General features: G+C 41.0%; 2 protein-coding genes across 2 annotated transcripts; both read right to left on the reverse strand.

Annotated features, from left to right (window-relative positions):
- Positions 1–2,927: 2,927 nt before the first annotated feature.
- LOC144376105 (schlafen family member 13-like) lies at positions 2,928–21,864 on the reverse strand. The gene is made up of 5 exons (XM_078042453.1): positions 21,712–21,864; positions 11,969–13,119; positions 8,920–9,048; positions 6,459–7,182; positions 2,928–6,277 (listed from the first exon to the last, which is right to left on the reverse strand). The coding sequence occupies exons 1-5, from the start codon at positions 21,771–21,773 to the stop codon at positions 5,464–5,466; spliced, it is 2,880 nt and encodes a 959-aa protein (XP_077898579.1). The 5' UTR covers positions 21,774–21,864; the 3' UTR covers positions 2,928–5,463.
- Positions 21,865–30,439: 8,575 nt separating this feature from the next.
- On the reverse strand, positions 30,440–38,170 carry LOC144375626 (protein SLFN14-like). Its single transcript, XM_078041078.1, is given in 5 exon segments — positions 30,440–31,265; positions 34,025–34,284; positions 34,286–34,743; positions 35,649–35,777; positions 37,114–38,170. Coding segments are annotated over 5 exon segments (2,730 nt in total).
- Between the last annotated feature and the right edge of the window lie 33,919 nt (positions 38,171–72,089).

Consider the following 72,089-nt stretch of genomic DNA (forward strand, 5'->3'; position numbering starts at 1 on the left):
TATCTTGGGCTGGATTGTGACTCAGTGGTAGAGTGCTTGCCTAGCACGTGTGACACCCTGGGTTCCAACCTCAGCACCACATAAAATGAATGAATAAAATAAAGCTATAAAAAAGTATTTCTTATCTTGATTACTGAGAAGTTGGGTTTTTGTTCTTGTTGTTGTTGTTGTTGGGGGTTGGTTTTTTTTTTAGTGCCCCCTTCCATTTTGTACCACACACTAGAGCCTCTCTTTCCTCATCCTAGCCAGCTCCAAAATCTTCATTGTCTTAAATGTGGTAACAGTTGCAAATGTTTTTATATATGTCAAAATTCATCCAATGGTATTTTTAAATATATATATATTTTTAGTTCTAGGTGAACTCAATACTTTTATTTTATTTTTATATGGTACTGAGGATCAAACCCAGTGCCTCACGCATGGTATGCGAGCATTCTACTACTGAGCTACAACTCCAGCCCCATCAGATGGTATATTTTAAATGTGCAGTTTAACATGTCAATTATAGCTATTTATAAAAGTAGATATACTAAGCTGTGCTCCATGGTGCACGCCAGTAATCCCAGCAGCTCAGGAGACTGAGGCAGGAGGATTCAAGTTCAAAGCCACCCTCAGCAAAAGTGAGGCACTAAGAAACACAGTGAGACCCTGTCTCTAAATAAAATATAAGGTAGGGCTGGGGATGTTGGCACAGTGGTCAAGTGCCCCTGAGTTTAATCCCCAGTACCAAAAAAAAAAGTAAATACACTATCATGCACTGAATAGCTACCTATTGTTTAACAACAACTGTATCCCACAGTGGTCATATAATAGTGTAAAGAAGCTGAAAAATTTTTAGGCATACTCTTATTATTGTACCTGTTCTGTGTTTCGATATGTTCAGATACACAAGGAACCATTTGTGTTACAATTCTTCAATGTTATCCCAGTAGCATTCTGTGAAAGTGTAGCCTAGGAGCATAGGTTACACCATATATGTTTGTGTCACTACTCCATGATGCTTCTTCCACCAGGAAATTCAAATCACCTGACCAGCATTTCTCAGAACGCATCACCCTGGCTAAGCAATGGGCATGAGTATAGCAAAGGCTCCATGGGGGGATCACCTGTCATTCAAGGTCCTGGGTCAGTTTGGCACTTATCAAGAATGCCAAGGACAAGATCCCCTCAAAGCATTGCTGGTGGTGAGGGACAGCCATCTCTGCACTCTCAACCTCTTTGACTCCAGCTGGGAGGGGCATGGTGGCAGAAGCTTGGGCTGTGCCTCCTTTCCTACCCCTCAAGGCTTTGTGGTCCTCCTCAGCTCCAGGGATGCAAAGCTTGGTGCTCACTCATTCATTTTTTTCCCAGAGCTAAAATCCAGGCCAGAATCTAATCCCAGAGGGTTCTACCTTGTAGTTCACTGATAAGTGGTCAAGGTTAGGACCCTAGATCTGCCAAGATTTGGGAAAATCTGAAGCTCACAAGTAAATGAAAGAGATTAGAGAAACTCATCTTAAAAAAAAAAAAAAGAGCTATGTGCAGCATCTGCAGCTTCTATTGGGGGCATCATTAAATTTTCCGTGGAGAAATCTAGGCACAAGGGCAGGTCCTGAGGTTCTGCCCTTTGCAGGGCTGGGGATTAGAGTCTCCTGGTGTTATGGGCCAGGCTATATGGGCAATGACCAGACTCCATTGTACCCTGAGACTCCATGTCATGTAAGAAATGCTTCTCCCATGGGAAAACCCATCTCTGTACCCACCAGTAGTTGCTTAGCGTAGCACATCTGGCAACACAAAATGGCAATTCTTTTACACTATACTTGTGCAATGTACCCTAACCGCACAGAATGTCAGAGAATATTTGTTTAGACGTTAGTAACCATCCTTTAACTTGTACTTAACTAGGGTTTTGACCCACTCCCCACTTGCTTATGATTTTAGATCTCATGATTTTTCTTTGTGGTTTTTGAATCAAAGAGTGCAGACTTGCAGCCTGCCCTCTTCCGGCCAGCTGGTGAATAAAGGTTCCATCTCCCGCTTTGAGACTGACTCTGATTTATGGCAATCACACCAAACACTGGGATTGAGGAGTTGCCACCACGGGGAGGGGAGCTCCTGGGGAACTAAGGGCGCCACCTGACACCTGGGAAACACGTCCTACTCAACCGGGTAGAGGGAGAATGAGGTTAAGAATGATACCTAAATTTTTATCGTAAAATGTCTCGATGTACAAAAAAAGTACTCCACCACCGGTGCATCTAGATCCCGCTTTGGAAGTGAAATTCTACTTTAACCCAAGCGTCCTGGGGGCTCCTCCCGCCTCCTCCCTTTTCCCTCCTGCCACTCTCCCTCCCAGGCCCTTTCTCCTTCCTCTCCCACCAGACCTCTTCCCCTTCTTCTTGGCAGGAGCCAGTGGAAGCTGGAACTCAGTCCTGCCCCACGTCCACGGGGCATTTACAGTGTCTACCTGGTGTCGCTGTCCCGGTGGGAGACGGAGGTTTGCTGCCATCTCCAGGTCTGGAGGAGATCAGCGCTTGTGTTTCTTCCCTGCTGCTTGAAAGCAGAACTGCCTTCAGGTCTCCTCTCTGCACCCTCCCCAGGTCTTCAGCTGAGGGGACTAAGTGATTCTGGGTGACAGATGCTAGAGGTCACCCATCCCGTTCTGTAACATATCACTGGGGCCTCAAAATATTTCATCAGAGAGATTGGACAGCTTAAAAAATCACCCTGATGGAATAAGATTATCTCTGTAAGCCCAGGTATTGGCCATTTTTTCTAGGTGATCAAAACCCCATGTAAACCGATGGTAGTCATATTCATCATAGTTCAGCTCAGTAGAAAGCCATGATTAGGGTCTCCTATTGCCATATTTAATGCACCCATCTGACCTCCTAGCTATGTGGAGCTGTTTTGGAAATTCCAAAGCAATCCAAAAGTCCTGAAAATGTCTTCCTTGCATCTTTATTCACACTTTGGAACATCACAGAGAAAATCACCATTTTGAATTCCTTGAATTAATAGAGCAATTTTCACAAAGGCAATTCCTTAATTAGAAGCACCACATTTGATTCTTTCCTATTTACTTTTACTACATAACAACAGAGCCTTCCAAATCTTCACTCCAAGTCTTAGTAGAGAAAGGATTCCTAAATTCTTAAGTACTATTCATTGCCAGGTAAAAGTTAATTTAGATGTCTTCTTTATCAGCACTGGGATTACATTCCTGGAAGCACATGTTCCTATATCTCAACCAAAATGTTTCTAGAGCGATGAATGGCTTAAATTTTGAGGGAATAAATATTGTTTAAACTTTACTATTTATTTTCATATTAATTTTCATGTTTTTTTATTCTACTCTGATTTTACTGTTCAGTAAAGAGTTTTGCAATTGTATGTTTTTGTTTTTTATAACCGGAAAGCATCATGAGATTCAGAGTTCTGAAGAGATTCATCAGACTAACCAATGCATTTAATATGTTTGTGCAAGTTTTAGAGACTCATATCTTGGGAATGACCATTTAGTTTATACATTCTTATTTTCTCCATGCCTGGAGTGTTTCTTAAAGAGTTAGCTTATTTAAAGAATAAAACCGTTTAGATATGAATTTGTTATATTCCCCTGAGAACCTTGGAAACCCCCACTACTAGATTTATATAAGCACTTAGCAATATGTTGCAATGGATCAGTATACTTCCACAGAGTTTAAGAAACACTAAGCCTCTAAAGATAAGCTATTATTCAAGGACACCACTTCCTTTATTTCACCTTGGCATTGCCTACACTTCATAAGGAATAAAAATCTTTTGCAACTATATTACTTCAGCATCTGAGAAAGGTAGAATCCCCACTGGGGTCACAGGATCTCCCAGGACTCTTCATTCCAAATACCAACTCACTAGCAATACAAAACAGGATGCCTCAGTCCTTCAGGCCTCAAGTATCACAAGGGAAGAACTCCAACCTGGAATACTTATTTAAGGGACGGAACTAGGCACATCAGGATTTGCCAAACTCAGCCCTTTTGATACTTTGGGCTGGGAAATTTTTGTTGTAGGGTGCTATCCCGTACATTGTAGGGTGTTTATCAGAATGCCTGCCTTTACCCGTTAGGTACCATTAACACTCCCCTTAAGTTGTGACAACTAAAAATAACTAGACATTATGTACCTTGAAGGGCAAAGTCCTATTCTCCCTCCACCCTACTGAGTCCTCTGCTCTAGTCGAGCATTGAAAAGTCTCATTTTTAACAATGCACACACTAGTGCTGCTCAACAGAAATATAATGCAAGCTACATATGCAGTTTAAAATTTTCTGCATTAAAAAAAGTTAGAAGCTAAGCAGGCACAATTGCTTTTGATACTATTTCTTATTTAACTCAACACTTCCAAAATATGATCATTTGAACATATAATCATTATGAAAGGATGATGAAGGGGATATTTTCATTCTTCATACCAAATTTTTGAATCCAGTTTGCATGCATATTTACACATCTCCATTTGGACCAGCCACACTGCAAGGAATCATCTGCTACATGTGGTCGGTATATGCTAGGTTGGACAGTGCAGCCACATACAGTGACAGTGGCAAAAGCCAGCAACAACAAAGTAAGCTAACAAGTAGCAACCAGCATAGGCAATGTCCAGATTTTGGTTTCTATTACCATTCTCCATGAAGGAAGCAGGACTTTGTGGAGAAATGGATGACCCCAGGGATGAAGCAGGATCTGTGAGATGGGCCTGAGTTATATCTGATTACTCAGAAAGAAAGAAGCAATATTTTCCTCCCTATTTTGCTGATTTGTCCTATTTTGTTGAAGTTAGAGGAACCCAGGATTGAAGGACAGATGCAATGGCTCACATCTGTAATCTGCAACTTGGGAGGCTGAAGAAGTGTGATTATAAGTTTGAGGCTGCCCTGCACAACTTAGCCGGACCCTGTGTCCAAATAAAAAGGGCTGAGGATGGAGCTCAGTGGTAGAGTGCCCCTGGGGTTAATCACCAGAACCAAAAGATAAATAAATGATCATATTAAAAAAATAATTCAAGAAACAAATTATGCTTCCACAATGAACAAGTGACTTTTTAACAGACTATCCTTCTTCAGAAAACAAGTGGTAATTGGATAAATGTTTAAAAAACAAAAACTATGTGTAGTCACAATGAAAAAGTCTAGACTTTAAAGAAAGATAGGCTAGAGGAGCTGTTTCTTGTTTTCATGGTTTTCACCCTAAGTCCAGGACAATGGTCTACCCTGCAGGGCAGCTAAAGTTCCCTTGAATGCTATCACTTATCTAACAGGAAGAATGGAACTGGAGGAAACCACAGTCTTTGGAAAGAGTTCGGGGAATAATCTCTGAAAGGAGTAAGCAGGACAGGAGCAGTTCCCAACTCTTAACTCTGCCCTAATCTGAACTGTGAACCAAAGAGAAAAGTTTCTGCAAAACCAAACAGACACAGATATCTCCAGAGCAGTTGTCTTAACCCATTTCAGGTTGAGGTTCTTCATAAAAGGTATCACAAAACAGAATATAGAGCTGTTGCTTTGCCCTGGAAGCCAGACAGGCCAGAATATTGTTTAAGATAGGAGGCTCGGCTGTTTTTGAATGGATCCCAAAAACAATGTTCCTTTCCAGGCCTGAGAACCGACGGACACTGTCCAACACGATGCGATCACTCAATACGCCACTTGCATCGCAGAACTGCACCATCCTTTTCTTCCTCATCGCTCTTAGGAGGTCATACTTGTAGTCACCAACTTCTTCTGTGGTACTAACAAGCACAGCAATATCTTTGAACGTATATCCCTTTTCAAACAGCCCCTTGCAGGTGTCTGCCACAAAGTTCACAATTTGAGTCTGAGTCAAATTTTCCTGAATCTTTAAGATTCCCTGAACATCCCGAACCCATTCAGCTTCAGGAAGCATCTCCAAGGATCTACGGGGGATGTTAGGTGGTGGATTCTTTTTAATGTTCTTCATCAGTTTTTTTAGGTATAGGGCTATTTGATCTGCATTGCGGACCACTCTTGTGAGCTCTTCTCTTGGATACTGGGATGAAAGAGGAGGGAGACCACTAACATCCAAGTAGCTGGTCTGAAAATAGTCCAGAAAGATCCAGAGATTTCCTGGATGTTCCTTTTCCCTCTGAGTGATGGCAATTGCCTTCCCATACCAGTCCCCATCTTCTTTGCGGAAATTCTGAGCTTCATCCACAATGATGTGTTGAATATCTTCAAAGTCCTCCCTCTTCATGAAGGTTTTCCGGGTCACTGCCTCACAGATCTGTTTACTCCTGTAATAACGAAAATGACACACTCAGTTTTCTTCATTTTGTGAAGGAGAAAAATCACTCTTTTGTGTTCCTCTGAATATAGTACTACTGTCACAAATAATTTCTCAAGGAACAAAGTGGCTTATCAGAAAAATAACTCCTGATTAAATAACACATATAGGTATAAGATCTAACTGCTTACCCGATAAAGTTCTTCAAAGGCTGGTTTTCACAAATGTAGAGAATATTATTTTTCTCACAGTGAAACATATTCCTGATCTTCTCCATGATTTTCATGGCCATGACTGTCTTCCCGGAGCCAGGCAAGCCATGGACAAACCAGTGTCTGTTCTTACGGAGGTTTGTTGATAATATCTCATACTGTTGGACTGTGAGCAGATTTAAAATCTCACAGCCAAGCTGGTCACTCAAGAAAGATCTGAAGCCAAGCAGGACAATCACAAGAGCCTGCAGCAAGGCTTCCATTTGCTGAGTGTCTCTAAGGTAATAGGACAAAGGATAATCTACCACACAGCCCAACCCCTCTGTGGTCTCTGGTTTGCTCCTGGGACTCAGGTAGAGAACCTTGGTCATGACACACACTTTCCCAATGTAGCCACCCATGTTTACCAGCTTCTGCTTCAAAGTAAATGCAGTCCGGGTGCAGTAGGCCTGGCCCTCTGCATCCTGATCCCTGAGAACAGTGTAGAGGATCGGGGGGCTGTTCAGAGCAATCAGCAGAGCATCACAGATGACTTCCTGTTTCTCTTGCAAGTCCAGGTCCACAGCCCAGCTTCTAGAGAAGATCAGAATTCCCTGGGAGAAAGGATGCATTTGCTGACTTATTAACGCCTTCAGTCCTTCATGCTGTGAGAACAGCTCCTTCCAGACGGATTCAGGAGTGTATCGCAAATTTTCTCGTGGCACTACACATAGAAAGAATGATAATTTGGGAGACAAAAATATATATATATTTATGGTAATTATTAATTATATTTAATCATAATTAACTGGTTGATTATGATGATGATGGTTAATGACAGATTTTAAAATATTTTTGTGAATATTATTATATTACAAGGAAAAAGATGCCTTGGAATATCTAACATACCTCATCTAAATCCATGTGTCTATTATTTCAATGTCTTGAAAAATTCTCTAACCTTTGTAAGACACTGATTCCTCTCCTATAAAAGGAAACTCAGAGGGCTGGGGTTGTGGCTCAGTGGTAGAGCACTTGCCTAGCATATGTGAGGCACTGGATTCAATTCTCAGCACCACATATTAAAAAAATGAATAAAATAAAGGTCCATCTCTTTAACACTACGTTTGTAGAGAAGATGGAATCATGTAAAACCTACCTTTATTTATTTTATTATTATTATTTATTTATTTATTTATTTATTTATTTTTGGTACCAGGGATTGAACTCAGGGGCACTTGACCACTGAGCCACATCACCAGCTCTGTTTTTTTAAAGTATGTATTTTTTTAGTTGTAGGTGGACAGAATACCTTGATTTTATTTTTATGTGGTGCTGTGGATCAAAACCAGTCCCTCTCACGTGCCAGGCGATCACTATACCACTGAGTCACAGCCCCAGTCCTCTAGCTCTATTTTGTATTTTATTTAGAGACAGGGTCTCACTGTGTTAGCAGTTTTGCCATTGCTGAGGCTGGCTTTGAACTCAAGATCCTCCTATCTTAGCCTCCAGAACCTACAAGCCTCGGCCACCAGGCCCTGCCCCGATGCAAAACCTTTGTTGAGCAGGGAATTTCTTGCAGTTCCGGGCTGGAAGACCCTCAGGCTAGGCCCTTCGGTACCTCCTGAAGCAGAACCCTTGTTTCTGTCCCTTACTATCATGGTGGGGCTCTGTCTATCACAAAAGTTTCCCTTTGCTTCAGGCAACAGGAACAATTATGAGAGGTGAGCATAAATTTGCACTTTAGGGTTTCAAACTTATTTCAATAATCATGTGTTCCAAAGAAGGGAAGATGATATTGTTTTTCATCCTGTCGAGATGATATGAAAGTATATATGAGAATCAAGATTTGTAGGGATGGAGTTGTGGCTCAGTGGTAGAACTCTTGCCTGGCATGTAGGAGGCCCTGGGTTTGATCCTCGGCACCACATATAAATAAATAAATAAATAAATAAATAAATAAATAAATAAAAGATTTGTAGTGGTTATTTTAAATGCAGTTGCTCCTATTCCTTTGGTAATTGTTTTGCTCATTGTATAAAATGGAGTAACTGAAGGATATGTTTGGAATGGAGCTTTGAAAAACAAATGAAGTCGAAAATAAGAAAAGACATTGTTTGTCAATTGTCCTAGGAAGTTTCATAACTGGAAATAATAATCCTGGATTCTACGTGCTGTGCTGCCTTAGTCTATGAGGTCAGTGAGGGTTCACTTCCAAACCACCTCTCACCAGGGCTGAGGATGTAACCTAGGTATAGGTTGCTTGCCTAGTATGTGCAAGGCCCTGGGTTTGATCCCCAGCACTGGGGTGGGGGAGTAAATCACCTATCACCTATAAGCTTGAAACAATCACTTTGGACATAAGAATTTGCAGTTTTCAAAACACAAACATGACAACCTGTCTCCCTTTATCATAACATAAAAACTGACTGGTGTCAAGTAGTCAAACCATAGTTACTACCTGAAAATAAGATTCTCTGGAGATCCTCTTTATGTTCCAGGCCTTTCTTGGAGTACACAGGTCTGCTGAGAGGAGGTGCACTAGATAGGTTCAGCTGAGATTCAAAGTCTTTGGACAAACACAGAAGATCTTCACAAAGAAAGAAAACTCATGTTATTCTGAGATTTCAGTTCATCCCCTCATGACCGAAAGAGACCTTACCATTGGGTGGTATATATAATTTTCTTGGTGGTGTGACTTGAGACATGATAGACACAACTCCCCACTCACGTGTCTAGACAGAGTTTTATTGTGTATTAACATGGCCAAAATCTCCCACTGAAGAGCCATTATTTGGAAGTTTGTATCTCTCCATTCAATATCATTCTTCATTCTCGATCAGGATAGCATTATGTTCATATGTCTCTCATGATACATAAGACATACTTTTAGTCCCCACATCTGTGTTTTAGTCCCCACATCTGTGTTACATCACCCCTCTATCCTTCACCACCTTCCCTGCACCCAACTCTCATCTCTGTTAAATATTCTATAGTTCCATGTATTTTCCTCTAGTAGTCATTATAACAACTCTAATGATATTTTATTAGTTTAGGGACTGATTAAATGATTATCTTCTTTGATAGACTAAGCTGCATGAAGGTCAGGAACTATGTCTGCTTTGGATCTGTGTAGATATTTCTAGTATAAATATTTCTCAAATTAATGAATGAAAAAATGAATTAACGATAATGCACCAATAAAAATGTGAGGAAAGAATGAATGAATGAATGAAGGCCCTTAGAAGCATAAACTTTTCCTTACCTTATATCCCCCGCAGCATAGAGCACAAGGAATATCACATTTTAGAATTCCAACCAGCCCCTAACAGCAAATGCTTAGGTGAAATTCACTAGCCACATTCTCATTCACTCACTTAAATCACTACTATTTTTCAGGTTGAACCATGACATTACTCTCAGCTTACTGAGGAGATATATGGGTACAAATCATTTCTTTAAATTTATTTTTTGTATAAATTTTTTATAAGTATTTATTTATTTATTTTTATGTGGTGCCAAGGATCCAACCCAGGTCCTTGCACATGCGAAGCAAGCACTCTACCACTGAGTCATAACCCTAACCCCATTTAAATCGATTTTTAAGTAGTTAAAATAAGCTCAATTTATTTTTACATAAACTTTCCAAGACCATGGGAGTTGTGTTTATGAATGTTTACTTCTACCTATCTGGAGTACTAGTGTGAAGCAAAAAGACTTCCATTGAAAATATCAGGAACAAGAAACTCATGTAAAAATCTCAATGACAGACAGACACCTATGTTTATTCCTAAAGGTATAAGGTATAAAATCAAAGGGCATTAGGAACTGTATTATTAAGTTCTTCCACTTGTTTTGGAGATGGAAATCCAACAAGCTATTTATGTCACACAAAAGACTGTGTCCCAGATTTTATATGATTCTCTGTGTCTCTCCAGGCTTGGCAAATTCTCAATCATTCTAGAAAGACTGAGATATCCCATTAATCCACCAAATTATAGAATGATAAGAAAAATATGCAAACAAGCTTAGGAAGCAATAGTAATGCCAAGTAAGGAAAATTGTTAGAAGCAGAGTAGTAGATCAGGTTATGGCTTGTGCATAGTGGGTGCATGAGGATGAGTGGAGGTAAAGACATATTATTTAGAGCACAAGCAGATCAGGAAAAATGTGAGGGTACTGAGGACAGACCTGGCATTGGGAAGGCCTTCATCACCCTGAGCTACTTTCAGGTTTTCCTGAACTGCAAAGTCACTAAGGTCTCCAAGGATCAAGACACAGAAGGCATCTTAATTTAGGCAGAGGTACTATTATGAGGTTACAGCAAACTTCAATCCAAAGGATTTTAAATATTTCAAGTGGCCAATCCAAGGAAAAGGCACTATGCTAGTAAAAGTCTAATAACCAGGTCTAGTTGAGAAAAGATTTTTTCATTTGCAGCCAACTGCTTGTTTCTGTGGTTGTAAATATTCCCACCATGGACAATTTCAAACCATCCATATAATGTCATTAAATGCAGAGTTGGGAAGAAACGCACAGTAACAGGGCTGGTATTGTGGCTTAGTGGTAGAGTGCTTAGCATATGTGAGGCACTGGGTTGGCTTCTGAGTAACACATACAAAATAATAAATAAAATAAAGGTCCATTGACAAGTAAACAGATATTTTTAAAAAAGAAAGAAATGCATAGTAGCATTCCATTTTATAGTATTTCCACCACACAGACACAGTAGATATAAACGACCACACAAGCATAGATGATAGTAAAATTTAGTAAATAATTATGAAGGGGTGAGTTTGTATTAGTACAGTTGTTTGTAATATACATTATTTAATTGCAATCATATATTAAAACTTAACCACGCCTAGGGGCTAGAGATGTAGCCCAGTTAGTAGAGTGCTTACCTAGCATGTGTAAGGCCCTGGGTTCAATCCCCAGCACCACCACAAACAAAACAAAAACAAAAACTTAGCCAGGCGTGGTGGTGCACACCTGTATTCCCAGCTCAGGAGGTTGAGACAGGAGGATTGTGAGTTCAAAGCCAGCCTCAGCAATAGTGAAGCCCTAAGCAACTAAGTGAGACTCTGTCTCTAAATAAAATACAAGATAGGGCTGGGGAGGTCTCTCAGTGGTCAAATGCCCTGAGTTCAATTCCTGGCCAAAAATAAAAATAACAACTACTCATAATGACAGTGTTTAACAGCCAGCTCTGAAAATTTAAAAATTTACCTTAGAGCCAATAAAAGCCAGTTCTAGAACATCACTTCAAGGGCAACCATTCCCAAATATTTTTCTTTTCAACTTCTAATGTGGAAAATTTTCACCATTTGACAACTCATTTAGGTTTCTGATCTACCCAACAAAACTTTCTCTTGTATGGAAAGCAAGGTACTTGGAGAATCAAAACACTTAGTAAGATTTCCAGAGTAACAGGAAACAAAGGAAAACTGTAATATGGAGTTGCCCAAGAGACAGAAAGGACAGGGAAGGAGGAACTTTCTGCCCCTTACCTGGATCCGTCATGTCTACCCATTTCTCAGTTGTCGGGCTGTAGATGTTTTTCCTATCATTCACCATCCATGAACCAGGAGAGTACATCATCATGTCTACCCATTTCTCAGCCGTCAGTCTGTAGATGGTTTTCCTATCATTCACCATCCATGAAATGGGAGCTTCTGAGAACACCACACAACAGAATGGTTCCACTTTAATTGCAAAGCAATAACTGTACAAGTCTTCCCCACGAAACACCTCTATGACTTTGGTCCTATAAGACAACTGCGTTTCAGAAGAGCAGAAATGGACGATGGGCAGCTTTGAAACTGCATCTGCTATGGCTGTCTCCAAAGATGCACAATCAACCTGGTCTTTTGCACATCCTAGGACTTTCCTACTTTGATCCTCCACCCCAACAAAAAGATAGCCTCCACCACTGTTTGCAAATGCAGGGATGTACTTTGGAATTAGTCTTTTTACATTTTTTTGTATGTTTTCTGTAATGTGCTTAAACTCTACAGATTGAGACTCAGGAAAAGGTAGGATGTCATCATATTCAAGTCTGTTGCTTTGGAACACTTGGAAAGCAAGATTTGATTCAGAAATGTTCTGATGTACAGCTCTGGGAATTTTACTCTGTGAAGATCCTTCATAACTCAGACTACATTTTACACTCTTTTTCTTGGTTACTAGGAAATCAAACGCCTCTCTTGACTTCATGAGGATCACAGAAGTGCCAGATCTACGGCGCAGTGAGGAGCTCAGGCTGCAAATGCGAGGCTTCGGGGAACTGTCTTCAGGTGAAGGGGCACTGCTCCAAGATTTAACAAAAATATAAAAACACTTTCCTTGGTACTTGAATTCGAAGAAAGTCTGCAAATCTGAAGATTGAATAAGCTCTCTCAGCGCCTCTTCCAAGTCCAGTCCGATCTCCACTGGCTGTTCATCTTTGTTTGCCATTTCCATCTGAATCACTCCTCCTCCTGAGTTTAATAAAGCACATGCAGCCTGTAGCATGTTCACTTTCTCTTGCATTTTCCCAGTTTTCTGCATCTCGTCTCTGTATTTTTCACCAAGAGTCACTTTTCCTATGTTGAGGACTAAGTCTGGGTGAGATAAATCCTCTGCCAGAGATGAATTATGTTTCTCTTTGTTTGTTCTGCAACTGAAAACCATTAAAACATGCATCTCATGTTAATAAAAAAGTAAATTGAGTAGTACACACAAAATACATTCACTCATTTATTCAAAAATGTTTGTCAAGTTCCTGCTAGGTACTGGGAGCTAGAGATTCAGTGGCAAATCAAGAAAGGGCAGAGCCCCTGCTTCTTGCAGCTTATGGTTTTCGAGGAAATATGCTTGAATAAAATAATTGATCAATGTTTGGATAGTACTCTGAAAAACAAGGCATCAAATATTAACAATCAATCTATTATGAATAAAGAAGGCCTCCTGGTTGAAGGAGCACTCAAGCTAAGATCCAAATTAACCAAAGCTTTAATATCAGAGTGAAATGTGGGAAGTCCTGAAACCAGCAAAGAAAATAGTGTATTAGGGCTGGGGATGTGGCTCAAGCGGTAGCGCGCTCGCCTGGCATGCGCAGGGCGCTGGGTTCGATCCTCAACAACACATAAAAATAAAAAATAAAGATATTGTGTCCACCTAAAAAATAAATATTAAAAATAAGAAAGAAAATAGTGTTTTAAAGCAGTTAAAGAGACCCGGCATCATGGTATATGCCTGTAATCCCACTGACTGGGGAGGATGAGTCAGGAGGATTGCAAGTTGGGGGCCAGCCTCAGCAACTTAGCAAGACCCTGCCTCAAAAAATAAAGAGGGCTGAGGATGTTGCTGAGTGACACAGAGCCAATCCCCAGTACCAAAAAATTAAAATTAAAAAAAAATTAAATGCTCAATAAAAAAAAAAAACAGCAAAGAGATGTTCAGTCTGACCAGAACTTCAGAGTGATGAATGATGTTAGGTGAGAAAAGAAATAGTGAAAAGAGGAAGCTCAAAGTTAGAAAAGGGACACTGTGGGCTGGGGTTGTGGCTCACTGGTAGAGCACTTGCGTAGCATGTGTGGGTTCAATTCTTAGCACTGCATATAAATAAATAAATAAATGTCCACTGAAAACTAAGAAAATATTTCGAAAAGAAAAGGGACAACGCTCTTAGCAGTGAAAAGCTAAGGAAGGATTTTTAAAGAAGGGAGAGTAACACAAAAAGGTAGCCATTAAGAGGGGTATTACAGGGGCTGGGGTTGTAGCTCAGTGGTAGTGCACTTGCCTGGCATGTTTGAGGTACTGGGTTTGAGTCTCAGCAGTGCACATAAATAACTGAATAAAATAAAGGTCTATCAACAACTAAAAATATATTTACGAAGACATGTTACAGATGAAGAACAGATCCATGGTTGCCATGGGCTAAGGGAAGGGGGAAGGTGTGATTACAAAGGGATGGCACATGGAACTATACATCTAGAAATGTTAATTTTACTGTATCATAATTTTTAATGGGGCAGACACTTTATTAATTCAGAGTAGAAAACCAATTCAAGAGGGCAAACCAGTAATAAGGATTTGACAATAAATGACACGAGAGATGATGGCCCAGATACCAGAGGTGGCATTGAAGGTGCAAATAATTTATTATTATATTTACATATATTTATTATTATATTTTCTTTAAAAATGTTAGCATTTTTATACATTTATATATTTTATATATATAAAATATCATTCAAGATTCAAGGATGAAAAAGATCAATCAGAGTAAAAATTATTTAATAAGGTATTTATAAAGGTAAGGGCAAGGTTGAGGGAAACTAACAAATTTTGTGAAGCACCTTTCCTTCCGTAAACTTGGAGAGGTAGGAGGTGAAAGAAGAGAGCCATTATGAAAAATTTGTAGGAGAAGGTGACCCAACTGAAGTTATTCCCACCAAAAGCATGTAGAAACCAAATCACAGTCTAATAGAGTCTTATAGGGAGGAGTAAAACACCTCATTCTACTCTTGTATCTTCTAAGCTCATCTCTTTGGTGTTCCTTTCTGATAGAACTCAACAAGAAACCACATAACAAAAAAAAAAAAAAAGAAACCACATAACAAAGGGACTTATCATGCAGCCTATAGCATATGTCTCACCAATAGGTGAAAGATGGAGAAAGGAACCAATATGGCAGCCACTGGTTACAGGAGGCCACTGAGTATTTGAAATGTGTCTAGTCTGAATTGAGGCGTGATATGTGTTAAGTAGACATTAGATTCCAAAGAATTACTAGGACAAAGAAAATGAACATGAAATATCTAACAATTATTTTCTTTGTAAATTATGTTGGTAATCCATTGGGTTAAATGAAAATATATTAAAATTAATTTCTCTATTTGTTAAAAAAAAGAAAGGAGTAAAGGAGAACAAGGTAACATATTCTGTATCTTCACTGTAGTACTATCTATCCATATTTATATGTTGTCAATTTTATATTTGTTATCAAAGTTCATATAACTATAAAACTAAATAGGGCAAATTGTACCATATATAAACTATATCTCAACAAACATGACTTTAAAAAGAAATCTAATTCATGAAGTGTTTTAACAGTATTGGGCACATATAACCACCTGATAATAAATAATGGCTATTATTATGATTCATTAAAACAACCAGTATCAAGCTGTTTCATAGTGGAGTAGGGAGGGGGAGCATGGGAGGAAAAGACCAACTTTAGATAGGGCAAAGGGGTTAGAGGGGAAGGGAGGGGGCAGGAGGTTAGAAATGATGATGAAATGTGATGGAAATGATTATCCAAAGTACATGTATGAAGACACAAATGGTGGAATATATTTTGTAAACAACCAGAGATATGAAAAATTAGGCTCTATATATGTAATATGGATTGTAATACATTCTGTTGTCATATATAACAAATCAGAATTTAAAGTTATTATTATTAATAATAATAATAAGCCAAAAAAAAGGAAAATAAATTAATGGGAAACTCTGGTAAAGTTCTTCAATAAAATAATAAGAGAGATTTTGTCCCATCCAGATATATATTAAGGAAGTGGGAAAAATATTTTTCTCTTAATATGTTTTTGGATATATAGATATATATGTATATGTATACACACAAAAAAATATGTATTTTTTGTTTGTTTTTGTTTTTAGTTTTTGTTGTTTTTGGTACTAGGAATTGAACCCAAGGTGCTTTACCAGTGAGCTACATCCCCAGCCCTTTTTATCTTTTATTTTGAGACAGGGTCTCACTAAATTGCTTAGGGCCTCACAAGTTGCTGAGGCTGGCCTCGAACTTGAGACACTCCAGCCTCAGCCTCCTGAGTTATTGGGATTACAGATGTTTGCCACTGTGCCCAACCAGATATGGTTTTAAAAAATATGCAGAGAAACAAAACTAGTGTAATAAAAGATTGAGAACTCAATGACAGAGTTCAATCAATAACAGTAAAACATCACAATAGTTATCAAAATTTTATGAAGTACCTGGTTCCATTGGGTTTACTGGAGATAATTTTTTATTTTCAAAATCCTATAATAATTACATTATTAAATATATATCATTGGCCACATAAAAATATGGCAAGCTACAAAATTCAGTCTTATCCTGGACTTTAAAATTTTCACAAATATTATGACAATAATCCTTTTACTTGTATTTCCCTTTCTTCTGTGGTTTTTAATAATATTACATTTTTATGAATTATAATCATCAAATGAACAGAATTTTGCATTGTTTTTATCTACCATTTCTCCAAATTTTGGAGAAATGTTGTCACATTTATAATTATATATTTCAAAGGCCACATTTCATTTTGCCAAGCATAGGCATGTCAATTGGTCATTTCTCAACTTCTCAACTGTGAAATTATTATTAATCATAAATTATAATCATAAATCATTTACTCAACAAATATTAATTGGACATCTATCATTTACCTGGCACTGTGCTAAATCCAGAGAACACAGTGGTGAACAAAGCAAATGTGGTCCTTGCTATTGAGAGCTTGCTGTTTAGGGGAGGTAGAAAGTAAATAAGCAACTACTATGTGCGATAGTTTAGATCATCAAGGGAGCTTAAGATGGTAAAGTAGGACAGAAGAGGCTGTACACTCTGAGGAATTTGCAAGAAGCAGGATTATTGACTACAGGATTCAGAGGTGGCTCTTGCCTAAGAATTCTTCCTCTGAACAATGAGTATAGAAATTCTTTGAATTTTATACCCAGTTTGGTAGGGGGCAGCTAGCAGGTTCATATGACAATCATGTTTCATTCCATCCTCTAAATAGAGGTTTCAAAAGTTTTTCTTTTTTTTTCCTCTGCAAACCTGACATTAATAATAATAATAATAAAAAGAGGAAACTACCAACTACAACGCCCTTCTGCAGAAGTTTTTGCTGATAGAAAGCTTTTTGAAGAAGAGGAACTTCCATGTTACAAATATAATGGGGTTTCTGCTTAATTATGGTAAGGGTCTCCTGAGTGGGGGGGTGGTCTCTCGCCTGCTTCAACGGAACCACATAGTAAAGCTGTCAATTGTCCCTCAAATTGACATGTAGACTTGACACAATTTTTATCAGAATCCCTGGAAGACTTTTTTTTTTACATATAGACAAAATTATTCTAAATTTTTTTATGAGAAGGCATGGAAACTAACACAATAGCTAACATGATATTTTTTAAAAGGAGAATAAAGTGGGATTGAGATTTTAGCTTAGTGGTAGAGCACAATGTGAGGCACTGGGTTTGATCCTCAATCTCATAAAAATAAATATATAAATAAATAAAGATGTTAAGGTATTATGTCCATCTACAACTAAAAAAAATTTTTTTGAAGGAATAGTACACAGAAGAATGATTCTAGAACATTTTTCTTAAAAAAAAGAATAAAGTATAAGGAATCACTCTATCTCATATTAAAATTACTATATAGCCAATGGCACAAGCCTGTAATCCCGGTGGCTCAGAAGGCTGAGGCAGGAGGATCAAGAGTTTAAAGTCACCCTAAGCAACTCAGGGAGACCCTGTCTCTAAATAAAATAAAAGAGGGGAGGGGCTGGAAATGTTGCTCAGTGATTAAGCAAGCTTGGGTTCAATACCCAGTATCAAAAAAAAAAAAAAAAAAGATTGACTATATAGCTCCACTATATATAGAGTGTGATACTGGCAAGCAATACACATAGATTAATGAGACAGAACAGAGAACCCAGAAATAGCCCAACATAAGACAGCTAACTGATTTTTGATAAAAAACATAAAAGTAATTAATAGAGGATGAATGGTCTTTTCAAAAATGGTGCTAGAGCAATTTAGATGTACACAGGAAAAAAATCAAACCAAAACCTGGTGCACTAGCACAAGACTAATACCAGATACTTGGAGGTTGAGAAAGGAGGATCACAAGTTCAAGATCAGCTTGGGCAACTTAGCAAGACTGTCTCAAAATAAAATAAAAAGTAGTAGGGATATAGCTCAGGGCTTGACTACCATGCATGAGGCCCTGGATTCAATCCCCAGTACCACAAAACAAACAAAGATTAAAACTAACCCTTAAACAAAAATTAACTCAAAATGGATTGTAAAATTATGAAATGTTTACAACAGGTGAATGGTTAAATAAACTATGGTCTATCTATATCACAGAATATCACTCAGAAATAAAAAGGAACAGACTCTTGATTCACAAAACAACTGGATGGATTTTAAAGACACCCTGAGTGAAAAGAGTCAATCTCAAAAGGTCCCAGGCTGTATTATTCTATTTATATAACATTCTTGAAATTACTAACCTATAGAATAAAAATTAATGGTTTCAAGAAGTTAAAGGTGATGACAAAGAGGCAGGTGGGTATGAACAGAGGAGGTTGAAAGAATTCTCCACGCAAAGACACTTTGCCAGGAGAATTCCAATTTTATTGCAAAAGGCTGTGTGCTTATATAGATCTAAGGGGCGATGGCAGGGCTTAGATAAATGGCAGGCCACCCGTTTATTGGCGAGTTCTTCCAGATATCAGCTCCGGAGCCCAGGAATTAGTTTTTATTGGGGCTAAGGTTCCCCGCCAGCGAGATGTAAAATTGGCGCCAGCGGGAGAGTTCACAAGGTGGGAACTTTTCGCGCCAGTGAGAAAAAGGGGAAAGTAGGAAGAGAAGGTTGTTAGGCGCCATGTTGGGGTTTTTCTCTGGGGTACGGCTGCCGTTTATACTTTTCCCAACAGAGGTAGCATGAGGGAGATTTTTGTGTTGATGGAGTTGTGTTGCACCTTAATTAGGGTGATGATGGATATACAAATATACAATAGAACACATACATTGTACCAATGTCAATCTCCTAGTTGTTGCTGTACTTTAAAGTAAAATGTAACTGTTGGGGGAAAATGGGTGAAAGGTACATGGGTCTGCTAGCTTTGAAACTCTCTGTGAATCTATAATTATTTCAAAATAAGGGTTTTTAAAAGACTTTTTAAAAAGACTGAATATTACATTTTTACAACCCATAAATGAAAGGATTAGTATCAGAATATACAAAGAATGCCTATAGACCAATAAGAGAAAAACATCCCTTTGGAAAGAGGAGAAAGAAATAATCAGGTAGCCAAGGATTCCATCATTAAAAAAAAAAAAAAAAAGAAAGATAGAAAGAAAAGAGCTGGACATGGTGGCGTGGGAGCCTGTAATTTCAACAACCTTGGAGGCAGAGACAGGAGAATCCTGAGTTCAAGGACAGCCTCAGCAATTTAGTGAGGCCCAAGGAACTCCATGAGACTCTGTTGCAAAATAAAAAAAATAAAAAGAGCGGGGATGTGGCTCAGTGGCTAAAATGCTCCTGGATTCAATCCCAGGTACAAAAAGAAAAGAAAGAAATGAAGAGGTATTCACAGAACAGGAACTGCAACTGACCTATAAGAATATGAGAAGATGGCTTGGCCTCAGAGTAGTCAAAGAAATGTATAGAAAGACAAAGATACCATTTTGTTTCCTTAGACTAGCAAGTATCTATAAGCCTAGCAAAACGAAGCATTTACCAAGATGTAGAAAAACTGGGAATCTTCATCATTTGTAGCTGTATAAAGTTGTGCAACATCATGGAGAGAAATTGGTTGATCTTTATGAAAAGATTTTCAGAATATATGGGGTTTTTGTTTGTTTGTTTGTTGTTTGTTTTTTGTTTTTCAGGAGAAACTTGAGCTATATTGACTGGGAAGCTGTGATCCATTTGGATTTTTGAAGTTATTTTTTGCAAGTACGTGAAAAGACTTTTGGTTATTTTACCAATACTAATTAAAGCACATGGTTGTGAAAGCACCAATTAGTGAATTTGCTCAATTTTAATGAGTTATATCCAGAAATATTTATGGAGATGGGACACAAATGAATATGTAATTATGAATAAAAATCAGATGGATAATTGAGAGATGTTTACTGCTCTGCGATAGGAAAACAATTACCTATAACATTTATTTTCCTAAACAGACACTTCTATTCTGGATATTCTCTAAACATTAATTGGCATATTTATTTTAACAACATAAATATGTTAATATCCGATTTTTTTTTTTTTAGAACTACTTCAGTCTGTGTACACAAGAAAATGTGGAAGACTATAAACAAAGTGTTAAAACGTGGGGGAAAGAAATGAGTAGAGGAGGCAGTCCACTCCTGATTCCAGGCCTGAGGAACCAGGCTTGCTTCTGCACATTGGACTTGGGGGCCAGGTCTGAGGATAAGGGTCTCCTCCATAAAGTGTGTTCCTTTGATACTGCTGGTTACTGATGAGGAGTCCTGCTCCCTCACATGTTGAAGTATAACATTAGAGAAGCAAGCTGAGGCAAGTATATATAGCAGGGTTTATTTAAAAAGGGGTAACATATGGGCTGAGATTGTGGCTCAGCCTTTCATAGAGATCAACCAATTGGGTAAGTGTGCTTTCTCTCTCTCTCCCTCCCTCTTTTCTTTTTCTTTGTTTGTTTGTTTCTTTTTTTTTTTTTTTCGTTTTGAAGACATGGCTGCATCTGTATTCCTTTACATATGTCTAGAAGTTGTTAAAAATAAATAACATACCAAAACAATGTTTTACCACTAGTAATATTCACTGAAAAGAGCATTAATATGTCACACCTAAATATTATTAAGGAGCAGGGTTTGGTACATAATTTTGAAGTTCAATAAAAAAATATATAATTTTTTTTTTTTTTTTTTTTAAAGCATGGATCCCCTGTACTCCCCTCCTCCTCTCTTGCAAGCTTCTCTGGCCACAGTGTGATTTTTTTTTCCCCTCCAGGACTGGGAATGGAACCCAGGGGCGCTTTACCACTGAGCTCCACTTCTAGTCATGATCTTACTTTTTTTTATTTTGATACAGGGTATCGCTCATTGCCGAGACCGGCCTCAAACTTGCCATCCTCTTCCCTCAACCTCCAGAGTCTTGAATCGCAGCCTCTTGAATCCCTAGGATTGCAGCAGCATATCACCGTGCCCGGCACACAGTGGATTTTCATTTTAGAGTTTTTCATTTTAGAGTTCTGTGAACTGTTTTTTAAAAAATATTTCTTTTTGGTTGTACACAACACCACTACTTCATTTATTCTTTTTTAAACGTGGTGCTGAGGATCGAACCCAGCGCCAGGCATATGGCAGGCGAGTGCTCTACCGCTGAGCCGCCAGCCCAGCCCCCGGGATCTCTAAGACGGTTCCTTGGGTTGAATAAGCGTGGCGCGGTTCTTTCCAGACAATCTGTACTTACCTTGGGAATGAAGATTCCCCAACGTTGCCACGCCAAAAGGAGAAGCAAGCTTCCGGCTCCATGATGTATTCACGAGGGCGCCGCTGGACTGAGGCGCAGCTGGACTGAGGCGCCGCTGAACTGAGGGCGCCGCTGGACTGAGGCGCCGCTGGACTGAAGGTGCAGCTGGAACTGAGAGTGCGGCTGGACTGAGCGCGCTTTCAAGCTCCAGGAAGAAAAGAAGGAAAGCCCGGGAAGAATGCCAAGTTTCAGCCTCCTGGACCACGAAACTAGAATTTTCCCGCGTTTTTAAAGTTTCGATTTCTCAGAACACTGTCAACATGATCCTGCCCTCTTGTGCTCACCTTTGGGAGGAGGGAGAGAATGCTCTTTGTCCGAGTGAACTCCAGTTATTTGGCTTGAGACTAAAGGAACTGTCTAGCAGAAGAAACACATTAAACCCTGGGAGAACAACGTCTGGAAAAAAATTTTTTGGAATACACACTCAACTGTTATCCTCCAGGGAGGGGAAGAGTGGAGAAAGATTATGGAAAGGAAGAGGGATTTTACTTTGTACAGTAAGCTTTTGTCAGTAAGGAAAAGAAAGAATAAAAATAAGTAAGAAAATAAGAAATACGAGTCAGAGAATTAAGCAGTGCATTTTATTGACTTCCTCACTTAATTTTTCTAGTAGCTTCTATAATCCTGGGAGTTCTAGTTGGCACCCAATTGAAATTCCTCCTGATGGGTGGGACACAGTGAGGTTTGCCTGTAATGTCAGGCACTCAGGAGGCTGAGGATCACAAGTTTTTGTGAGTATGTGATATATATATATATATTTTCTTTTTCTTTTTTTTTTTTTTTTTTTTTTGCGGTGTTAGGGATTGAACCCAGGGCCACAATTGTGCATGCAAGGCAAACACTCTACCAACTAAGCTATATCCCCAGCCTGGGAGGCTCACAAGTTTGAGGCCAGTGTCAAGAAGTTAGAGAGCCGTATCTCAAAATGAAAAATTAAAAGGGCTGGTGGGGGGTCCTGGGTGTGGCTCTGTGGCAGAGCACTTGCCTAGAATGTGTGAGGCACTGGTTCGATCCTCAGCACCACATTAAAAATAAATAAATAAATAAAGGTCCATCAACAACTAATAAAATATTTAAAAGGAGGGGGGTTTGCTGGGGATGACTCTGTGGCAGAGTGCCTCTGGATTCAATCTCCTGTACCAGAAAATAAAAGAAATTCCTGTTGGTTGCGCTGGTAGTGTAGCTCAGTGGTAAAGTCTAGCATGATCAAAGCCCTGGGTTGGACCCCCAGTACTGAAGGGAAAAAAAAAGAAGGAAAAGAAGAAGTTCCTGCTGGATCCCCTGTTATTGACCTGGCAGCTGATACTGTAGGTGTCATTCTGATTGGCTGCTCTCCCTCCATAGCTCACACAAGTCACTGTTCCCTTGAGCTTTTGTTCAGTTTCCTTTGGGTGACCTTAGAGACTGCAAGAATTGTCCCAGCATGGATTTAACAATCATTTTTAGAGAGGAGAAAAGGTGTTGTGCAGTAGAGGGAATTGAATTAAAGATGCCACCAACCAGATCATTTATTCCCTGCTTGTCAGATCCTTTTGACAGAATTTTCAACAATGCCGATTCTAAGTGGGGCTTCTTCCCAGGCACACTGACTATTATATATTGGTGCAATATTATTCAGAGGCAGAATAATATTACAGCTACGTAACACACTTACATAGGGATAAATATACAAACAGAAGCAAACAGGCATCTTAAAGAGTTTCCATTTGAAATCTTAACCATAAGTTAGTTATTATTGAAAAACTTATAATTTAGGAATTGATTCTCATCTTTGCCTTAATATTTCTTTTCAATATAATCTTCCCATCAGTGATATTAAGATATCTATGTAGGATGACAGCTCTCTAAAATATCCTTCCAAGTCCAAATCTTCAAAGTCATACCAAGCTTTTGCAGGGAGGGAGGTTGCATTGAACCCAGGAGTGCTCTATTACTAAGCTACATCCACAGCCTTTTTTATTTTTCATTTTGAAACAGGTACTCACTAAGTTGCTTAGGGCCTCACTAATTGGCTAAGGCTGGCCTGGAACTTGGGATCCTCCTGCCTCTTCAGAGTCACGGAGATTGTAGACATTGGTATACTATTGTGGTATACCAATCTTAATTGTGACTCATATTTTTTTATGCTTAAAAGAAGTAAACCTTTGATGGCTTATTCATGGATGCAAAAGTTGTCGATAAAGAGGGTGCAAAAAAAGTAACCTTCCCAAGATCCAGGAAGTTCATTCCCAGAATAAGCCAAAGAAATCAAAGACTGTTGTCACAGAAAGCAAGAACAGTGTTTGCAAAAACAAATTCTTCAGTGGGCCATGGGAATGTGAGAGGCCTCTGGTCACAGACCCAATAACCTGTGGCACCAGGTGGGCAATGCTAGGATAAGGGTTTCCCAGCACTATCAAGACAATGGCATCTGAAACAACAAAGCCTCTTCTGAACTTGAGAAACTATTGAGACAAACTCCCCTGAGACTGGCACAGTCAGATAAAGAGGGTGCTGCTTGTCACATGTTTTGTTCACAGCCTGTTTGGAGAGTCACCTGATAAAAGCCAGCATTTGCACCTTCTGGCTGGGAGAGACCAGAGAAAATGTCTTCATTTGTCACAAGGTCAAGCTCTTGGAACATAAAACAAGACAAAAGAATATTCTCATAATTTTCCTCTTTATGACAAAATAAAAAAGACAGAGATGAGAATAAAAAGAGAACTATTCCTGATAGGCTATTGATCACACCCAGAAACTAATTCACTAGAGTCACAATTCAGAGAACAAAATTTTACAAATGTTTTTTTCCTGTCAATCTGCATTTGGAAAGGAGAGGACAAGGGGGAAATTTTCTACCTTCCTCTCTTTACTGAGCATTACGGAGAGGGATCTGTGAGAACTGACTTTGGAAAGAATTCTTACCTTCTGCTGTTTCTTGTTGGCTCTTTCAGGATCCCTTCCACAGGTTCCAGAGCAAATGGAGCAGCCCAACATTTTAGGATCTCATTGTCATTGGCAGAAACTGTAGAGAAGGGGGGCTGGGGATGTGGCTCAAGCCGTAGCGCGCTGGCTTAGCATGCGTGCGGCCCGGGTTCGATCCTCAGCACCACATACAAACGAAGATGTTGTGTCCGCCAAGAACTAAGAAAAAATAAATAAATGTTAAAATTCTCTCTCTCTCTCTCTCTCTGTCACCCCCCTCTCTCTCTCTTTAAGAAAAAAAAAAGAAAGAAACTGTAGAGAAGGCAAGTTCTACTTTCTTAGGATTTTTAGCTGGGCCTGATAATTGACATGTGACAAATTAAATAGAGAAAAGTCATACAGATTTTTTTTTCTTTTTGCAAAGCTGAGAATCAAACCCAAATCTTCACAGTTGTGCTCTACCCCTGAGTTACACTCTCACCCCTTTTTATTTTTATTTTTTATTTGAGACAGGGTCACACTAAGTTGTGCAGGCTGGCCTCAAACTTGCCATCCTCCTGCCTCAGCTTCCTGAGTGGCTGGGATTACATACATGCATGTGCCACCATACCTACTTCAAAATGCATTTGGGATGGCTGAAAATCTGCCACTGTTGGGCTGGGGATATAGCTCAGTTGGTAGAGTGCTTGCCTTGCATGCACAAGGCCCTGGGTTCAATCCCTAGCACACACACACACAAAAAAAACCTGCCACTGTTGGTACCTTTGGGCAAGTGGAGGTGTGTTTTCTAGACTTCTTGAGTTCTGTCCCTGGCATAGAACCACCACTCCTCAAGGAGGGCACAACTATCCATGCCAGCATCTGACAGTGGGGAAATGAGGGGAAAAGAATATTTTCATCTTAATTATGTCACTCTGTTGCTGAGTCCCCTGAATCATTTGTACCCTACGTTGCCCTATGTTTTATGGAGTTTGTGAAGAACTTTTCACCATTTGCCCACCCATCACCCTCTTCCTTTCTGTTGGTATGAGTTTAGGCTGCATCAGGGAATGAGCTGGAACCTAAGGGGCCCTACTGCACCAAGTATCAACTTGCCCTGGGCTGCTGTGTGGAAAACGCCTCACCTACAACATAGGAGACTGTGGAGTGGGAAGAGACCAACCCAATCAGGATACAAAATGGAATATACACCATGATTACAACTCTGCAAAAATATATCTACCAATGGACTAATATTGGATATAAACAAGCAAAAATGAAAGTATAACTGCATGTCTAGTAAGAATTGGAATGAGTTTTCTTTTGTGGTTCTCTCTCTTTTTTTAAATCTTCCTGTCACTACATAGATTTTGTAATGAAAGTTATATATTTTTAAATTTCTTAGTGTAGACACTGCTTTTCTTTAAATATTTCCTGTTATGTCATTCATTTGCACAATTATATTGATTTGGGACAAAAATTTTAGAAGCTAAATACAACCAAGTTGGTGAATACCAAAAATATATAAGTATATTCAATCCTAGTATCAACATGAAATACTATCAATATGGACACTTATGCCTTTCATTTTTATGTAGAGAGGTAGAAAAGCCAGTGGCATATATGAACTATGGAGGCAAACAAAAGGATTTGAATCCTCATTCAGAACTTACTAGTTCTGTGATCTTGAGTAAGGTATTCACCTTTTTTAAGTCCAGATTTCTCACCTACAAATCAGAGCTTATAAGGACCAATTTGTCTTGAATTTCCCACAAAACAGAACATGGAGAAATGCTTACATTAGTTAGCCACTGTTACTAAGCAAACAACCAGTCATAAAATAATAAAGATTGTTTTAGTCAGCCTTTTTGCTGCTGGGACTAAAAGACCTAACCAGAACAAATATAGAGGAGGAAAAGTTTATTTGAGAGCTCACAGTTTCAGAGATCTTAGTCCACAGAAGGCTGGCTCCATTCCTCAGGGCTTAAGATGAGGCTGAACATCATGGAGGAAGAGTGTGGCAGAGGGAAGCAGCATACAGGGTGATCAGAAAGTAGAGAGAGAGATCTTCACTTGTTAGATACAAATATATACCTCATAGTCACACCCACAATGCCCCACTTCCTCTATATGTCACTCAGCTTGCTGCAGTCTGGCTGGGCACAAAATCAGGAGCCACTCAAGCAGGAACAAACTTTATTTTTGAAAATGCTGCCAATAACCCATACACCGGGAAGAAGCCGATCCACCCACGAGGCTTCTCCCAGAACCCCAGAAGAAGTCCCCCCCCCCCAGCAGGCCCTGGTGAACAGCAGGAGTTCAATATCCATATGAATGCAAATCTTAACATAATCATATCATCTCAATGGCTAGCTGGCCTCACCTTACAACCAAAAGTGCCATGTATCATATTACTTGGCTGTGGCTCTTAGCATCAGCTAATCCCAAAAAAAGGTTTAATTCACTGATGTTAAGGCTGTCACAACCTGATCATTTCTTCTCTGAACTTTCTTAAATTGTCTCACATGTGAGCTTTTGGGGGACACCCCACACCAAACCATAACAAATGTTTATTTCTCATTCATGCATTTTCAGGTCAGTCGGGATTTGTCTGATTTAGTTAGGATTGTTTGAACTTGGCTCAGGCCATAAGTTGAGTTGAAGTTGGCTTCATATGTCTCTCATTCCTTGGTGACCGATGGGCCATCCAGGGCATGTGTTTCATATGACAGAAACCCAAGAGAACAAATTCAATGCTAAAAACATATATGACATGTGTCCACATCACAGATACTAATATTTCATTGGCCACATCAAGTAACATGGCCAAGTCCACATAAGAAAATATCCCCAGCTCTAATGTTAGAAACTGCAAAGGGTCAAGACATAGGAGGGGGTGAATTATTTGGAACAATAATACAATCGGAAGCAATGCTTCACAAAAATGTAAAATACAAAAAAGCACATAGATAGGATATAAAGCTGATTACAAAATTTGATCATAACTATGTAAAAGTGTTTTTATATCAATAAAGAATGGAAATAAATCAGCAAAATGAAAAAAATCATGCCTGGAAATTGATACGATTTAAGTACCTTTTCTTTTTTTCTCCATTTCTCAAACTTACATGACAATATTATATTACCCTCCTTTTTTATACCTTTATTTTATTTACTTTTATTTTTATATGGTGCTGAGGATTGAACTCAGTGCCTCACACATGCTAGGCAAGTGCTCTACCACTAAGCAACAGTCCCAGCCCCTACCCTCCTTTTTTAAAAGGAAGTTTTTGAAGCTTCTCACAGCTGGAAACTCTGTTATCTGAATAATTTTGTTGTTTTATCCATCATATTAAGGCAGTATAATAGGAAAAAAAAAAAAAAAAAACAAGAAACATCCCATACTTGAAACAATAGGAGGCAGAGGAGAAGTTTTTCCATTCAATCCTTGTCCAGGACAGCCGGCCATTAGGTTACAACTGGTCCCCTGGTGGGCCAGAACAGTTCAAAATGTCAGCTAAGAGAGTTTCTCCAAACCTGGTCTGCTCTTCCCACCTCTGGAAGGCTGAGGACCTGTATCTGAAATTATATCCAAGAGTATTTCCACATTTTTTTTTCCTGGATTGAAGCCTCCTCTGTATCTATCAAGTTTCCCAAACTTTTCTAAAAGTTAAAAACAGTCTGAAAATAAGAATACTTCCAAAGCAATTTAAAAACCCATATTATAAAATTACACAATGAGTACAGTGGTTCTTGCCTGTAGTCGCAGCTATTTAGGAGGCTGAGATAAGGGGATCATTTGAACCCTGAAAGTTCAAGGCTTTGTCTTTAAAAAAAAAAAAAACAGGGCTGGGGCTGGGGCTCAGTGATAGAGCGCTGGTCTAGCACACACACATGAGGCACTGGGTTCGATCCTCAGCGCTACATAAGGATGAAATAAAGATATTGTGTGTCCACCTACAACTAAAAAGTAAATATTAAAAAAACAAAACCAAAGCAGGGTGCTGATGTGCATGCCTGTTATCCCAAGACTCAGGAGGATGAGGCAAGAGGATTTCAAATTCGAGGTCAACTTTAGCAACTTAGCAAGACCTTGTCTCAAAAAGGAATAGGGATATAACTTAGTGGCAAAACATTATACCAAAAAAAAAAAAAAAACCCAATACAAAAAAAAAAAAACTTTACAAAGGAAAGATTTTATTGAAGGGCATGAGAATGGCTTATCCATTTGGGGAAATGACTAAAGAAAGGGAACTGATTTTATTTCTAATATATTTCCCAAACATTGGAAAAAGGATATGCCAGGAAGATTTACATAGATTCTGCTAGGATACAACAACTTCTGTGAACAGTCTGGAATGAATTGGATGCTATCTTCAATATATTCTTTTAAAGCAACAGAATGGCCACAAAGGCCACTTCACCATCAGGAAGATGGTAAAAGTTTCATGGAAGAGATGGGCATTTGAAGCACTTGACTAAAGAATAAGGATTTCAAAAGTGGAAGGGACAGAAAAAAAGGTTAAAGACTGAACAAAACACCAGGGACAGACCAAGAGGCAGGAATATGTGTGTGAGTGGTATAGGTGATAGAGTTGCCACCCAGGATCCCTATAAAAGAGCTCTGAGGGTTGGACTTTAAAATCAACACCAAATCATCATGAAAAGGATCAGAGAGGTGCAAAGGCCTCTCATAGACAAGTTTCAGGCCAGCAGCAGTGTGAGGCTGTGTAGCATACATGAGTGTATTGACAGGTGTAGAAATGAATGTAAGCAAAGTGTGTATGTGTTGCAGTAAATGAGGGAAAGACTGGAGGTCAACCCAGAAACTTTAGAAATTAAGGGGAAAAAATTTCACCTAGGCAGACAGTATTGAACAACTAATGGTTCTTGGCATTCTAAATTTGAGTTAGCTTATAAACCTGACCTGCATAGTCCTTGTGCTGAAAATATCTTTATTTTAGAAATGATTGCAATATAACAATAGATATTTCAATAGTCTGATGTAGCCTGAGTACTCCTTACATTTGAGTCAGATTACCAGCTCCCCTTATTGTAAAGTTCTGCTCATATAATTTGGCTTCCTATGCTATTGTTGAATGCACAGATTAGCAAAAGCCTTTGACCCAACTTGTTACAGCAATCCTCAATGTGAATTAACAAAGTAGCATTTTGATTCATGCGTAGACTTGGTGCAAAGAGGAAATCAAGTTCTGAACCTGTAAAGCTTGAGACCTATAACCATATGAGATGCCAGGTGCCACCCTTGAGACCCAGTCAAAGTAATTGGTCTAGAAGACACCCTACCACCCCGACAAAATAGGCCAGTGAGGTGCATTAGGTTGGGGTACATTAGGACACTGGAGGTGTAGTTGAGGGTGTGGTTAGGAGAGTTACTCAGGGCACATCATGGGAAGCCTGGAGAACTGGCTTGGTTTGAAGGCTGTGGGGACTTACAGGAGGTGTGCTAGCAGAGGATGTCATAAAAGCAGTTCTCTGAGGATAAACTGCTTGCATGACAGAACAAAAGCTGGATTGAGTTAGGAAGACTGGAGACAGGGGATCAATCCTAAGTCTGCTGTAATTGTACAGGGAGGAGAGGTGGACCCAGAAAAAAGCAGTGCCACTGCAAGCCAGGCTCAGCCCCAAGAGACATTTCTGTGGCTCCAGGCCATACTAATGTGCCTTGGTTTTCTTACATATAATATTATAAAGGAACAGCTGCCATCTGTCAAGGAGGAAAGCTCTGCTTTTTCTGGCTCCCTATGTTTATTTATAATAATTTTCAGAGGGTTGCCCTCTTTTCATAAAGGAGGTAGAGGTGTTTAATGGCTCTTGAAGCAAAGAAGAGCTTATGAAATTTCTCAGACTGGGAACATTCTGAACTAATCCCGAACACGATATTTCTCTCCAGTCCTGAAAACTGCTGAATACTGTCTAAAATAATATGATTGCCCCCAACACCAATGGCACGGCTAAATAGAACTTCTGTTGCTCCACGGTCCTTAATTGCTGTAGGCAGTGCAAGCTTATAGCGTCCTGTGTCCTCTACTCTCTTGCAAAGAATTGCTACATCTTTGGGCCTATAGCCACATTGGAAGAGGCTGTGACATCTTTCTACCACATAGTTTGCTATTTGTTCTATGGTTAGGTTAGTCTTGGTTTCAAACACCCCAGGTAGAGCCTGGGCAAACATTGCTTCCTCATAGGATGCTTCTTGGAATAATGCCAATGTGTCCAGAGACATGCTGGAGGGAGGGTTTGCTTTGATCAACTTCATTTCTTCTTTCATGACATTTGCTATTTCCAGAGCACAGTGGATCCTGTCGGTGATTGTTTTTCGAGGAAACTGAGCAGAAGGAGGGGGAAGGCCATTGTCATCTGCACGATGGACTTGGAAAGGGTCCAGAAAAATCCAGAGGATCCCATGGTGAAGGTCTTTACTTCCAACCACCTTTACCTCAGGGTGGGTGATTCTTCTAGCCTTCAAGTACCAATCACCATATTTACTGCAGAAATTCTCAGTCTCATCCATCACTATGTGTTTAATCTTTGGGAACTCCCCTTGCATGAAGGTTTTCTGAGTCACAGCATGGAAGGTGGTTTTTTGACTGTAAGGATGAAAAAGAGAAGAGGATTTCAGACATATAAACCAAGGGAACACTAGCATTCATTACTCTGTGGATTGAAATCAGGCTAATTCTCTGCAGGCAGATTCATCAATTCAATAGTGTTATGAGTAGTGCAAAACTGCTTAACTTACAAGCTACCTGATAGATAGAATGCAGAATTTTACACACTCCTCTTTGGGGTCATCTAGTTAAATATGCACATAAAATTTTCATTATTATAAAATAAGTAGATTTTATTGTTTCTATTAGAGGTCCATTTCTACTGCTTGGCCATCTTTTTTAATATTTATTTATCTTTTATAATATTTATTTTTTAGTTTTAGGTGGATACAATATCTTTATTTTATTTTTATGTGGTACTGAGGATCGAACACGGTGCCTCAGAGGTGGTAAGCGAGCACTCTACCACTTGAACCACAACCCCAGCTCCACTTGACCATCTTTTGAAGATGAGATCCATTCAGCTAAAGGAAATCCCCACAGTAATTTGTACCTGTTACTACCATTTCTTTGCTTTCTGTCTTTTTTAGGGCTGGAGCATAGCCTTCTAGAGGCATATCATAATCTTTATAAACAGAAAAGTAAACACTAATCAAATTCCTCTAAAGCAAATTCTATTTCTTCACTTACTCATAGAACAAAACTGGAAACTTCTTTAGGTTTTGGAGGCTTTTTCTCTCAGATCAATGTCTCTTTATGTTGTAGCACATGTATGTATGTGTATAATTATATAATTATAAATATGTTTGTGTGTGTATATATATATAATCTTATATACATATAACTTCCCCCTTAACAAATTTGGTTATTTCTTACCTTCTCTAATTTTAATGTAAGTAACAGTACACACTCCTACAGATTCCCTAATTTTGCTTAATGCAGTCCCTATGCTTTGATCCATAACTGTTCTCTTCCAGTTTGGACTGTTGTGAGCGCTTAAAAAAGTGATTCTTAGCTACCTCTGTATCCCATCACCCCCATCCCCCTAATTTGTTGAATTAGCCATTTAAAATTTTTTGTTATTGTAGATTGACACATAACCTTTATTGTATTTGTTTTTATGTGGTGCTGAGGATTGAACCCAGTGTCTCACACATGTCAGGTGAGCACTCTACCACTGGGCCACAACCCTAGCCCTGAATTAGCCTTTTGATAGGGATATTTAAATATATATATATATATATATATATATATATATATATATATATATATTAGTTGTACACGAGCACACAGTATCTTTGTTTATTTTTATGTGGCTTTGAGGACCAAACCCAGTGCCTCACACATTCGAGGCAAGCATTTTACCACTGAGCTACAGCCCCAGCCCTTGACAGGGATCTTTTTAAAACTAAGCCATAAAGCTTAATAATGAATACAGTCCTGGAGTTGTGGCTCAGTGGTAGAGCGCTTTCCTGACATGTGTAAGGCCCTGCGTTTGATCTTTAGTGCCCTATAGAAATAAATAAATAAGATAAAAAGATCCATTGACAACTAAAAAAATAATAATGAATACAGTCCTTAGCAGAGTTCACAGGATCCTTCATAATCTTGCATCTGCCTCCCTTCCCACACCAACACCTACCATATACCCCCTGCCCCACACTGCTCCCATCAGACCTATCACTCTGGATCTCTGTGTCTCCATGCCTTTGAACTTGCTGTGCTCTTTGTTTGGAAAACACTCCAATTTTATTTCTCCTACTGATTTATTAAGAGTGTGCTCCCTCCAAACAAAAAAAAAAAAAAAAAGTGTGCCCAAGAGTCTCTTTCACCAGAGTATTTGCTAATATTCCTACCACCTGTTAAAATAACCATATCTTTCTTATACTAATTACACAACACTTATGTTGTTTCTTTTTAACAACAAAGTCTTTGATATACTTTCCCCTCTAACACTGCTCCTTACAAGCAGGCTGAAAAACTCATACATTTAATATATAAATGGTACTCGAAAGATTTCTTTTTTTTTTCAAAAGCATTTCTTGAATATAGTAAACCAAATCAAAAATCAAAATGAATTTGCCCTCATTGACTGAATTGTATAATAACCAATATATATTATTGAATTGAAAACTAGAGATTTAAATTAGAATTAATTTTTCATGTTTTCTAAAATATTGATGTAGAGCAAGATGTTATTTAAAAAGTCAAATTATATTTAAATTTTGAGTTCCTACTAAGCACAGTGAGTAATCTTATGACTTTAAAATATTATCAAGCAAAAGGTATATTTTTTTAAAAAATAGCCAGATGTGGTAGAGCACACCTGTAATCCCAGGGCTCAGAAGACTGAGGCAGGAGGATCAAGAGTTCAAAGACAGTCTCAGCAACCTATCGAGGCACTAAGCAACTCAGTGAGACTATATATATATATATATATATATATATATATATATATATAGCCTGGGGATGTGGCTCAGTGGTTAATCCCCAGTTCAATCCCCTGGGTTCAATCCCCTGGGTTTAATCCCCAGTATCAAAAAAAACCCAGATATATTAACTTCTACTTGTCATAGATTTAAAGCCACAATCTATGGCTTTATAAATTTAAGTTATATATATTTGGCTTATTTATAATATGTTTAAACTTGAACATTACAAATTACCCATTTACAACTCAACTACCTGATCATTTGGATATATGTAACTGGTTTGGGCTCAAACTTCTGCAGGAAAGAGGCATCACAAAATCTTCAACTGAAAACACATTTTTAAAATTTAGTTGGTAAAATTCTTACATCACAAAATCCCTTAGGGTGACACTCTCACAAACATAGAGGATCTCTTTAGGTTTGCAGTGGAACAAGTTCTTCACTTCCTCCATGATCTTCATGGCTAGGGCTGTCTTCCTGGTTCCTGGAAGGCAGTGGATGAACAATTCCCGAGTTTCCTGAAGGCTCTTGGAAAGCAACTTGCTCTGCTCCTCTACAAGCAGGCTGAAAAACTCACAGCCCAGCTGGTCACTCAGAAGAGACCTGGAGCACAGTGAGATGACCACAAAGGGCCTGCAGCAAGTTCTCCATTTCAACCACATTGGAGAGCCTGTAGGATTGGGGGTAGTGTACAAGGACTTCACCAGGTCTACACTGTCTGCTGGCCAGGTGGATCACCCTTGGAATGATGCACATTTTCCCTGTGTAGCCACTAACACTTTGCAGTTTCCGCTTTAACCTACGAGCAGTGTTTCGAGCATATTCATACCCTTCAATACAATTTGGCTCTATTAATACTGTGTAGAGTACCAGGGGGCTGTTAATTGCTATCAGGAGAGCATCGCACAGGACGTTCTGCTCTTTGCTTAAGCCAACATCATCAGCCCAGCTTCTAGAAAATATCACAATTCCCTGAGAACAAGGGCACATCTGTGTCTTCATTAATTCCTCCAGTTCTTTATGATCTGAGAACAGCTTCTTACAGAGGGATTCTGGTTTAAATTGTATCATTTCTTCTTGTGTCACTGAAAATTCAAGGAACAGGGGTGAGTTACCAACATTTACAAAAGCATAGCTAAGTATTCCCACAACATAGTAGGAAAGGATGACTTTGGCTATCGGTTTCCTAGTTGCAAAGAGAACATCCCCTTTTCACAGTCCAAGGCTGCAGTCAGTCCAAGGACTCTTCACAGTCCAAGGCAGCTCTAGCACAAGGGAAAGCTCTTAGGGAGGGATCTTTTCAGAGCAGCCTCTAGCTCTTTCCTTCAATCCTGGATGGTCCACAACTGCTGGGAAGGAGCTCCTTCCTGCCCAGGACCTTGTACATGCGAGGCAAGCACTCTGCCAACTGAGGTATATCCCCAGTCCCCCTGTTAAGGACTTTTAATGAACCTGATGCTTTTGGAAAACTAAGAGCTTTCTTTCAGAATAGTGATTCTTAACCAGAGGCAACTCTGCCCCTGCCTAGGAGATATTTGACAATGTCTAGAGAATGTTTGATTGTTACAACTAAAAGGACGCTACTGGCATCTAGTGGGTAGAGGCCAGGAATGCTGTTAAACATCCGATAATGCACAAGGCACCCTCTTTCCACCCAATAAAGAATTATGTGATCAAATGTCAATAGTGCTGAGGTTGAGAAGGAGTTCCGGTGATCCCATATATACACATATGCATGTGTATGAATATATATATATATATATTTCAGGACCATTATGTCTGTTTATTCTTATACTTGGCTTTCTCTAAGAAGAAAGACTTGGACCAATTGCTACTGATTTCTCCCAGCTGTTTTTCCCCCCCAGTGCTGAAGATTGAACCTAGGGTATTGCACATGCTAGGCAAGCACACTACCACTGAGCTCACCCTTATTGCCCATCTTAACTTTACAAAACAAATAGTCTACTCAGCTGAAATCAAGAGGGAATACCTGGAAACAAACGTTGTTGCAGAACTCCCTTAAATTCCATGACTTTCATGGGATATGCTGGGCTTCTTAGGGCAGATGAAGTTGATGAAATCCGGTTAGCACTGCAGTCAGTAGCCAAACTGGGAGGAGCTAAACAATCACATGGAAAGTTGTTTTAGACAAAAATAAAGATCAGAAGTAAAAGAACTTTTTTACTGCTCTTCCTATTGGACACATGTGATATGTATGGTGCCTAAGCTGCTGTCACTCTATGTCTCAACCAGCCTGCATGTCAAGAATGAAGTCTGGGGACACCTGCAGGGGTCATGCACAATCTAACTCACTGTGTGCTCATCTTAGACAAGTCATTTCACTTCTCTCATGCCAGAGGGAGGTGATGATCCCTAAGTGTCCCTCCAACTCTAATGATCGGATTCCAGGTCATCTCTAAGAAGAAAGGGTATCTATTAGGGATCAGAGAAGGTTAAGTACAAGTTGATTTTATTTTTACAGTTGTTGTTTAAGTGTCTAATTTGGTGCCTGTGTGGGTGGGGAGGAAGGTGAATCAAACAAATTTAAATTCTGAACCAGAAAAAGGATAATCAAATAAAATTCTATAATCACTAGAGTCTTGATCTGATGATCTAAGCTTCTTTTATCAAATTTGGAACATACTAACAATGAAGCCCAGGTAATAAGCTCAGTTCAGTCTATAAGTCCTTTGTGGATTGATTAGGAATCACAAAGGCTGTAAGGGAACAAAACTCTAAGGGAAGTAATAACACTAGGAGTTCTCCTCCCCCACTGCCACCCCCTGTCCTAGGAACTTCTTATCATTTTCCCCTATTTGGTGGTGCCACAAATCCAGTGGTTTAAAGTATTAGCTCCCAGGGGTATTGAAACAGTTCATCTTTGTCAAAATATGTTTCCCTTGAAAGTCTTAGTGCAAAGTAATTCTTTTTTTAAAGGATTAATGGGAGTAACCTATATTTTTGTGGTTGTATATGGACAGCATGTCTTTATTTTATTTGTTTAATTTTTATGTGCTAAGCATCAAACCCAGTCCCTCACATATGCTAGGCAAGCACTCTGCCACTGAGCTACAGCCCAGCCCTTCAAAATCATTCTTAAAGAGTGTTTCTCCAAACATCATCTGTAGGCTGAGAATTCCCACTTAGAGTAGGAAAATCATTTGCAAAACTTTTTAAAGAAGCCTTAAAAGTGCATAAAAGGAAACTTTTACTAATTCATGATTGATGGCATACTAAAACTTTCTCCAAACAGAGTGAAATCCAAGTATTTCTTAACCTCAAAGAGTTCAGATTCTGAGTCTTTGGAACTAAATATGTTAGAAAAAGGACACCATCATGACAGAACCTTTGTAAGCAAAAAGCACATTTCTATTTTAATTGGTCTATTTTAAAAGGCAGAGAAGGAAGCTCCTCCCTCCCTCCCTCCCTAGACAGTGACTCACTTCCCTCTTTACCTGACTGAATACCCAGCATCATGACCACCCATTGCTCAGCCGTCAGCCTTGTGACAGAATTGTCCCTCATGATCCAGGAATCTGGGGCCTCTGCAAATACTATACAACAGAAAGGCTCTACTTGAACCACACAGACATAACCAAACAGGACATCTTTGTGGTATACATTCAAGATTTTGGTAGTAAACTTCACCTTGGGCTTCTCACAACGGAAGTGGAATGTAGGCAATTTTTCTATGCAGTTTTCTATTTCTTTTTTTAGTAACTCAGGGTTCACTTTTTCTCTCCTACATCCAAACACTTCTTTGCTCTTATCATCGACCCCGAAAATTAGGTATCCCCCTTGAGTGTTGGCAAATGCGGAGACGTAATGAGGCAGCATCTCTTTAACCCGAGGTACAACCTTTTTGGTGGTGAACCTTTTAAACTCGACATGTGTTGACTCCGTAAAGTTGAGTTTCTCCTTATATGTGAGTTTATCCCTTTCAAAAAATTCCAAGGCAGACATCTTCATGTCTTCCTCTTCCTGAATGTATCTGTTGAGAGCTTTCTGAGGATGCAGCTTCAGCTTTGGTCTAGCTCTTGGAACTCTAGATGATTTCTCTCTAAGAAGCTCCAGGGCACTGCTGGCACTCAAGTTAATGGCAGAAGTCACATCTCTCTGATATAAATTGGAGCGCAAGCTGCAAATCCTCAGTGGGAGGCTGCAAACATTTGGGCTCCATGATTTCACAAAAATCAGGAGATTGTGCCCGTACTGCATGTAGTCAAGGTATTTCTGTGAACCTGAAGGAAGGAGCTTTTGGAATGAAGTTTCCAAATCCTGTCCCAGTCCATGACATTGGTAACTGTAGGTTTCATCATCAATCTCTGCTTTGATCACACCCCCTCCAGAATTTAACAGTGCACAAATAGCCTGGATGATATTTGAATTCTCAATTCTTTTCAAACTGCTATTGGTCATCCTTTTCCTGTTCTCTTCTCCAAAAGTCACTTTACCCACTTTTATGATGAGCTCAGCATAGTGCATTTCTACATCAGTTTCGAGATTTTCCATCTCAGAAGCCTCTCTTCACTCTGAACCACAAGAGAAAGGCGTTCCTATACTTAATCAGGACAGAAATGCGGTTTCTATGTTAATGAGAATTCCAGAGATGCATATTTTTTTCAGAGCTATAAATTTTTGGAGATACATTTTAACATTAGAAATAATTTTTGCCATTACTGTTTTCTAACAACTTTACCAAATATCTTTAGCCTTTCTAACAAAAATAAGAATATATAATAAGGAATGCTTACTATTTTTCCATAATAGAAAAATTATATTGCTGACATTTTCAGCCATTTCTCACTTAAAATCAGGAAACACCAACACTGAGCCCAGATACAAAGGGCACAAGTTAGCACAGGAGCCCAGATATGTTATTAGAAAATATGTGGAAATAGAAATTAAAATCAGATGCTCCTAATTATAACACAAAGGGAAAATAAAGGCAAGTAGTAGAGAACTAAGGGACTGTCGTTTTGGTAAGCATATATGCTGTAAAAGATCTTGTTATAAAAACAAACATAACATTTGGTATTGTTATGGGTTATTTTATGTATTTTGAAAACCTTATTTTACTCCTGAAAGAGTGTCATTCAATATCAATGCAAACTTTTAAGCTTTTTACACATTCTTCTAAATTGTAAAAGTGTGTTTCTTCATAGACAGTGTGATGTAGGAGGGATTTTCCTTTCCTTCTAATAGTTCTGCCCTGGGCTATGGAAATCTCCAAGACTTTGAAAAGAACATGAGTCTTTGGGGCCTGGATATTAAATTGTGGTCAGCCCTTCTTTTGTTTCCTAGTCCAGAGAAACAGTCACTTGAATTGAAATTAGAGCTCTGAAGCCAATATTTCAGAAAGGACCCCTTCTGAATAATAATTACACAACAAAATATTTACTAACTCAGGCCACAAGTCTTCTTCTAGGAGAAGAGTACCTACCTCTTCTGCGTGATGTTTGCAAGACAACATTCTGGATGTTGTTTGTAGTAAGAGGGAAAAATCAGGCATCCAGCAGGATGTGTACCCTCCCCTGATATTAGGTTCTTCCTTGTTACCTTCTCACCTCCTTCAGGCAAAACCAGAATCAAACTGAGAAACTTCTATTTAGTCTATGAACCTCTCTTATAAGCACCTGTAAATGTGAAATTTTATCGTTTCTTAGGGAAATTTCTCATGACACTATATTCATATCATAGAATCACAGCAGTGTTGGAAGGATTTTCAAGATCTTCCAATTTGACCATCCAACTGATTCTTAAATTCCTTCTGTAATATTCCCAACTCCCAACAAATTGCAATTCAACAACTATTTGAATACCTCCAAGGACTAAAAATGCATTATGTTTAAAAGTAGCCCATTCTATTTTCTGACAGCTCTGTTAGAAATAGCTTCCTTATTTTCAGCTGCAATTTGTCTCTCATAACTTTCACTGCTGGGACCCATAGCATGAGTCTCACTGATTTTGAACTAGCAGACCCTATAGTTGTTTTACAACTCCCAGTCTCATTGATGTTACTTGGAAGCTGATAAGAACCATGAAATGTCAGCTTTCTGAGATTCCAGGTCCATTTGAATATCTTTCACATTTCCCAGAATTTCTCATTCATTTTCCTTTACAAGTTTCTCCTTAGTTACTATTATACTAAATCCTTCATGCTCTCAGACATAAACTTCACCTAAAATAAGATAAATGAGATTTTAAAAACTAGTTTTTTACCTGATGCTCCTCTGTTTCCTCTTGATGCTTCAGTTACACATCTGGCTTCAGTCTGAATGTTTGCCTTCTGCCGCGGCCTCTGTGGCCCTGTGATATCAGCCTGGGAGAAGCAGGAACTCTGCCAGACTCCCCCAGTCATCATAACATTGATCCACTGAGGAAGATTGATAAGGACTCAAGAAGAGCCTATGTCAGGGCAGATCAGCAGGCCACAGGCTGACCTCAAAGAGTGAATCAGGTCCTTGTTGTGGGGGAAATTCAGGGGTTTTCAAGTGAGTAGCCAAAGTTAAATGTACAACCTCTAAGTGAATGAGCATCAGTTCCACACACCAGACAAGCATCTTTCACCCTGGTTGATTTTGTTGCCAAGTTCTATATTTATTTTAAATTAGGCTGCTCTGTACATTTTCATTGTGTGCAATATTAACTTATTTCATTACCTTCCAAATTTCTTGGTTCTATTCTACTTACTTCTCTTTCTCTTTGATAAGACCCGGCCTAGTAAAATGCACACAGATTGGGAGCTGATTTCCCCTGGCCTGAAGGATTATAGATAGTTTTTCATTTAATTTCTCTTTTTTCCCTTTCTTTTCTTCAACTGTACTGTAATGTTTTAAAATGGTTCACAATAAGCATGAATCAAATGGAGGTTCCATTGCATGTTTTTTGAGGAAGCTCCATACTGCTTTCCAGAGTGGTTGCACCAATTTGCAATGCCACTAGCAATGTATGAGTATACCTTTTCCCCCCACATCCTCACCAACACTTATTGTGGCTTGTATTCTTGTTAACTGCCATTCTGGCTGGAGTAAGATGGTCTTAGAGTAGTTTTGATTTGCATTTCTCTAATTTCTGGTGAAGTTGAACATATTTTCATATATTTGTTGATCGACTGTGTATCTTCTTCTGTGAAATGTCTGTTCATTTCCTTAGCCCATTTATTGATTGGGTTATTTATTCTTTGGGTGTTGAAGTTTTTGAGTTTTTTATATATCCTGGAAATTACTGTTTTATCTAATATGCTAGGTGTAGTAAAGATGTTCTCCCACTCTGTGAGCTCTCTCTTCATATTATTGTTTCCTTTACTGAGAAGAAGCTTTTAAGTTTGAATCCATCCCATTATTAATTCTTTATTTTATTTCTTGCTCTTTCTGAGTCTTGTTAAGGAAGTCAAGACCCAATTCAACGTGAAGATTTGGGCCTCCTTTTTCTTCTATTAATTACAGGGTCTCTGGTCTAATTTCTAGGTCCTTGATCTACTTTGAGTTTTGTGCAAGGTGAGAGGTCGTGGTTTAATTTCAGTCTGCTCCATATGGATTAACAGTTTCCCCAGCACCATTTGTTGAAGAGACTATCATTTAGCTAATGTATGTTTTTGACACCTTTGTCAAGAATGAGATAACTACATTTATGTGGGTTTTTCTCTGTATCTTCTATTTTGAACCATTGGTCTACATGTCTGTTTTGGTGCCAATAGCATGCTGTTTTTGTTACTACAGATCTGTAGTATAGTTTAAGGTTTGCTATTGTGATGTCTCCTACTTCACTCTTCTTGCTAAGGATTGCTTTGTCAATAAGGATTTCTCTGTGTCTATTTTTCCAAATGAATTTCATGATTACTTTTTCTATTTCTATGAAGAATGTTATTGGGATTTTAATTGGAATCGCATTAAATCTGTATAAGGCTTTTGGTAGTGTGGCCATTTTGACAATATTTATTCCATGAGGGAGGAATTGGAAATCAGGTACCTGCTCAAAAGGCGATGGATCCGATAGCCACACCCACGCAAAATGGTGAGGAATGCTTTCCAAGATGTAGTTGGTGTGCTTCCAGAGCCAGGGAGTCTGGTGATGTCAGGGGAACCGATGGCCTTGTGCTGGGGAGGTAGCATGAGTGACCTGCGTGGGAGGGGAGCGGAGTCTCAGCGGTCTGCAGATGTGTTGGTAGGTGGTTCTGCTAAGGCTCTGGCCGCGTCTTAAGTGAACTGGAACTTTGGCTTTGGGTCCTGCTGGGACACTGAGGCTCGGAGCCCTGCGTGGGGTCACAGGGCTGGTCATTTCTGTAGAGAGAAGCTGTACAGGGGCCTCTAACACTCTCAGACATGCAGAATTCCTACTAGGAGAGATCTGGATCACAGAGCAACACAGATGCTGCTTCCCTCTGGTCCACCATCTTGAAACTCTTTTCAATTTCTTTAGTTTTCATTGTATAGGTCTTTCATCTCTTTTGTTAAATTTATTCCCAAGTATTTCATTTTTGAGGTTATTGTGAATGGGATAGTTTTCCTAATTTCTCTTTCAGAGGGTTCATCACTAATATATAGAAATGCATTTGATTTATGGATATTGATTTCATATCCTGTGACATCACTGAATTTGTTAATATTAGAAGTTTTCTGGTGGAGTTTTTTTGCATCCTCTATGTGTAGAATCACATCATCAGCAAATAGGGATAGTTTGAGTTCTTCTTCCCCTATTGCTATCTGTTTAATTTCTTTCATCTACAGCTCTGTCGTGCAGTCTAAGCTGTAGTGGAGTTTAGACAGCAGTATAGTTTAAACTCTGGCTAGAGTTTCAGGGACTATGCAGAGTAGAAGGTGAGAGAGAGAGGGCATCCTTGTCCTGTTCCAGTTCTGAGAGGAAACGCTTCCAATCAGAAATGCACTTTGAGGATGAAGAGGTCCTAGTTCCTCTGCTCTCTCCCCCACAGCCCAGGTGGGATGTCTCTTGGGAAGGTGGGGGTCCTCTCCCAAGGCTGCCCCACCTGGCAGATGGCCTAGTTCCCCTGCAGAGGCCACATCGGGGATGGGACGAGCAGCCACCCAGAGGGCTCATGGCCAGTGCCAGGCAAGGCAGGTGTGGGCAGCCTAAGGTCCTCAGCAGCTGCCTGGGTATTGCCACCTCCCACCTGCTGCTTCCTGAACAGGCCGCTCAGCCTGGACCAAGACCCAGGGCCTGGAGCAGCCACTGCAGAGGCCATTCCAGCCTCTCATCACCCTTCCACTCTGAGGCTCACTGCCCTGCGCCCTCGCTGCCGCCCCAGCCTGGAGCTCTGCACTGTAGCCACTGGACTCCCCACATGGTCGCCAGATGCCACTGCAGCAGGATTCCTGTTACCCCAGCAAGATGAAAATGCTCACCACAGGATGCCTCTGTGTCCTCAGCCCCGCTTCCCGACTCCACTGGTGCCACCGCCACAGTCCAGCAACCAAACTCTCAAACCCCAGCTGGACTATGGTGCTGCCCACCAAGGGTCCAAGGTCAATGCCCTTCACCCCCCGCCATGATGCCTGACTCCAGTGCCCCATGCCGGCTCCTAGATGAAGCTGCATGTTGCTGCCGCCACCACCAGACTCCATCATGGACGCAAGACAGCGATACTCAGCACTGGATGCCCACTTCACCCACTGCAGCCAGACTCCTGTGGCACTGCAGGACAGAAATGATCCTGGCAACATCCCCTCTGTTGTCACCACAGCTGCTTCTGGACTCTTCTGCTGCCACCGCCACTGTGAGTATGCAGCAAGGGATCTCCCAAACTGAAGCTGGATGCCAACACCTCAGCTGTTGCCACCCCACGCCAACTCTCAACTCTCGACCTCCCTCACATGATGCCCTATGCCTGAAGCAGCTACATGTTGCTGGTGTTGCCACCAGATGCTATCACTCCATGATGCCTCTCCAGCGACTCCATCCCAAAGATGCTGCTGTGCTGCCCAAGACCACAGAAGCTGGGAAGTTGGGCAGTCTCCATCCTAGTCACCTCATCAGTGCCCACTGCTTGCTGCCTGCCTTTCCTCCCCCAGGACCACCCACCAGTCCTTCTGGGCCCTTGAGCAAGAGTTGTGCTAACTCAGGGAATTCATCCAAGGAAAACAAGTGAGTACTTTAAACAAAGGTTGCAGTCCTCAGAGCAGGCAGTGGGCGGGGCTAGGTGGGTCCAGCCTGCTGGTGAGGGGGCAGGGGTGGAGCTACTGGCCTCCTCTGGACCTTGACCCCGTGGGGCAAGCTGGAGAGGGATCTCTGGCTGCTCAGGGAGCCCAGCCTGGAAGCAGCTTCCTACCTCACCCTCACACTCCTCTCTGAAGGGGACTCTGGATTCCAGTGAAAGCCATCTGGGCTCTTGGGCTCTGGGCAGTGGTATGAGCCAGACTGGACAGACTCCACCCACCTGGACTTGGGGAAAAGCCCCCTCTTGGGAAAATACCCTCCTAGATCTACCAAACTTAGCCTGACATTGGCTTCTTCCATGAGATTATCAAGAAAGGAAAAATAAGTTTCCTAGTTTTGTCTTGCAAAAGGTAGTGAGGGTAGAGGCAAAGGCATCAGAGTTGGTAGAGCTGAATTCACATCCCTTTTAACTGAGTGACCTTGTCCAGGGTCCAGAACTAGGGACAACCTTGGTTTTGCATCTGGTAAGACAAAGATGGTGAGGATGATAAGCTATCACCATCTGTCATAGCTGGAGACCTAATGCGTGGTTCATAAATCTGACTATTCCAATAACTTAAGAAAATGACAAAGAAGGCACACAACCACACAGAAGTACCTTTTCAATAATCCGGGAGTGGAAAGACATAGAGCCACTGGAATACTTTATTCTTACATAGGAGACACACAAGGGGAGTTTCCATAGAACATTTTATCCCAAAAAGGGCAAAGGGGTCGGAATACAAGGGAACAGATGAGTGTAACTCAACCCCAGTGGGTGATGCCTACACCTGGAGCCATGCCTTGTTATCTGAGCTGGGGTGACGCCCACATTCCTGCAACCTGGCACTGCCCTGCCAGACTGAATGCAATAATTGTTCAGAACCCGGTGCATCAGGACTTAAAGGAATCCGCATCCAAGGCAGCTCCCGACAATAAGCCATGGGCAAATCAAGTTGTTCTGCACTACCTCACCTTGGAAGTCAGGTAGGCATTCAGCAATATTTCCATGCAGAAATATATTCTCAGACTAAAGATGACACACCTAGAAGTGCACCTTTGGATGACAACTGACCTGTGAGGTAGGGAGTCGAAATTTATATCATGTTTTTAGATGAAATAATAATATATGGAAGATCATAAACCAAAGCATTAAATGTTGGGTCCGGCTCATGGAATTAAAAGCTGTTTTCAAATTTGTTTAAAGTTACATTGAGATAAATCTATATAGTTCAAATCTTCCAGGATATCATCCCCCACCTCTGTCGCACACACAGGAGCAGTGTCCACAATTTTTTTACTCCTCTTTACAGTATCACCAAAGGTATGTATGTGTGTATGTGTGTGTGTGTGTGTGTGTGTGTGTGCGCACACACACACACATATATATATATATATATACTTGCACACATATACATACTGTATTATGTAATATTTTTTTTGGTTTGTCTTTAGACTGAAATAGAATCTCATATACAGTCTTTTGCTCCCCTTCAGCTGACCATCAGGAAGAAGTTATCACCAGAGAAGCTTGAGGATCATAAGGACACCAGCCCTGCTCTGGTCACTCTGGAAGCTGGGTAGCATGCACACACCAAATCTTAAGGAAACAGCAGCCCTGCTTCAGCCTCTTGAGGGCTGGCTGATCAATGCAAGGAGGAAAATACAATAAGCAATAGGACAAATGGAGTGTTTCATCCTGTAAGAGGGCTCTCATACTGTGGTGCATTGCCACCCCTTCCTTCTGTCATATACACAGTCCTCTCCTTGGTCTTTCCTACAGGACTGACAACAACCAGACACACAGCTAACCCATAATGGGGGGTGGGGCAAGGAAGATTGCAGGGACTTTGGATTGGGCAGAGGGGAGTGTGGGATGGGAGGGGATATGGGAGTGGGAAGGATGGTGGAATGAGGTGGATTCTATTAATCTATGTACATGTATGATTGCAGGAATGGGGTGACTGTGCATTGTGTCTAACCATAGAAATGAAAAGTCGCCTCCATTTGTGTTTAATAGTCAAAATGCATTCTGCTGTTATATATAACTAATTGAAAAAAAATTCATAAAGGTCTAAGGAAGATTAGACACTTTAATGGTCATAAAAATATGTACACTTTTCTTATATAAAATTTAAACTTATTAATTAAATTGAAAAAAAAAACAGCTAGCACATGTACTAGTTCAAACCTGAAAGGGCATTAAAGCTTGGGAACCAAGTTCACTATTTGGAGGATGGTTTTTCTATTCTTGGTGGATTCAAAAGTTTAATTGACATAGTATGGATTATGCTATTGTTTATTGCTTTCATGTTTGTCTCCCCTTTACAATGAAACTATTGGGTCAACTATAGAAGCAGCTGTTGAGAGAGAGAGAGAGAGAGAGAGAGAGAGAGAGAGAGGGAGGTTTGGGGGGAGGGAAACACAGAAGGAGAAATTAAGATTATGGCATTATATAAAATTTTAAGCTGATGTTTTTTTATTTAAAGGGTTAAATAATGAGCATTAAAGGGTTAAATAATGATCATTCAAGGGGGTAACGATGTATCACAAATACTCCAAATGATGTAGTGTCCAAAAGATCCCCACCTTAATTGTAGTATATAAGCCTTTTTCCTAGTAAACAAGATTTTTTTTTTAAGTCAACAAGATTTCTAGAGAGCTCATTGTGGTTTAGCTCCTCTTTATTGTAAAGGTCAGGTTTCTCTTTCTTGTAAAAGTTAGGTCTGCAGGGCTGGGGTTGTGGCTCAGTGGTAGAACACTTACCTAGGAGTTTGGTTCTTACACCACATAAAAATAAAATAAGGTATTGTGCCCTTCTACAACTAAAAAAAAAAAAAAAGAGTTATGTCAGCAATCAAACTTGTTGATGTACAAAAGTTACTCTTTCTCTTTTCTTAGTAAAATCTTGTGAAACCTCTGTCCAATCTAAGAACATGGAATAAAAAGTAACTATTATGAACATGGCGGCGGGCGCGGAGAGATCAAGTCTCAGACCTCTTCAGCTGTGCAGGCATAGGGAGTCGTAAACAGCCTAACTCTGTTTGCTCAGGATCACTAGGCAATGCTGAGCTGACGTGGATCTGGAACGAGCAGTCTGGGCCTCTCAGAACACACACTGAACCTGGATCGGCTGAATTCAAGCTCCCGTTCGCCTGCTTCCCGCAGACAAACAGCTGTGACTCAGCACTAATCCATCCGGCTGAAACAACCGGTCAGCCCTTCTGATCCTACGGAGGTAAATGCCAACCGAGCCTTCATAGGTAGTGGCCACAGGTTTGAAACGGGGCTTGGGAGAGACAGTAAGGACCCACCCGTTGCATTGGTCACCCGGCAAAGGGAAACAAACTGTCGCCATTTGCAAGAGATACCACCATGGCAGACAACTGACGTCATCAGACTGCGGCGGAGGAGATAACTTCATTGAAACCTGCGGCTACAGTGACTTTTTCCATTCCCTTCTAATACCTTTCCTCCCAAGCATCAAATAAATTTATAGGAGTAAACAGTAACTCAGCAGTCAAACAGAACAAGAAGTAACATGAGCAGCTTCAAAAAGCAAGGAAGAAAAGGAGTACAAACAATGCAGGACAGCCTAAATATTCAGGAGGACCTAGAGTCATCAGAAAAATGGTCATATAAAGAACTCAAGGAACACCTTAGACAGATGGAATGGAACCTTAAAGAGGATACGAGACAGCAAATTCAAGCAGCAAAAGAACACATTGAGAATGTATTACACAATCAGATAAAAGAAGAAGTTAAGCACCTTTATCAGGAGATAGAGATTATAAAAAAGAATCAAACCATAATCTTGGAAATGAAGGAAACTATAAACCAAATTAAAAACTCAATTGAGAGTATCACTAACAGAGTGGAGCAAGTAGAAACCAGAACGTCAGATAATGAAGACAAATTATTTCATCTTGAAAAGAGTCTAGCCAACTCAGAAAGGCTGGTAAAAAATCACGAGAAAAACATCCAAGAGTTATGGGATAACATAAAAAAGCCAAACTTACGAGTCATCGGGATAGAAGAAGGTACAGAGATTCAAACCAAGGGAATGAGTAACCTGCTGAATGAAATAATTACAGAAAACTTTCCAGAAATAAAAAAGGAAACAGATATACAAATTGAAGATGCATACAGGACACCGAGCACACAAAATCACAGTAGACCAACGCCAAGACACATTGTTATGAAGATATCCAATATACAGAACAAAGAGAAAATATTAAAAGCTACAAGAGAAAGGAGACAGATTACATTCAGGGGTAAACCAATAAGGTTAACAACGGATTTTTCATCACAGACACTGAAAGCAAGAAGGTCATGGAACAATGTATTTCAAACACTGAAAGACAATGGATGCCAACCAAGAATTCTGTATCCAGCAAAATTAAGCTTCAGGTATGACAACGAAATAAAAATCTTTCATGATAAACAAAAGTTAAAAGAATTTGCAGCCAGAAAACCAGCATTGCAAAGCATTTTGAGCAAAACACTACACGAGGAAGAAATGAAAAACAATAACCAAAACCATCAGAGGGAAGTGCCTCGGTAAAGACAGAGGGCGAGGGGGAAAAATAATCATGGAAAAACAAACTAATTTTTTTTTTTAAAAAAAAAAAACGATAAATAATCAAACATGGATGGAAGTACAAACCATATATCAATAGTAACTCTGAATGTTAATGGCTTAAACTCTCCAATAAAGCGACATAGGCTGATATCATGGATTAAAAAAACAAATCCAACAATATGCTGCCTCCAGGAGACACATCTGATTGGAAAAGACATACACAGGCTGAAGGTGAAAGGATGGGAAAAAATATACCACGCACACGGTCCTCGTAAGCAAGCAGGGGTGGCCATCCTCATATCGAATAAAATCGACTTCAAGACTAAGTTAATCAAAAGGGATAAAGAAGGACATTATATACTGTTAAAAGGAACCATTCACCAACAAGACATAACAATTATCAATATTTATGCACCAAATAATGGCGCTGCGACATTCATAAAACAAATTCTCCTCAAGTTCAAGAATCAAATAGACCACAACACAATAATTATGGGTGACTTCAACACACCTCTCTCACCATTGGACAGATCCTCCAAACAAAAGTTGAACAAGGAAACTATAGAACTCAATACCACAATCAATAACCTAGACTTAACTGACATATATAGAATATATCAACCATCATCAAATGGATATACATTTTTCTCAGCAGCACATGGATCCTTCTCAAAAATAGACCATATATTATGCCACAGGGCAACCCTCAGTAAATATAAAGCGGTGGAGATAATACCATGCATTTTATCTGATCATAATGGAATGAAACTGGAAATCAATGATAAAAGAAGGAAGGAAAAATCCTACATCGCATGGAAAATGAACAATATGTTACTGAATGATCAATGGGTTACAGAAGACATAAAGGAGGAAATCAAAAAATTCTTAGAGATAAATGAAAATACGGACACAACATATCGGAATCTATGGGACACAATGAAAGCAGTTTTAAGAGGAAAATTCATCGCCTGGTGGTCATTCCTCAAAAAAAGAAAAAACCAACAAATAAATGAGCTCACACTTCATCTCAAAGCCCTAGAAAAGGAAGAGCAAAACAACAGCAAATGTAGCAGAAGGCAAGAAATAATTAAAATCAGAGCGGAAATTAATGAAATTGAAACAAAAGAAACTATTGAAAAAATTAACAAAACTAAAAGTTGGTTCTTTGAAAAAATAAATAAGATCGACAGACCTTTAGCCATGCTAACAAAGAGAAGAAGAGAGAGAACTCAAATTACTAACATACGGGATGAAAAAGGCAATATCACAACAGATGCTACAGAAATACAGAAGACAATTAGAAATTATTTTGAAAACCTATATTCCAATAAAATAGAAGATAGTGAAGACATCGATAAATTTCTTAAGTCATATGATTTGCCCAGACTGAGTCAGGAGGATACACACAATTTGAACAGACCAATATCAATGGATGAAATTGAAGAAGCCATCAAAAGACTACCAACCAAGAAAAGCCCAGGACCGGATGGGTATACAGCAGAGTTTTACAAAACCTTTAAAGAAGAATTAATACCAATACTTTTCAAGTTATTTCAGGAAATAGAAAAAGAGGGAGCTCTTCCAAATTCATTCTATGAGGCCAACATCACCCTGATTCCGAAACCAGACAAAGACTCCTCAAAGAAAGAAAACTACAGACCAATATCTCTAATGAACCTAGATGCAAAAATCCTCAATAAAATTCTGGCGAATCGAATACAAAAACACATCAAAAAAATTGTGCACCATGATCAAGTAGGATTCATCCCTGGTATGCAAGGCTGGTTCAATATACGGAAATCAATAAATGTTATTCACCACATCAATAGACTTAAAGATAAGAACCATATGATCATCTCAATAGACGCAGAGAAAGCATTCGACAAAGTACAGCATCCCTTTATGTTCAAAACACTTGAAAAACTAGGGATAACAGGAATGTACCTTGACATTGTAAAAGCTATCTATGCTAAGCCTCAGGCTAGCATCATTCTGAATGGACAAAAGTTGAAGGCATTCCCTCTAAAATCTGGAACAAGACAGGGATGCCCTCTATCACCACTTCTATTCAATATAGTTCTCGAAACACTGGCCAGAGCAATTAGACAGACGAAAGAAATTAAAGGCATAAAAATAGGAAAAGAAGAACTTAAATTATCACTATTTGCAGATGACATGATACTATACTTAGAAGACCCAAAAGGGTCTACAAAGAAACTACTAGAACTAATAAATGAATTCAGCAAAGTGGCAGGATATAAAATCAACACGCATAAATCAAAGGCATTTCTGTATATCAGCGACAAAACCTCTGAAACGGAAATGAGGAAAACTACCCCATTCACAATATCCTCCAAAAAAATAAAATACTTGGGAATCAACCTAACAAAAGAGGTGAAAGATTTATACAATGAAAACTACAGAACCCTAAAAAGAGAAGTAGAAGAAGATCTTAGAAGATGGAAAAATATACCCTGTTCATGGATAGGCAGAACTAACATTATCAAAATGGCGATATTACCAAAAGTTCTCTATAGGTTTAATGCAATGCCAATCAAAATCCCAATGGCATTTCTTGTAGAAATAGATAAAGCAATCATGAAATTCATATGGAAAAATAAAAGACCCAGAATAGCAAAAGCAATTTTAAGCAGGAAGTGTGAATCAGGCGGTATAGCGATACCAGATTTCAAACTATATTACAGAGCAATAGTGACAAAAACAGCATGGTACTGGTACCAAAACAGGCGAGTGGACCAATGGTATAGAATAGAGGACACAGAGACTAATCCACAAAGTTACAACTATCTTATATTTGATAAAGGGGCTAAAAGCATGCAATGGAGGAAGGATAGCATCTTCAACAAATGGTGTTGGGAAAACTGGAAATCCATATGCAACAAAATGAAACTGAATCCCTTCCTCTCGCCATGCACTAAAGTTAACTCTAAATGGATCAAGGAGCTTGATATCAAATCAGAGACTCTGCGTCTGATAGAAGAAAAAGTTGGCTCCGATCTACATATTGTGGGGTCGGGCTCCAAATTCCTTAATAGAACACCCATAGCACAAGAGTTAATAACAAGAATCAACAAATGGGACTTACTTAAACTAAAAAGTTTTTTCTCAGCAAGAGAAACAATAAGAGAGGTAAATAGGGAGCCTACATCCTGGGAACAAATTTTTACTCCTCACACTTCAGATAGAGCCCTAATATCCAGAGTATACAAAGAACTCAAAAAATTAGACAATAAGATAACAAATAACCCAATCAACAAATGGGCCAAGGATCTGAACAGACACTTCTCAGAGGAGGACATACAATCAATCAACAAGTACATGAAAAAATGCTCACCATCTCTAGCAGTCAGAGAAATGCAAATCAAAACCACCCTAAGATACCATCTCACTCCAGTAAGATTGGCAGCCACTATGAAGTCAAACAACAACAAATGCTGGCGAGGATGTGGAGAAAAGGGTACTCTTGTACATTGCTGGTGGGACTGCAAATTGGTGCGGCCAATTTGGAAAGCAGTTTGGAGATTCCTGGGAAAGCTGAGAATGGAACCACCATTTGACCCTGCTATTGCCCTTCTCGGACTATTCCCTGAAGACCTTAAAAGAGCATACTACAAGGATACTGCCACATCGATGTTCATAGCAGCACAATTCACAATAGCTAGACTGTGGAACCAACCCAGATGCCCTTCAATAGATGAATGGATAAAAAAAATGTGGCATCTTTACACAATGGAGTACTATGCAGCAATAAAAAATGACAAAATCATAGAATTTGCAGGGAAATGGATGGCACTAGAGCAGATTATGCTTAGTGAAGCTAGTCAATCCCTTAAAAACAAATACCAAATGTCTTCTTTGATATAATGAGAGCAACCATGAACAGAGCAAGGAGGAAGAGCAGGAAGAAAAGACTAACATTTAACAGAGTCATGAGATGGGAGGGAAAGGGAGAGAAAAGGGAAATTGCATGGAAATGAAGGGAGACCCTCATTGCTATACAAAATTACATATAAGAGGTTGTGAGGGGAATGGGAAAATAAACAAGGAGAGTAATGAATTACAGTAGATGGGGTAGAGAGAGAAGAAGGGAGGGGAGGGGAGGGGGGATAGTACGGGATAGGAAAGGTAGCAAAATACAACAATTACTAATTGGGCATTATGTAAAACTGTGGATGTATAACCGATGTGATTCTGCAATCTGCATTTGGGGTAAAATTGGGAGTTCATAACCCACTTCAATCTAATGTATGAAATATGATATGTCAAGAGCTTTGTAATGTTGTGAACAACCAATAAAAAAAAATTTAAAAAAAAAAAAAATAAAAAAAATAAAAATAAAAAATATATCTGAGTGAAAAAAAAAAAAAAAAAGTAACTATTATGTTAACAACATTGTGTTGGGTAACCACTCACTGAATAGAAATCCCAGAGAACTTCCATTCCTGGGGTCCAGGGATTTTTTGGCATTAGCCCCTCTGGATTACACCAGCTTAAATAAACCTTGTTTTTGCACATTTCTCAAGTGTCCAGCCTCCTCTGTCCTACATCAATACCTGCTTGAAATGCTAGAATGTCCCCATTCTTGAAGGACACTCAGAGACAGTTTCTCTGACTCTGCCACAGTATGAATTCTATCCAAAAATATTAATCACAAAAAACTAAAGGGAGATTACACTATAGTGACCTCCTGGGCGGGGGAGATTCAGTGTTGCATGATGAAACTTGTACACATATATTGAATTGCTATGATATGCCCTGTAAAGATATAGAAATGATACGTCTGAATAAACATGTTTTGGGAGAAATTGAATGTCATGTTTGCATTTGGGATTGTTTCTAATATTATGCTGTAATAATATTTAATGATGTGATTACATTTTTTTTTTAAATCTGAAAAAGACATCAGAATTTTGTACAGTAACATTGTTAGTAAAGGGGATATTTTGGTGATTAGAGTTCATGCTTTTCTGTTTTTAAAAGTTTACATGTTGAATTAAATCTTTGCAGCAGACATCAACTCCATTAGAACCTCAGTCTGGTGAAGCCACAGCGTGGTGCCTGACCAGGGAAGTGCCCATGTGTGCCTGGTTCTTTGACACCCAGTAGATAGGAGCCCTGACCCAGGGGGATGGGACCTGCATTCCAGCCCCCTTACTTGCTCATACTGGGGCACCTTGACTGCTGTACTCTGCTTTAATCTCTCATCTGTGAGAATATTTGCCCAATGTGCCATGGGGCTGTTGAAGATCTGTGATGAAATTTATGAAGTTTAACGAATTCTGGCTGGTCTATAGCTGAGGAGTGGGGCACCCTGCCAAAGCTGCCTATGTGACTGCCCCCACCCTCTACCTGCTTTCCTGTGTGGTCCCTATGGAAGGTAGGGGCACTCCTGTTCATCTGCCATGCAGCCTGCCAGTTTCAAAGGGTGGGAGATGTTAGGTAGCAGTGAGTAGTGAGAAATGAAATGCAAACCAATAACAGGGCAAGGTCATGGGTTGTCCTTAAGTTACTTTTAAGGTTTTCTTTAAATTAATTTTAAGGCAAGTGGGTACTCAGATAATGCAGGAAAACAACAAGTATACAAATAAAGAGAACAAAAGGAGCCAATTAACAAATACATCAAAGGTTTAATGGGGGCTATTCCTAACTCTTGACAGGGTCAGTTGAGGTCATTGTAAAGCTAGAATTGATGACCACAGGTGTCTCAATTCTCACATTAACATAGGATTGACTTGTAAATAACACTCCCCTCCCTAGGTGGACACCATGACAGTTCTGGAAAGGACCAACTAGGCCCCAAAACACTACCACCTGACATGAAGGAGTTGAACCCTGATTGGCAAAGAGTGCTGAAGGTGGGCCCCAGTTCTCAGGGCAGCCCTAAAGCACCAATCCATTTGGAGACAGCACTGTTCCATTTGTCGTTTTAGGCTGGGAGAGGACCCACTCTCTCAGGAGTGCTGACTCTACTTTTACTTATAATGAAGCTCTCCTGCATGGCTTTTTGGGTCTGTCTTTAATTTTTCTTTCTTGGAACACAAGCACTGAGGTTTGGAGCTTCCACTCCCCACTCTCCTGGAGTCCCTTGTCAACCCTAGCAACCTGCATCTTGGTGTACCTTTGCAGTAAAAAGAGTCTCTTATTTGGAGCTAAAGTTTTATGGCAATGACTGAGGCATCCTATGAGTCCATGAGTGGCGATAGTAGCAGCAGCTTTATGAATAGGGAAAGGACATTTACATTTGGTAGTAGGACTTTGTGTTTAGGGGGAAAGATGTGAGGATATGGGGGTTAGTATACCTTAGCTACTTTGGAGGAGAGCTCTAATGAAGGGGGATATTAACAGGAGAGTAGACAGGAGTATTGGGGGGTAGGTAAGTACTTAGGAGGACTATAAAAAGCCTAGAAACATTCACCTATTTGCATTTAGTAAATTATATGTAGTAGAAGTAGTAATGCTTGGGAGGTTGGGAGGGGAAGAGAAGGAGGGAGAAAAAAGGAAGAAAAAAGAAAAAAAATGCACTCTTAGAGTTCTCTTCTCTTCCAGTAGGTGCCCTCAGGATGTAGGAAGCAATCTGTGTGGGGTGGCTCTCCTTCCCCTGCTGGGTGTCCCTCCAATCCCAGTCTCTTTGGGTTGCTTCTGGTCTCTAGCCCCCTCATTTCTGACTGCCAGGCCCCACTTACTGGGCCTCCTGTCCACAGCTCTAGTTTCACTCTGGGCAATGCAGTGCCCTGGCCGCCCTGCACTCTTGAACACCTGGGCGCTCTCTTTGTCTGTTAGTCACCCAGTAATCATGGCTGTGGAGAGAGGGAGTTGGAAACCGGCAACCGGTTCTGACTTATTCCCTCTGATAGCCACACCCATCCAGAGCTGGAGAAAGGTTCTGGTTATCACTGCAGGAGGGAAGGGGAATTGGAGATCAGGCACCTTTTCAGTTTCACTGGGCTCTGATACTCACGCCCTTGGAGAGCTGGTGGGAAAGTTTTTGAGTTATCCCAGCTGGGTGGAGGGGGGGCTGGGGGTCACATACCTGATCTGTCGCCAAACTCACTGCTGTGCGATCCCCCCAAAGCTGATGAAGTCGATTCTCCAAGATGGTGACTGCCCATTTCCGTGTGGGGTGTCCAGTGAGAAGGATGGACCTGTTTCTTTACTAAGTCCCAACTTCAGTCCTCCATCTAGTGCCCTGTGAAGGCGCGGGTGGCAGATCTGCACAGGATCTGAAACTCTGCTTCTCTAGCTGCCAGAACTCTGCAGCATTCAATTTCGCCAGCTGCGGCGAGCTGCTATTCAGCTGGTAGCGTTCCCCTCACTGAGGGACTCGAATTGTCTCACGTCTGGATTGCATTTGTGACCATCTGTTGTTTAAAGTCCTCTCAGACACCATGAAGATTGAATTCGCTGAATATTCTTGATAAAACAGCAATTGGCCGTTCTGAACTCACACCCTAGGCAAGAGACACCTGGTGGGTGGAGAAGGTGCTGGTTGCAGGTGACCATGTTGCTTCTCTCCAAACACTTAAATTTGGAATGTGTATTTACTCCTGAGAACCACCAGTTGCTGTTGTCTGTTCTATTGCTGAGTCAGATGGTAACCAAGTTATGTGACTTTTTCTTGATAATTCAGAGACCAGGGCTGTCCCAAAGATGGTGTACTCAAGCACCTAAGAGGAACTGTCATTTAGGGAAGGGAAGCATACACAGAGCCTCTGGCGCTTTTAGATGCAGGATTTTTTTTTTTTTTTGTTATCTTCTAGTGTAGGATCTTGACTTCTGAAATTCTCCAACTCTTAAATCTAATGTAAATCTTAGCAGAGATTGAATGACCTGGGACATCATTTGTATAAAAGGCACCTATGTAAATCTCACTGTGGGCTGTCTGCTGAGGTTGGAGGGCAGGTCCGGTGCAGGTCCTGGTGTGGCAGCCACATTGTGCCCACCTAGGTGTTGCTCTTTGTCTTCTTGGCTTCCTCCTGCTGCCAGGTAGGGGCCTCCTCTAATTGTATATAGTAGCTGCCCCTCTTGTGTTTTTGTTCGATATGCCTGGGTGCTTGGGGCTCTGTGGCCCTTCCTGCTGGTGGCTCATAGCATGTGGCTTGGAGCTGGGGTGGCATGTCCTCTTGGAGTGCGCACCCTACTACCCACTATTGCCTGTTAACATGAACTTATCCCCAGTATATTCTTGGGCTTGCAGCAGCTGAGCCCTCCTGGGGCCCTGGGGCCCATGCATCAGATACAGCTGTGTGTCTATCAGACCCCTGTCATTTTCATCAATCATCACCTTCCAAGCAGATGGGGAGAACTAAAAGGAGGGGCTGGGGCCAAAGGCTGGAGGAAACATTTGCTCCTTTTCTGTTCAGGGCTCAGCTTTTGAGCTTGGCAGTGGGTGCTTGCCCAGCAGGACACTGGAGGCTTCCCTTTTTGTCTGGCCATGTTTTTTCCCCCTTATAAACATTTGGACCATTGGCTTTGTTCTAGTAAGACTCCCGCTTTGAGTGACCTCTGGTTTTGTGGTGAGAGCAGCTGTAAGGAGACCCATCCTCCTTTTTATCTTTTTGGTCTGTCCATCTTTGAGCCTCTGTGCCACGACCCCTCGCCAGCAAGGAGGACACGACACAGGATTCTTCTTTCAGCAGTTTATTCAGGCCTTTAATTATGTGTCTCTGGAAGCTTCTTCCTCTAACCTGCACCCCCCAGCCTAATAAAGCATACCAAGCCCCAATGTAAAGCCACCACGTGGATCTTTCTCATAGGGTGTTTTACAGCTACGTGCCAACTCTCCCAAAACAAGGAGTTGTTTATCACAGGCCACGGCGCTTATCAGCGCCATCTTGTAATGGCGACCACGGTCCGCTGACACGGCTCACCACACCTCTGGGTCTTCATTGATGATAACTGTGGTGGCCACCTTAATCAGCTCTCTGGCACACTTCTCAGTAAAGCCCTCTAGTTTTTGTAATTTTTGGCCAATGTCACTCTGAGTTTTTCCCACAAAGGCTGCATTGATCACCTGTTGCTTGAGCCTCTGCATCTCCTCGCTGACAAATTTGCATTGTGGCTGCTCTGCTTATAGGTACCCCTCCTCTCCCAAGCACCTCTGAGCAGAGAGAGGGACAGCAGCCGAGGTGGACCGGACACTTAGCTCTGAGTCAGTTGGGCACATCTCTTTTGATCATTGTTGCCAGTTTCATAGGGCAGAGGGGCCTCAGACAGAGGTGGGGCTGAGAGAAATGTTCAGGGCTATTGAGGGTGTGAGAGGGGAGATGCTGGAGCAGTGGGAGGCTTAGCTCTGCTGTTTGTCTGCAGATGGGCTCCGGCTTAGGCTAGGGCTTAGGGCTGGCTCCGATTCTTTCTAGCTCTTGGGCACAGACAGTTCATTTTGTTTTCTCTTTCCTGTTTACCATTTGTTATTCCCTCCAAAGGACCAGGAGGGACACAGTGGGAAATGGCATGTCGTATTTACAACCTGGGAGGGAAACAGTCAGCACACACGACATTGCTGGGAACCTTCGCTCCTATGCATGTGGAGGGAAATTTTGCTCTCTTTTCCCTTCTCTTAGGTTTTCTACAAAGGCTTCTTGATACCTCTTGATCTTTAGACCTTCTTCTTCATTGGGACCCCATCCTAGGTCTGGATAATGGGCTGCATCAGATCAGTCATGGCCCAGGGTTTCTCCATGTAGGGGAGGGAGTATGATTTTTCCAGCTTATGAGCTCAATGGTGGAGAAAGGCTGGCACACAAAACTTCCTTGTCTCCCTCAGGTGTTTCCCTCTGGTCAATATGGGCAGGTCCTTTAGTGCCTTGCAGAGGCATCTGGAGAGCCCTCATCTGGGTTGTGGCTCTGATCTTGGGACAAATCTCCCACTTAGTCCACTCTGGCCGCTCCCCTTGCGGAGACTTAGGGCCCTCTTAGTCTTGTGGGTAGGTATCATGCCCCGACCTGGAGCTTTCACCTAGACGTTGGTTGGTGAAATTCTGCCATAGACTGTATGAGATGCCATGGAACCGGGATCAGGACTCTGCACTCGCTTCCGCCCTCGGGTTGGGTCAGAACCCTTCCCTTTGTCCGTCTCATTCACACACTTTCACACAGACATGGCCAGGACAGAATTTCTATACCACCCAAATTCCAACAATTGCAAACCAAACAAAAAGGGAGTCAGGGTTTCCCCTCTGCTCGATGACCCCGAACAGAGACTACTCGGGCGACTCCCCGGGTCTGGGTCCGTTTCAGCTCCAACCACTTTGGAGGGTACTCGGGACCCAACAGAGGGTGATCAAACCTTTCTTCCACTCGCTTAGGCCTCGAAGGGGAAGTCAAGTGGGCTACAAAACCAAATGGACCCGGATCCTACCTGTTCAGCTGGGTGGTGCTCCAAAACCCTAATTCTGGTTCCTGCTGCCTGTGGGTTCCATTGTGCTCCAAGGTGGCAGCTCCAGGGCACGGGGTAAGTGGCCTCTCCTTCAGGCCAAGATTTGACTGTGTGTGCTAAGGGGAAACACTGTCCCCCGCAGTGGGGGGTGGGGGGGGTGTGGGGGTGGGGAGCCGGTCCCCAGAGTCAAGAGAGACGGAACAGCCATCCTTACCTCCTCCATCCCATCTGGATCACCAAAAATGTTGTAGGGACAGATGAGGCAAGGCACGGAACATAGCAGGAAACAGTTTTGCAGCTGAGAAACTAATGTGACTCCATTTTTGAGAAACCAGCCTCTACCTCAGAGCAAAGCCTGTCCAAGGAAGGGGGCATGACCCTTGTCCTTGGAAAGACCCACAGAACCATCCTAGGCACATACCCACCCTGCTGAGTTGTTTGTCTGTAAATAACAGGAGAGGTCTGAGGCGCCAGGTGTCCCTGACTCAGTTAGGCTAGGTGAGGACCCATAGCAACCCCCTAGCAACCTCCAATCAGCATGAGACAGGGAAAATACCTGGGATGCCAGTTGACCCCCAAGTAGTTTATGGTGGTTGATAACATGTTGGGAAACCATGTAGTTTAGCACGTACACCCCTCATGGCCTAAGCCAATCAGTTCAAACGAATCCCCCTATTGTACTAACCAATCACCCCTACCCAACTTGTTCCCGCCATTGAATATGCTAATCAATGTTAACAGTTGTTTGATTTTCCCTCGGTATGGAATGATTTACTGTGTGATGTTGTGACGCATAGAGTATCCCCCCAAACCTATAAAATCTCACTGAACAAAGGACAAGGACTCACTCCCTGGGACCGCTGCATCGGGAACCGTTGTGAGTCCAGGCTCGAGCTTGCAATAAAGACTCTTGTGTGATTGCATCGGATTCGGCTCCTAGAGGTCTATTGGGGTCCCACGAATCTGGCATAACACAGCCAGGTTCAGAGGGCACAGCTTTTGCTGTAATCAGTCAATCCCCTGAACCCCAAGTTCAGGGAGTTTCAGAATTTTATACCCAGCATGTAAGGGGAGGGGCTCAGAAGTTCACAGTCTGCAGAAGTTCACATAAAGCAGCTTTTTTCTTTCACCATTCTGGGCAAGTTAACCCTTCAAGGACAACACCTGAGAAGGGGAGAGCTTCTTCTCCCTTTTCTTTCCTCCCCTGCCAGCTGTTACCATGGAGCCCAATTGGTAACTTCTCTTAAAAATGTAGTCATCTCTGTGAAGCCCAGCTCAAGACCAGAGGCCTTGTTTGCACATTTCCACAAACTACTATACTGAATACATTTTTGAAAAACTAGTAAGAGGGTGTCTAGCACCTGAAGTGCTGATATCTTCCCAGCCAGTGGCCAATTAAGACAGTACAACACAAAAATAGAAAGTTTATCTACATTGACCTCTTTTGCAGAGACTCTTTTTGCTGATAGTCCTAAAATCAGCCATGGTGAAGATTTCTGGAGAAGCCTAATTAAGACTTTTCTGTGGAGAAAGGGGGTGCCACTACAGGAAGAGGGTGCAGGAGAGTAGGATTGAGGATGGAAACAGAAATGTTATACTGGCCCACTGATGACCTGGAAGCTGCTGGATACTGTTCTTTTGCAGAGAATCTGGGAGACCTGGATACTCTGGGAATCCAAGGGGATGATGAGCAGGAAGGACCCAGCTCATACAATAGTGCCAAAAAATTATCTACATACACAAATAAATCTTAGAAGCAAAATGTTAAGGAACAGGAGCAAGTTCTATTGACTACATATATGGTACTATTTACCATTTAAATATATTTAAATGTGTGAAACAAAGTTGTGTATCGATGAGGAACAGGTACACATATACTAAAAGTACAAAGAACTGCATGAGAACAGAAAGTTCAAATTTGGAACGCTGCAGTGATTATAGTGAGCGGAGGACAGTGGGGGATGAGGATCTGAGACCAGCAGGTAGACACAAATGTATTGCTAAGGTTTTCTTGATTAAGCTGAATAGGGAATGCCTGGGTGCTATGACCCACACAGCACCAAACAGTCCTCCAAACACAGGCTGTGGGCTGGCTGAGAAAATAAAAGTCCAGAGGTGTTTTTTTTTGTTTTTGTTTTAGTTGTAGTTGGGCACAATACCTTTATTTTATTTATTTTTTTGTGGTGCTGAGGTTGGAACACAGCATCTCACACGTGCTAGCATTCACTGTACCGCTGCGCTAGCCCCCAGAGTATTATTAAGTAATAGGACAAAAGACACAAAAATAGATGAAATAGGGAGGTCTGGTGGGTGACCAGTTCTGGTAGAAACTGGATGTAACAAAGGAACAAAATCCTGCATGTTTATTTTATAAGTAGGAACATCACAGGGTTTCAGTGTGAATAACAAAAAGGGAAAAACTTACATGGTTGGGACTTATCAGGTTACACCCATCTCTGGGCACCTGAGATTTAAAATCATGGCTAAAAGAACTAGTGAATTCTATGACAAGCATGAAATTTCCCCTAGGAACAGGAGTCACCTTGCATTGATGACTCATTGAATGAGTCATGCCCCATTTGCAAGGTACCCAGAAGGGTTCCAAGAAGCAGCACCAAATTCCAGGGTTTCACATAGCTCACAGCAATGATTTATAAACTACTCGTGATACATGAGTGATTAATTTATTATTTTGTGCTTAACTATTTGATAATGCATTTAAAAATTGATCCCTATGGGGCTGTAGCTCAGTGGTAGAGCATTTGCCTCGCATGTTCCAGGTACTGGGTTCGATTCTCAGCACCACTTATAATAAAAAAACAAAAGTCCATTGACCGCTAAAAAAAAAAAAAATTGATCCCTAATCCCCTCATATGACTATAGAAGGCTGAGGTTCAATTTTTAAATGCATTGTTCCCCTCTGCCTTGGGTAATTGGCGAGAGCTCTTGTCTTCCCAGGATGTCTGGAAGTGACTGCCTGAGTGCCAGAAATAAGCAGGTCTGCAATACCCTCCTCTCAGGGCAGGGATTTGCATGTGCGTGAGCAGCTATGAGCCTCCCCAGAGACCTGTGGAGTTCTACAAAGACCCATTTAAACTCAGCTCCCTTCCCATGAGTTCAAAGCTCCACATTCTCTTCAGCCTCACAAGATCTGGTTGGGCCTGATTCTTTGCAGAGTCTTTCTGAGCAAGGTTCCATAGACCACTGTCTCCTGAGCCAGGTCCACTTGAATTCTATGGTTCATGGGGGGAGAGAGGGTCTTCTGAGCTGGTTCCAGGGGTCCTAGGAACCCTGGGCCCTGGAGTTGAAAAGAGAGAAGATGGAGAATCATCTGCCAACTGGAATTTTAAGAAGGCTGAGGAAGGTCAGGAAGAGGAGCACTTGGAGTCAGGGTGGACTGAATGCTCCAGGAAACACCCAAGTGCTACTTAAACCTTTGAAGCTCAAATCAGCCCCCAGGAAGTCCACTCCTAGCTCCCTTGGGCCCCCTGAGCTGCGGTGGGTACCCTTTTGGATCTTGGGTTCCCAGCCTGAGACACCACCAGGAAGCAGCATTAGTCACATCTGCCAGCAAGTACAGAGGGTGGGGCTTGGTGTAGCCAGATCCTTCATGAGTACTCAGTGAAATAGGACAGAAGAGGCTAGACATCTGAGGAATTTTCCAGAAACACGTTTATTAATTGCAGGGTCCATAGGAGCTCTTGCCTAAAAATTCTCCTCATGAGTAGAGAAATTCTTTGAATTTTATATCCAGTGTGGGGGGTGGGTGGGGGAGCTAGGGGGTTCACATAACAAGTGCTTTTCTTTCCATCCTCTAAATAGAGGTTTCACAAGTGTGTTTGTTTTCCTGCAAAACTGGCAATTAACAAAAAGAGGAAATTACAAGTCTTCTGCAGATTTTTTGCAGATAGCTAATGTGCTATGCAAAAAGCTCTCTGATAAGAAGAGAGACTTACATGTGACAAATATGATGTGGGTTTCTGCTTAATTATGGTAAGAGTCTTCTGGGTGGGGGGTCTCTGGACTGCTTCCTCAAAGCACATTTGATAATAGAAAAAAGAGGAACAAATTGAACTGAGTTAGGCACAAGGCTGTGTTGTCAAGTCTGCAGTGGGCGACCCATTCAAAGAACAGCTTCTCTTTCTGGTCACCAAATGCCCCTGACAGAGCATGCTGTTGTGGGCCCAAGTGGCCCCACTTGTGCCCAGGCAGGCCTCAGTTGGAGTCCTTAGTAGCAGGCATCACCCTTTAACAAACTGAAGAACCTGCAAAAGAAAGGAGGTGGATCAATATTCTTTAATTATTGGGAAAGTGGGTGCAAAAGAAAGGCTTTATTTTTCTGCTCTCAGGGCTGCCCAGTGCCTCCAGCTACCGGCTCCCTCACTCCCTTGTTGGCTCATTTGGCTGGGAGCTGAAGCCTTTGGAGCAGCAATTTAAGCAGAAATTGGGGGGACTTTGAGGTGGTAAAGGGAAAGACCTGCAGAGCACGCCCGAGCCCGGGGCATCTCAGGGAGGGCCAGAGCTGGTCCAGGGAGGCCTGAAGGACGTGGGGGTTACACCTAGGTTTCCTTCCCAGTGTGGGGATAAGACCAGCAAATCTAAATAAAAAGGAAGAAAAAGCAACTCACCTTCTCCCTCCCCTCAATCCACCCCACTCACTCACAGTCATCCAAGATTCCCTATGCAGAGATGGGTTTCCCAGTCCACGTAAATGCAATCGTGGGGTTTCCCTCTGCCTCTTACACAATGCCCCGCCCTCAAACAGCACCAACCTCAGCAGATATAAGCATTTGAGTCTGCAGGGTCAGGTCTCTGCTTTGGACTTGGGAGGCTCTGTCGCTAACTCCAGGAGAGAGACGCACCACAGAGGAGAAACACTGACAGGTACTGAATCCTCCTGGATCCCCTGCACGGGTCCTTTAAAGGCGCTAGGTCTGCACCCAGGGCTTTGGCAAAGGCAGCCTACTGACACTGCCGCTCCCCAGGTCTGGGCACTGACCTGAGAACTCCTTTCTTGCTTGAGGGATTTGCTTTGTTAGCAACTTAGTAGCAACTTCCAAGGACAGAGGGCTGTGGAGCGCGCCAGACTGGGAGTCTGAAAATGCGGGAGAAACGTCAAGCAGCACAGCCTAAGATTTCCTAAACCAAACCTGGTGAATTTTCCCACAGTTCAGGAGTCGTAAGGACTTGAGAGGAACAACTAAATCGGGTACCCAGGATCCTGCGCATGAAGCCAAGTGAGGTTGTGGTCTGGGGGACAAATTAATTAGTGTCCCGTCTACGACAAGAGGCTGTGTTCCCCAGCCTTTCCCATAAGCCCCTGGCTTGGAACGTAGTAACAGCATCAGAAGGGATGGGCAGGTCCCAGCGTAGCCCATGCGTGAATCCCTGTATGCTGCATGAAGTGGCTGGTAGAGCTGGGCGGGTTCTGTCCGCAGAGGCTTCTGTCCGCAGAGGCTGGCTGCAGCGAGTCAATTTGTTTCCCTTTCGCACATGACTGTCTTAAGAGCCAGAAGAGAATCCTTCTGGACGAGTTCAGGAGGGAGTTGGGGCAGGCTTGACCTCGGGGCTTTGGCAGTAGCTGCTCAGTGTTTTCAGGTGGATGGGGTGGAGATGGGGTGGAGAAGGCAGCAGTAGGTGGAGGTCCAGAGCCACGCCCCTAGGAGGAGATGGGGCGTGGCCAAAGTTCTCCTGGCTTTGCCCTACCAGGAGGTGGGGAAGCAGGGACTTGTAGGTGGGGAAAACACTGATCTCTCATGCCTTTGTCGGGGTAGCGGTGAGGATTCCTGCTCCAGATTTCAGGTGAACAACTAAGTATGAAGCACCCTGGGTCAGATGATTCATGGAAGTGTCACAAGACTGGGATTCTTCTCTTTAATTAAAGTGATTCATCCTGAGTTTTACTAATTCCATGAGTCAAAGAAGAAGGAAATGTGATTAGTTCCTCACCTGATTATGAAAATTTACAGGTGTTTCTACTTATCAGAAAAATAGAAATTGATTTCAGTGTTATTGCCATGGTAACAGGACATTAAGTAAGCAACCACTCATGATTAGTATTTCTTTAGACTAATGGACAGATTCACAGACCAGAAGGATAGATCCTTGTGACCCCGTGTCTTAGAGGTGTTTTAGACTGCTGGGGGCCGGAGAACCTACATGGGCAATTCCTTGAAGCACAACAGTTCCTGTTTTGCGCATGGCAAGGGAAAAGAGAACACCTCGTGTTGGGGTCATTTTCTCTGGAAGTCAGGACAGCCTGTTGTGTTCCAGGCCACACACAGGATTTCCACTGAGAGGGGACTTGGCAGGTCTGAGAAGTAAAACTTCAAATGTTCCAGGGAGCGCTGGGTTGTGGCTCAGTGGCAGAGCCCTTGCCTAGCATGTGTGAAGCACTGGGTTTGACCTCAGCACCACATGTAAATAAATAAATAATGAAATAGAAGGCCCATCCACAATTAATAAAAATATTTTTTAAAAAATGTGCTAGGGAAAGAGCAAGAGGATCATAATCGAATGAATATACAAGATATAGAAAAGTCTCTATCAGGAGTATGCAAAATCTGGGACACTAATCCCATCATAGACTTAGATTCTATGAAAAAAAAAACAACTCAGCTAGCAGGCATATAAATCTCCTGCTGGGTTTTGAGCTAATGATATTACAATAAATACTTTAAACTTATTTTTCAATAAATAAGGTTTTAATAGATTTATTGATGTATTATTGACAGACAAGAAACTGTACATAAAGTCTACAATTTGTGCCAGGCCCTGGGTTCAATCCCCAACACTGAAAATAAAAACACACAATTTGATAAATTGTGACCTAGGTGGAATCCTCACTGCCATCAAGATGGTACATCCAAAGGTTTCCTTGTACTCTTTTCTAATTTCTCCCTTGTACTCCTATCCATCTCTCCAAGTGAAATCCAGTGGCTTTCTGGCACTATACATTATTTGGCTTTTAACAAATTATATACAAATGGAACCATGTCCTATTTTGTCTGGCTTCTTCTAATGAGCATAATTATTTTTGTGATTCATCCTTGTCATTTCCTTTTTATTGCTGAGTCAAAGTCCCATTGTCTGGGTAACCAAAATTGGCTTCTCCATTTACCTGTTGATAGGCTTTTGTTTTGTTTGCAGTTTATGGTTTTATACAAATAAAAGTGTTGTGAACATTCGTGTACAAGTCCTGGAATAAACACATGCTTTCATTTCTCTTGGGAAAATACCCCAGAGTGGAATGGCTGGGTTAGATGGTAAGTTTATTTTCAAGAAACTGCCAAGCTCTTTTCCAAAATGCCTGTACCACTTCATGTTCCCAGCAGGGGAGTTTGCCTTCTGTCACAGCCTCGCCAGCACCTGGTATCATTAGCTATTTGAGCCATTCTACTACATGTTCTCATAGGTAGGTAGTGGTACCTCACTGTAGTTTCTGTTGTGTTTTATCTTTGGTTTCTTGGCCATGCTGGGGATTCAACCCCAGGGTTTGTGCTTGCTAAGCATGCACGGCATGCACTGTACCACTGAGCTACATTCCCAGCCCTCACTGGAGTTTTAATGGCATTTCTCTAGCAAATAATGATGCGGAACATTCTCTCCTGGGCTGATAGCCCTCCCTCAGGGGATTGATTCTAAGATCCCCCTGTGAATACTAAAAATCCAAGGATGCTCAAGTACCTCATACAAAATGGCTTAGTATTTGCATCTAACCTACATAATACTCCCAAGTACTCTAAATCATCTGGAGGGTACCTACAATACCAATTAAGATGCAAATATCAGGTAAATAGTTGTTGCTCTTTATTGTTTTGGAAATAATGTCAAGGAAAAAGTCTGAACATAGTCAGTACAGATGAAACTTTTCCTCAAGTATTTTCAGTTTGAGGTTAGTGGAATCCACAGGTGCAGAAACCAGAGATGGAGAGCCCATGGTATTTGCTATTTATGTATCATTCTTGGTGAAGTATATGTTCAATCTTTTATTCATTTTTACATTGAATTGTTTGTTTCATTATAACTTGGGGGGGGCAGGAAAATAGGCTGATTCAAAGCCAGCTTTGAAGTAAGATATAGACTTTTGTCTCTAATCATTACCCTCAGAGAACTCAAGGTAAGGAAAGTTTTTTTAAACGGGAGGGCAAAATGAAACAAAAGGCAGGAAATATACATGTTCAGATTCATTTAGCCAGAGAACTGGTCAGTCTCAACTTCCTTGGCATCTGTCCTCAGCAGGAGGAAGATTTTATTCTCAGTGTGAGGAAGTTCAGAAGCTAAAACAATTTGTAAGCATTAATTTCAAAAGGGACTGTTTGCATTCCTGCAGAGAAACTAGTTATTAAGAAGTTTTTCTTAGTTTGGAGGGGGTCTGTCTCAAATCCCCCCTATTTAGTTCATCTCACAATCTCTAGGGAACCCTGGCTCCATGGCATGTGATTGGCCACCCATTGTTGGATGTGTGTGCAAAACCCTTCAAGGAACTTGAACATAAGGAGCCAGATGCTTATTCCTGAAGGAGGAATATTTAATAGCTCCACATAGATGAAGGGTTTTCATATTAGTTCCTGTAAGAACACTCGTTCAGTAGCCCCCCTACCCCCTGGTGTTTATTGGTGGAGTTTGACTAGTGACTGCCTGTGAATTTCCCATCCCCTATCTTTGAATGATGTCCTCTGAAAACTTTGCTGATTATTGGTCAAGCATGTCATCCCATGCTACAGGAGCTCTGACTTATATCTTAATCTGAGTGGTCCTGATTTTTTCTCTCACAAGACAAGAGATGTCTCTCAAGAAGGATCCAAGTAGTTCCCAGAGAGAAGTGGGAATTTGATTCAGGACTAGCAGGGAAGAGAATTACAGAATTACAGCACGCCTCATAGGCAGATTTATTTAGGAAAGTAGAAAAATCTTCAAAGAAGAATGGGGGCAAGCTCAAGAGGGAGACACAGCCTGTTTTCTTACTTTACTTTGTGAGTGTTCTTTATATAAGTTAGATTACAAGTTCCTTTTTTCCAATCAGGGGCTTGTTTTCATTCTTTTTAAATTTTATTTATTTTTTTATTGGTTGTTCAAAACATTACAAAGCTCTTGACATTTTTCTTTTCTGAGTATTAAACTCAGGCTTCACAAATGCTGGTGATGCGCTCTACCACTGAGCTACAGTTCCAGCGGCAAGATCAAGAACCCAGGCCGAATTTTTGCTCATGGCTCCAATAGAAGCTGTTGCTGATCCATATTGCTTTCAAGGGTGCAAGGAGGCAAAGGTCAAAGAAAAGTTCTTAAAGTCCAACATTTCTTTCTTTCTTTTATATATTGTGCATTTAGTGGCATCTCTACGAAATGTTTGCTTCACCCAAGGAAATTATATTTTCTCCTTTACTTTCTCTAGAAGTTTCATAGTTGAGGGACTGAATATATGTACAGACGATGGCCAAATATAAATAAATACAGAACTCTGACTGACCACCTCTGCAGCAACCAGCCCAGGAGGGTAACCCACAGCCCCCAGAGCCATTGGCCAAAAGTGTCAGGACTTGGCCAGTAACTGACAGCTTCCCTAATTTCTGCCCTCCTTCTAATTCAGGGCCAACCAAGGAAACCAAATAGGATTCCCAGTGTAATCACAGAGGATACTCCTTTTCGACTTGGCTTGCCTCATCTTCCTCACTAATGACCACAAGTCAGACCTTACCCAAGCTTGTCTTTTTGTCCCTAGAAAGATTTCCCACTCCCTCCCCTGTCATCAAACCTCTGCCAACTGCAAGCAATGGTGACTATTTCCCTGGTTATAGCAAGCTCTCCATAAATACCCTGTACCTTTTTTCATTTGAGTGGTTTTCATTAATGTCCACAGTTCTTCTGGAGTTTTCTACAACACGCCATCTACACTCCTTGTTGTTGTGGATCCCAGGCTACGCCCAGGTCTGGTGCCTACAGAGACCCCTTGCACTTTGCTACAAGTGGCTTGTTGAGCCTGCACTGTTGTGGTAAGTCAGCACTAGTTCTGAACTTTTTTTTTCATTGTGTTGATGTGGCTGTTTATCCTCCGTTTGACACTGGATTTTGATATTGATTCCCATTTGGGAATCAATATCCACGGGACAATCAGGCTATATTCCCTTTTAGGCCTTTTGTGTTGCTCCATTTGAAAATGTTTGTCAGGGAATGGAAGTAGAGGTCAATGATAGATCACTTGCCCAGCGTGCACAAGGCCCTGGGTTTCATCCCCTGCCCTGCAAAATAAAAGTAAAGTGTTTGTTGTAAGAAGAATCACAAGACACAACACAGGCATAGATCCTAGAAGGCTCTGTTCAAGATGGCCTTGCAGACCAGTGAGTTTCCAATTCTCCCTGGACTGAACATTTGGACAAATTAGGCTGTGGGTCATCAATAAAACCAGATTAGAGTTCTTTTCCTGCCTTAAGATTTTGTCGTGAGGTCTTGGCTTTGATCCAGCCAGCAGGAGGACACAGATTGTCAGGTCTGGGTTCAGAGGTGGCCAAGCATGAGGCTGGTAATGTGAGACACAAAGTTCATAAGCATTACATTCCCATTGATGGCTGTCTATCTCTTTTAAGGTGTTCTAAGTCTACATCCTCTGCTTACGTTGGAAAAACTGCTCTTATATGTATACTACTAGTTCATGGCCCTTGAAAGTAGCATAATTTCAAGGATGGTTTGGTTCTTTAATGACCACGTGGGGGAGCATGTGAACAAAATTGCTCATTTGAGAAGCACCTTAGAAAAGTAAAGGGATAAGTCAGTTTTATAAGACCAATTGGGCAGCAGTTTGGGGCTGATTTGGAGGCTCTCAAATGAAACTCTGAATCAAAAATTGCTTCACTCCAAGATTCTTTTCCTAAATTGGGCACAGTGATGCATGCCTGTAATCCCAGCAGCTCAGGAGGCTGAGGCAGGAGGATCAAGGGTTCAAGGTCAGCCACAGCAAAAGTGAGGTGCTAAGCAACTCAGTGAGACCCTGACTCTAAATAAAATACAAAATAGGGCTGAGGATGTGGCTTAGTGCTCGAGTGCCCCCTGAGTTCAATCCCTAATATCTCCCCTCCTACAAAAAAAAAATTATTCTTTTCCTAATGACAGTGAGCAATTGGACATACTTAAGCTGTAACATATAAGGCTCATTTCTCTAGAAAAGCCTTCCCCTCCTTGCTCTCCAGTTGCCTCTCTGCCTCCATCTTATTCTTCTGATCTCTCCTCAGTTGGTGCCTTCCTTCTCTTTCACTTGTCTAGACCCCTTATCTTTAACCTACAACTTTCCCGAAACTTCAAAATATCAGTTCTCTCTAAGATCTGTCCTTCTCTTCAGCCAAGAATGGAATCAACTGTAAAATTTAAACCTTAGGCTAACATTCCCTGTACTTTAGGAAAAATACCATGAGAGCTGTTCATATTTACATAAAAGAAACCCTAACTCTAAAAATCACCAAGGTTGGACATTTCACCTCTATCTAGCATAAGACCTAAAAGAAAACCATCCATGATTATCTGGGAACACTGCCTAGGAAGAATTATCAATTCCCTGTTTATATGCATAATCAGAAGAGGATTCTGATCAGTGAGAGTCTTACTCATAGAATATATATAAGAAACTTACCATTAGCTCTTACAGACGTTATTAAGTATACTGTCTCAGGATGGGGATGTGGCTCAAGCGGTAGCACGCTCGCCTGGCATGCGAGTTCAATCCTCAGCATCACATACAAACAAAGAAGTTGTGTCTGCCGAAAACTAAAAAAATAAATATTAAAATTCTCTCTCTCTCTCTCTCAAAAAAAAAAAGGATACTATTTCTATCTCTTCCCTATATAGAAATTAGCACAAGTAGTGAGGAGCCGTCATTAACACAAGTAGTGATGGACATGGCCTTGGTCTAGATTTCTTCTTAGTTAGCCATGGTGGCATCTGTGCCATTACCTGTACTTCCTGATGTACTTGAATCAATGAAGCCAACAAGGCTATGTAGTCACTTTACAGAAAAGGAGTCTTGGTTGTATGAGATTGATCCTCATGGCTTATGAGATTTGTTCTTTTGGTCTGGGTTGGGCTCTAGGGATTCCAAGTTCCTACAGGAACTATTAAAGTACTTTTTTTATTTATCATAATGGTCATGAGGTTAGTCCACTAGATTCTTTCCAGAGTTTTACATTTTTCTGCACAGCCACTCTCAACAGATGATCGTGCTTCTAAAGGTCAAGATCCTGCAATAGTTTTCTGTGGAGATGATCTCAAGCAATGAATATTTGGATTTCCATGTGTCCAGGAGTTGGTTCTCATCTTGAAAGCAAGAAAATGACCAAGTGGAGAGAGACTGAGAGCTTGAATATTCCTATGGACAATGGCCAGACCATGGATCAAAATAGAACTGTGACCTATAACCTCTGCAATGACTGGCCCCAAATGGTCAGGATTTGGTCAATAACTAATGGCTTCCCTAGTCCCTGCCCCATTTCCAACGCAGGACCAACCAGAGAAAGTCAAAATGATCTCCAGACCAATCACAGAGGATGTGCTGCTTCTAGTAAGCCCACTCCCAGCTTACCCACACCCAGAACTTCAGATCAGGGCATATTCATGCCTCTGCCTGCCTTTGAGTCTCTGCCAAATGCAAGTGGTATAACTCGTTTCAGTTGAGCTCTGAAAATAACTTACAATTCTCACTGGGACAATCTTCATTGATTTCCACAATATTTTTTGTTTGTTTGTATTTTAAAATTTAATTTAATGTATTTCTTTTTTTATGTGGTGCTGAGGATCTATCCCAGTGCCTCTCATGTGTAGGCAAGCGCTCTACCACTGAGCCAGCCAGCACCCTGGCCCTAGTTAGGTCTATGGCATTTTTGAGCAAGTTTTTGTAAACAACGTGAAACTTAAGTTTATTTTCTTTGATCATGATTATCTATTTCTTAAATCCAATTTGTTGAAAAGATTACAGTTACTCTACTTTGTATCTGTGTTGAAAGTTAGTTGTCTAGATGTATGTGGGTCTATTTCTGGACTCTATTCTGTTCCATAAATCTAACTTATCTGTTTGTATACCAATAGCTCATGTCTTGATTGTTTTTATACCAATAGCTTCTGTCATATGAGGACGCGGTGAAAAGGTGCCATCTTTAACCAAAGCAGGTCCTTAACAGATTCCTTCATCTTAGACTTCTCAGACTCCAGAATTGTGAGAAATAAGCTTCTGGAATTTATATACCCCATGTATGGTATCTTGTAGTTATGGATATACCCCATGTATGGTAGCTTGTGAATGAGTTCTCTTTGACCTTTTT

Source organism: Ictidomys tridecemlineatus, chromosome 3, assembly GCF_052094955.1.
Source record: "Ictidomys tridecemlineatus isolate mIctTri1 chromosome 3, mIctTri1.hap1, whole genome shotgun sequence".
NCBI classification, from domain to species: domain Eukaryota; kingdom Metazoa; phylum Chordata; class Mammalia; order Rodentia; family Sciuridae; genus Ictidomys; species Ictidomys tridecemlineatus.

Bases quoted from the DNA above. Each gene is read 5' to 3' on its own strand.
- LOC144376105 (XM_078042453.1), bottom strand. From the start codon at position 21,773: ATGGAGCCGGAAGCTTGCTTCTCCTTTTGGCGTGGCAACGTTGGGGAA. The intron at 9,049-11,968 runs GTAAGGGGCAGA...TTCTTTGTGAAG, and splicing joins GGTAGACATGACGGATCCAG to ATCTTCTGTGTTTGTCCAAA. The intron at 7,183-8,919 runs GTAGTAACTATG...TTCTATGTGTAG, and splicing joins CCAGAGAATCTTATTTTCAG to TGCCACGAGAAAATTTGCGA.